The sequence below is a fragment of the Cupressus sempervirens genome, chromosome 6, assembly GCF_028749045.1.
Source record: "Cupressus sempervirens isolate cs-2001-9-10 chromosome 6, ASM2874904v1, whole genome shotgun sequence".
Lineage (NCBI taxonomy): Eukaryota > Viridiplantae > Streptophyta > Pinopsida > Cupressales > Cupressaceae > Cupressus > Cupressus sempervirens.
This window is the reverse complement of record NC_143123.1, coordinates 168,442,376-168,514,464: the sequence shown is the minus strand read 5'-3', so window position 1 is coordinate 168,514,464 and position 72,089 is coordinate 168,442,376.

Here is a 72,089-nt window from a genome sequence, read left to right as displayed (position 1 = left end):
TAGACACGTGGGGTTCTATCGATAGTTGCAGTGAGTGGTCATGGCATCAGTTTTGTCCACAACATATATTGCCTCTGTGAAAGGTTTAGCACAATAGCGTAGATGTCTTCCAACTCCAGCTTTAGATGATGAATTCCTATCATACATTGTAGGTTTGTTCATGGAGTCACATACCATAGACTTGGGAGATAGTCTTGATAATTTTCATCTTCTCTTTGATGAAGATGATCCTTCTACAATTGTTGCAAGGGATTACTCTAACCCTCATGTCCATTCTCTACATGATCAATCTTCACAGGTTGGTGTGATTGTGGATACTTACGTACAAAAATTGGCAGAGGTCTCTCTATCAATAGAGGAGACAGTTCTAGAAGAGGTTCTACAACCACTTGATTAGGTTTCAGCATGACCATACATCTTTGGGGTTGTACCTTTGTCTTTGTTTCTTCTAACGGGGAGGAATGTCATTCTACACCATTGAACCAACTTCTACCTTGGAGCATCTTTCATTGATTGTCATTCTTCCTTTGAGGGGGGGGGGGGGGACTACCTTGTCTTTCTTAGTCTTATCTCTTATGGGGAGACTTTTGCCTCTTATGAGGTTTTGTTCTTCTAAATCACTTGTACATGGGTACCTAACATGGCCTAGTAGCTAGGACCCATTCTACATTTCATCCATGTTTTTGTAAGCTTAAGGGCATTCCCCTAAGTTGCACTTAAGGGGGGGTGTTGGTGTAAATAAGTATTTACTATTTACACTTAACTTAACTTATGTTAATGCATATTTTTATTATTTATTTATTAGTCACCTAGGAGTATGTGTACTCTTGTGAGTTGTCATGTTGACAACACAGGAGTTCGTGCCTCTTTTATGTACATGGTGTCTAAAACATAGGAGTTAGCACACTAATTAAGCACATGGTGTCTACAAACTTGTCATTCTTATCCACTCATCTAGAATGTTGGATAGGGCATGTGCTTAATTGTCATGATGCTTATCTTATCTCCTGGTTCTTTCTAGAGACATTCTAGGTGCTTCTTGAGAGACCTTTATATATAGGCACTCCTAGTGTGTTTGGACATACTAAACAGAGAAATGTATGAGGATATACTCTGATTAATTGATCATATCCATTTTTGGTCCATAGTTGTGCTTGTGTTGAGTTCTATGATCTTGGATGAATCTTGCCCTAAGGAAAATTCTTACAATAAAGACAAATCTTGAGTTGGATTCTCTATGCAATTACATGTAGTCAATCAAAAAATGGAAAGGATTAAGCAAAAAAATGGATGAATCTCAGTCGTATATTCATACCTAACCCTAAGTCACCTAAGTATTTGTAAGGAGGACAAACCCTAAACTCTCTAGTGAGTGAGTGAGTAAGGTATTGAAGGAGCTAAGAGAGAAGTTTGCATGTAGAAATAGTACATTCATAGTGGCTAAGGAGTTATGAAATGAGATTACATTGCAAAATCACTTAGAGTAGAATAGAGGAAAGGAAAAGGATACATCAAAGAGACATCTGATCAAGGAGGATTTAGAAGACATAAGTTTAGAGGTGATCTGTTATCAATAAATTAAGTGTTAACCACAGGATCAAAGCTGAGACATTCTAACAAGTGATTTCAGTCAAAATCTCTTAATAGAGTAGTCTTAATAGGCTATATGAAATCCATTAATAGGGTGCTTACTTAATTGTAAGTTAAATTTCTTTAACTAGGCACACTTTTAACAGGGTGTTGAAATCCTCTAACAAGGGGAGACCTAACAGTCTTTGTAAGCCTTTAACTAGATAGATCTTTCACAGGGTAGATCATGTTTCATGGTCAAAAAATTGTAACCTTCATTGGATACACTTTATTGCTATAGTAGTGAAGATTTGTGGGTTTCATCCCACCCCAGTTTTATCTTCTCATTGGAGGATTTCTAGGTAATCATATCTGGTGTTATGTGTGTGTGAATGCTTATATGTCTACATGATTTAGATGTACATGCTTTACATGTTATTTTAGTTTACTCATTGAATGTATGAGATGGATGTGTGGTGAAGGTTTTATGGACCTAAGTTTAAACTACTGATTTACACCCCCCCCCCCTCTCATTAGTTTACCTCTCCTACTATAATTCCAACAAAAAGCTATAGATGCAGAGGGAAATAGGCCTCAATTCACTTGGTCCTTCAGCCTTACTCTTCTTTTGAATTAGAGTTAGGATTGTATGATTAATTTCCACAAGTAGTTTACCTCCATTTATGGATGCTTCTATTGCTTTCCACATATCTACTCCTATAATTTCCCAACATTTTTGGAAGAAAAATGCCTGAAATCCATCTGGCCTTAGTGATTTATCTAGATTGATATTAAAGAGAGTTATTTTTATATCTTGTCGAGAGAAAGGTTTAATGAGAGATTTATTATCTTCTATTGTGATGATTATTTGTTTTTCTTTCAACATTTCTTCTTGTGCTATTCGGTTAGATGATCCATAATTATTTAGGATATCATTAAAGTAATCTATGAATATTCCTACTATTTTCATTGGATTGTCTATTGATTTTCCTTGTGTATCTTTTATTTTTGATATATTATTAGTAGCTCGGTGTTGTAATGCACTAGTATGAAAGTATTTTGTGTTGTGATCTCCTTTTGCCAACCATTTCTCCCTAGACTTTTGTTTCCAAAACACCTCTTCTTTGGTAAAGTTTTCTTCTTTTTTTAATAGGTATTCTTTTTCTTGTAAATATGTTTTGTTATTCATTCCCTTTCTACTGACTTCTTTATTTAGTTTTTCCAACTTTTCGTCAATATCTAGCTTATCTTTAAATATGTTATTGAATTATGTTTTATTCCATTTTAGAATATTTTCTTTTACCATTTTTAATTTGGATACAAAGTAGAACATTTTTGATTCCTGAACTTGTCCTTCTTTCCACCAATTTTTTATGTTGTCCATAAAGTTTTGATCAAGGAACCACATTTTTTTGCATTAAAAATTTTTTTTGGTCGATTTAGATGGTTCCTTGATATCTATTTTGACAAGAAAGTGATCTGAGTTTTCTAGTGGTAAAAGTTTGCATAAATTTCTCTATTCAAGTTGCTTAAGTCTCCTTTAAAAAAGAATCTGTCCAACCTTTCTGCTATGTAGTTGAAATCTTTTTGTCTATTGTTCCTTGTATGGATTCCATTTTTAGTTGGTATATCTATACATGAATTATTTTCTGCCCGTTCTCTAAAATCCTTTGTTGCTCTTGGGATTACCTATATCTGCCCATATTTTCCCTCCCTTTTTAATATTGCATTAAAGTCTCTTCTAATTATGAAGTTCTTATCATGATGATTAGTTAAAAATGAGCTGATCTCATTCCATACTATTAACTTGTTTGTTGTTTGGGTAGGCCTGTATATATTTATCACTATGATCTGGAGATTATTTTTAGTACTTGCAACCCTGCATCCCATCCAATTAGGATTAGTAGCTATTATTTCTATATCAATTTTCCAAAATTTCCATAATATCCCTAGTCCACCTGAAGCTCCATTCAATTCTTTAAAATCAAAATTCTAGATGCCTAACTTCTGTCCTAAATTAGTTCCTTCTTCATTATTTAATTTTTTTTCTTGAATTAATAAGATTTCTGTTTCAAATAATGCAAGGTTACACTTCAGCAATCTTTTCTTACTAGGGGCATTTAGACTCCTAGAATTCCATGTCATTATTCTCATTATTCCTTGGGAAGGTTCTTCCCCTTCCCGCTTTGTAATATTTCATTGATCTTGATTTGTTCCTTTTCTTGTCCCACTGCCTTCCTAAGAACTTTTAGTGATTTCCATCCTCTTTTAAGGTTTATTTTTTCATAATTCAGTGTTTTCAAACCTTCTTGATAGATGGATATTCCTAGATTTTCCAAATTTTATTGGTTTCTGGCCTGTGCAGATATTTCTGACTCTTTTGCTTCCTATTCACCTTATGATAAAATCTCTTTAATCATTTGGTTTTTTAAAGGATCTTCTTCTTTTACTTCACTATATTTTTTGTTAATAATTATTGTTTCAATGTTTTCAACATTGTTAGTATCACTAAGAGGGTTAACCAGTTCAATCTGCTTATTAACTACAAGATGCTTCTTCTTATGTGGGGGGATATAATGATGGCTTGGGTGTCATAACTACTATCGTAGTTGCTCTATCTATAAGGTTTTTTGGTAGGGGCAAGTCAAGTTTCTATTTTTTCATTAGGGCATTTGACTGGTGCGGATAGTTTTTAAGATTCCTATTGGTATATTATTTTCTTTTGAAACCTATGTGGGTTAAGACACAAACCTAGGCTTGGAATTTTAATGATTGAGGTATAATTTTTTGTTTACCTCCATCATTGATGTATTTGGTTTGTTTGAAGAAGGCTTCTTGTTTCCTTAATTGTTAATCAGATGCATCTTTGATGGAGCTTGGTTTTGAGATTGACTTATCTTCATTATGCCTCCTATTTTTTCAATTTTTGATTTGATGCCATTCATCTTCATCAAAGTTCTTCTAGTTATTGATGATGACTACACTCCAATTTGTATGGATCTAGACTAGGGTTTCAAAATTATTAAGCTTTGTAGTTGTTTTAATAATTCATCATTCTTTCGTGTTTGTGACTAAAACTTCAAAACAATTTTGGACTGGAAGAAAGCTCTTCCCTTCTCTCTGTTGATGATTCAAATCTTTTTTAGGATGATTCCAAAGTCTAGAATTATTCATGGGAGCATGTGACAAACTTTTCCTTTTATTGTCGAGTCTTGTGGGGTGCCTTGCTTTTTTCGTGAATTTTGTCATTTCTCTAGGTAGAGCTTGATTAATATTTAGGAGGATTTTGAGGGAGATTTTGTTTTGGGTTTAACTTTAATATAATATTTTAAATTGAATTCCTTTATTGAATTAATTTATCAATTAATTAAATATTGAATTTTCTTTATAAAATTTTCATTAAATTAAATTATTAAATGATCTTTTAATTTGATTTAATTATAACTAAAAATTATGACACACCCACAAAATTTAATATGAAAATCCAAAATAAAGTACGAAACACTAAATCTAAATCAAGGGTCAAAATCACAAATTTACATCACTTGATGAGTTTGAATGGGTAAAAAACTCAAATATTTGTCCTACATTCTAGGACAATTGGCTTAGGTTTTAGGATTCAGACTCAAGAATTATTTTGCCACTTATATCATTCAAATAATGCGATAGGGTACGCTCACCTTGGCAATTTAGGGAAGTTGATACTTGATACTTGTAATCTACATAAAATCCACACATGCATATAGTCATATATTCTTAACTAAATAGGTAATGGTTGAAAATGGTACATTGTGTAGATCTCGACTAATAGGTGAGTACGACTCCCTCCCTCAACCACATCAGGAATGTCAATCATAAAGTAAAACATACACATGCAAGTATGGGATAAATATCCATAAAACAACATATAAATCATTCATCTAACTAACATTGAATGAAATAACTGAAAGTCACTAAATGAACATACACATATCATCATCAAAGTAATCTTGAACAAATGAAATAACTAAGTAACTCATTACATAAATCAACTGAGTATGAAATAAAATCTTAATCAAATCTAGTAACCAAATATCGATAATCATAAACATAAACATAAAAGAAGCCTAAAAGAATCTGATAAAACAAATATGAAAAGTCAACTAGGGGTAGGCATTACATCCACTTCCCTAGATTTAGGCTTACTCCTGGAAGCCTACAAAAAAGATGAAACTAAACTATAGGTAGGCATTACAAAAGCCATAACAAAGAGCACTCCTCTGATTGGCCAATATAGTAATATAGAATACATCATCAAATGATGCCAAAGAAACATCATGAAGCTTTAGGAAATGCTAAACATAACATTTAAGGTCAGATGCGTGCAAAAAAACCTGAATATATAATATTTCAGAGCAAAATGTTGAGAAAACCTTACATTGCCAATGAAGCCTATAATAAGATGTTTTTCAGCTAGTGGCTCTTGAGGTCGATTTAAATCACTCAAGCATTTGTACATATACAAAAACCAAACTGATATAGTAACAAAAATGAGAATATTAGTCCACTATTCAAATTCCTTTGTCACAAATCCATTCCGTAAATATTCTGCAAACATTGCCATGAGACATCTCTTGGATGCATTTTGTCAAATAGCTTCCAAAAAAGCCCACCAAATTGCCACATCTTGCAGATATCCTCTATTCTTTAAGCTTTGATGGATATCATTCCCTATTTCAAAGCTACATATCAACACAGGTTAAATGGTTCTCAAGCCTTTTCATCAAATCCATTTTACATCATACAATCAATCCATGATATTGTACTTGTTGGGGTATTCTGTCAAACCATTCACGTGCCTTATGTCTACCAAGGCAGTTGCAACAAAAATAGATAACATAAATCATCTATCTTCTATACTCATGATAAATGTCCATGCCCTAGTCCAAACCTCCCAGTTTAGCACAGGCAAGTTGAATGTTGAGAAAGGTTTTGGAGTTTGGTTTTACAACTAACAATTGTATTTGTTTGAGAGTTTGTAAGAACTTTTCAACAAATCCAAACATTGCATTCCATGCCAACTCATTTCTTTGATGCATTCTATCAAACAATTCAAGTGTGTTGTGTATACTTCAAAGTTTTGCATGTATGTTTACCAGGGAAGATGCAACTACAACTTCTGATAAATACTTTGTTGGATGTCCATACCTTGTCCCAAAGCTCCTAATTTGGCACAGGCTGGTAATATACTATGGCTAATCTATGAAACTATTACAAGAAGTAGAAGTCAAGATTTTCATCTTTATGCTCATAGTATACATTGCAAGTTAAAAATGATTCAAAACTTAATCCACACAAAATTCGCAGGAAAACATGATCAAATTTCAAAGATCCTTTTGCAAATCCATCATTTTTTTTCTCATTACACTCCGCAAAAGATAGCGTCAACCATTTAATTTCTTTCGTCAAGCAAAACATTATATTATAATTTAAAAAATAGATTAAAAAATTATATTCAAATATATTTCTTTGTTACAAATATTAATTATACAATACTTTTCTATTACAATTTTGTACTTAGTAATTAAGATTAAACAATATGAGATATTATTATAATATATACTCTTCAATTATATAATTGAATCCCTTTTTAAAACTTTTCTACAATAATATATTTTTATATATTATAATTTAATTAATATTAGTTAGGAAATTCAAATGATTATATTCTATATTATTATTACTTATTTACTAATTAAAATTCTTTTTATTATTATTTATTTAGTGGTACATTGATGATATATTTTTTGTAATTGCAATATAAAGAGGTTTCGGTTCTTCTGAAACTTATTTTCTTATTATTCAATAGTCTATTGTATTGACCCTTTTCTAGGTTGAAAAATATTTTACATGTTTTATCCTTTGCATATATAATTCCCAAAATAATACATACATAAAATAAATTAGAAAATGAACTTTGACTTTCCTTTAATAATGAAGTTAATATAAAGTGTGTTTTTACATAAATAATACATTTTAAGAGATCAAGTTTAAACAATTCTACCAATATTTTGGAAGGAACTTCCCTATTCTACAACCTTGATTTACTGTGTTGTTAAGAATAAAGGAGTTGTGGCTCTCATATGAAAATAATAATTTCTTTAATTTTTTTTGGTAAATGTAGTAATTGTAACCAAGTTTTTAATTGTTGTGTTATAGTTTGGAATTCATTGTTTAGATTCTATGTATCAAAATTCTATTTTTGAGGAGTTAATTATAACTATAGAATATATTATATATCCAATTAACAATCTTCATTTACATTTGAGAGTGTCAATAGTATTGTGAAAGAGATAATTTTACTTGGAGACCAAGATACGGATACAACCTAGACTTCTAACTATTAAGAAAGGAAAATGTAAACAAGTTAAAAAAGTATCAAATTAACAATCTTCATTTATATTTAAGAGTGACAACTCTATGAGATATGCTTTCACTTGAAGAAAAAAATAAGCACTAATATAAAAAAGATAATATTTAAAAATAGATAACCAAGTAATCTTTCATTTTGTCCCATAATACTAGTTCCCACTTTTTGGCCAACTTACACAACAAATAATTTAAAAAACAAACTTCAATTTTAGATGCATATTACTAAAAAAATGTAAAGAATAGGAAGATGATGTAAACTAGTGATTATTAGCATTTCTTTCTTGTTTCTAATTATATTTTTAAAAAATAGTTGAATTGATTGGACTCCATTTTTGTTTTTCCTTTAGAAGTGGTTTATATGAAAAAATGATATTTTCAAAGAGTGATTGCTCTTTCGATCAAAATAATTTTTTTTAATTTTAAATATGATAATGTCATAATTCTTTCAAGTATAGAATGGCAACATGGATGCCTAGTAACTTTAGTTGGTTTCATTCAATTTCGCTAGAAAATATAGATTTTATTCAATGAAAAATTGATGTTAATAGTAATTAAGACATGTTATTTTTCGTAAATATTATTTAATTTGTATAAATCAAAATGTATTTTTCTTCTTTTGCCAGAAAGGTAACACAAATTTTCAAAATAAAATAAACTATCTTATATTCTATTTTCCCCTTAGCTTTAAATAGAGATTTGTGAAATGGTCAGACAACCTATATTATAAAAATTAAATTATCATGATAAACACAATACATACTAAAAGTATAATCATTGGAAAGCTTCTTCAAAGTACGAGGTATTATATATTTAGTTTTAGGATATGGTCCTATTTAGCCCTTGTTTGAGCCCTCTGAAAGGAAAACTTTGAAAGAAATTTTAAGGACTTAATAAAAATGTCAATCTTGATGCCTTTGCACGAAGATTCCATCAGACCTTTGGAAAAGTGGTGTTCCTACAAAGTCCCTTGAGGAAAACCTGATGGCCTAAGCAGGGCTTCAAATGAAGCCCCTTCAAAAAAATTCAACAATTTTTTCTTTGTCGAATATTTGCAGAGGAAGCTTTTCTCAAAGCCCTTGTCGACTAGATTTTTTATTTCTTTGTATTTTTTTTGATGAATAGACCTTTTCCTTTAATTTAAAACTTTAAAGATACATATTCACAAAAAGGGCCTAGGGGATATAAGATCACCCCACGAGTTCAAATGGCCCAAGGCCAGTGATCAACTATTCATCAATATATATATATATATATAAACAAAAATAAAAAAATTCAGGCTGCAAGAGCAGTGCCAGCCGAAGAAGGGTCTTTGTCATTAGAACTCTAAAAATGCTTAGGGTTATTGGTCTACTTAGGGGGAGCCCAACCATCAGCAATAGAAACATCTTTATCCTTGTCTTTATCTTCCTTGACCCTGGGAGGAGAGATGGCTAAATCCAGCTAGGGGACAACCCACTTTGGGTTACTGTGAGAAAATGGCCAACCCACATTAGTGGCAATAAGGGGAGCCACCAGGGACCAACCTAAGCCTAACCTCCAAGGAGGTGAGGTTGAGCTGCAAAGATCAGAGAGCTACCACTAGGAGAGCGACGATGAGGTTGTAACCTAGAGGTCTATAAGCGGTGAGCAGAATTACTCCAACCTCTTTGAAAACTGCAAGGAGGAGTATGATCATTGAAAAAAGCATTTGGAGGCACTTCGGAAACCGTTCAAGTGGCATTTCCCTAGTGAGCAAGTAGCTCTTGCAGGTGAGCCACTTCAAGTGCAAATTTTTTAGTTTGTACTTGAATCTGCATAATGAAATTATTACATATACAAGCTTTAGATTACATTGTGACATAAATATCAAGAAATTTGTGAGAGAATAAAACAACATTGCAATCTTTCCAAATTGTGAACAATATATCCATTCTGAAAGCATGCCAAATTTGGTCATATGTAAAGAGTACTCCGAGAGCATCACCTAGAACCACCATATGCCAAGTGAAGGCCTCTGGATGAAAAGGCCTAAAGAAATAAAAAATCTAGAGCCAGTAATTTTGAGCTCTTCTGCAAAACCAAAAAAATGCAGAAAGCATTTAGGTTGGCCATAAAAGGGCATCTAGGATAATGAACTCCTAGATGCCAGAGCCAAGGACCCAAAGGAAATCCCTGGAAGAGGAGACACTAGGAAAAGTGAGCTATCTTAGGCTCAGTGATAGTATTCCAGATAGTGGCAAATTCAAGACTCCAACTCTTATGCAAAGAATGCAAATGCCAATGCTGATTGAGGGTATCAACCATCGGAAGATGGGGCACCAACCATTGATACCCAAATTTGAGCTTATAACTAGCCATTGGAGTGGTAGGGTACCACTTTCAATCTTTTCACCAAGGATGGGATGAGTGAATTCCAAGTTTGTGTAACGAATTGGGAGGAACTGTAGAAACTAGAAGATCAATTGTCTATCAATTTGGACAGATAAGCCTAAATTGCACCTACAAATCCTCCCATGAGTGAATACTCATTGTAACCCTAGAGAATAAATCTTTGAGTGCTTTGATACCCTTGAAAAATAAATGCAAAGCACTGGCTCCTTGAAGCTTGGCTAAAGGAACCCCTTGAGTGGCAACCAAGGGTGACCACCAAAGGTTTTGATAATTCATAGAGAGCCATCTCTGAATCAATTACCAACCCAACAAAGCCAAGGTTTAATGGCTTCCTAAGATTTCCAAATGATCTTAGCAAAAAAAGTTCCCTAAATCTAAATAGGTTTAGAAGTCATAAGAAGGGTTTGAAAACTGATCCCCTTCTAGGCTAAGTGGTTGACCGAAAAGCTTGAAGAAATGCAATGATGCAATACAATTTTCCAGGCCTCATCTCTAGTGAGACCTCATATGGCCCATTTGGCATAGAAGGTTATCCCTTTCTTATGGGTGGAAAGTAAGCCAAGACCACTAGAATCCTTGGGTAAACAACAAAAGTCCCAGGCCACTTTGTGAAAGTCATGATGCACAACATCAAAGGCCTATGTAACGCCCTACCAAGGGATCCAAAAGAATTAACCTAAAGTTTCACTAAGTTTGCTAAATTTTTTTTTTTTTAGTAACAAAGTATAACATACACATCAAACACATAGTAGCAGAAGCGATAACATGAAATCATTGACAACCATACATTGCAAGTTACATTTCTTAAGGATCCCAAGACGTTGAGTCACTTTTAAATTTAATTAATTCTAAGTCTAACAACTATCACATACATATGAAAGAATAATCAGAAAGTCCCATGTCCATAATATACATTTGTTCTGAATGCCTCTTGGCAAATTAATTCGGAATGCTCAATCATCCACTGTACAAGTCACAGGGTATGAAAGGCTTAAAATAATATACATACGTAAAAATAGAAATGCATCAACCTCCACGAATCCATGTTACAAAGTACAGTAAAACTATATGAAACTATTCACCATACATGATACATCCATACATCCATAATGATAAAACATCTATCATAAAATCTAACCATCCATCAAAAAATCCAAGAACATAGTGAAGGTAAATGCCAACCAAGAAAACTCCAGCCACGGTGACCACGGAACGGATCTCAATGGTAAGAGTAAAAAGCACTACCACCCGATTGCATGGAACCTAAATGGTCCACTCCCATCGCGCTGAGGAGATAGTCTCAAGTCCCAAATAAGATAACAAAACCTATAATCATAAATACTCTCTAAGTCCAGGAAATCCTATAAGTATGCTAACTCAAGGGTTCCTAAAAAGATCGACATCTAAACCCAGAGGTAACACAAGACACGTAGGAAACCTAATATGCAAGCGGAAAAGTGTCATCGCAAAAGTCACGTAGAAGTTACCCAAGCAATCCCTTAGGAATCCCGGGTCCCTACTGATCCCTGCGGCCACTAGTATCCTCTCATACTGACGAGGCATACTACGGAATGCAAGGTCGTAACCAAGCGTTCTCTCTACCCCATCCTAGTCTGTACTAGCACTCAAGGCATGGGAGAGAACATACAATTATCTTGTTAGGTTCATTTTCTCTCATTTAGTGTAAATGTTTTCACTTATTAAAACAACTTACAATGGGTTACTCTAGGCAGCCTCTTAGGGCCCCGATCCCCATTGCAAGCCACTTCCCGACACTACACATAGATAACCTACCCTAGGCTCATGAAATCACAAATCAAAGAATCATAATAAAATCACCTCAGTCCTATACAAGCAACTGAAAAACATCATTAAAGATAAGCCACAAAATTACATTAGTTCTTCATGAGCAACAGATAAGCATCAAATAATAATCATATGATCACAACAGTTCTCTATCAGAAACTGAAGACATCAATGATAAATCATGAAATCCAATGGTTCTCCAATGAGCAAATAGAAAGTATCCCAATAGTAAATTACAATACTGATCGAAGACTCCAAAATGGTCAAGTCAAAACATGACATCATCAAGAACATAACAAACACTTCAGTCCTCTCAAGCGACCGAAAAGCAATCCAAGTATAACTGATCGAGACTCAAAAATGGTTATCAAATATAACTGATCAAGACTCAAAAATGGTTAAGTTAGGTATCTCAAATACATACACCTCAGCTTCACACAAGGAAACTGGAAAGCAATAACAAACAGTAAATACATCCATCATAGAGCATACAATCACGTTATCTTGGTTGGTTTGAAAAGATCGAGAACAAATCATCATAACCTCACATTCACAAACCCGGGCCTCTGGTAACAACCTAAACTGGTCAATACTAGAACAACCCCAAAACACAGAGAACACATAGAAAACATCAAAGTCTCACAGATTGGATTTGAAAGTATATTATTGAGTTAAGGTAAGGTTTATGTTCCAGTTTAACGTTGATTTCAAGTAACTAAGTTTTCACAACTACCCCTTACGATTAACCCATTTCTATAATAACTTCCATTAAATCAATAATCCAAATCTACAATTTAATCAAATAATATTCATTATTAATTAACTTTAATTAAACTAATTTTAATTAAATTAATCAATAATTACTTGTTCTAATTACTTTATTTAATCTATTTATTAATTGTTAATTTATTAATATTTAACCAAAATTATTAATAAATTAATATTTACAAACTATGTTAAATGCATTAATATTTAATTATTAATTGTTAATAAAGATTAAAATATTATTAATAAAAATATATTAAAAATTTATTAATTAAAATTTTAAATAATAATAATTTTTTTTAATAAATAATAAAATTCTATAAAAAAACCGAAATTAAAAAAAAAACATTATGAACATACGTTTAAAGCCCGTCGGCTTGCAAGACCACCTACGGTCTGCCGCAGTCCTACGGTCGCAGGGCCTGCGGCGGCAGGTACCCTGTATCTGTGGTCGCAGTACCTGCAACGCAGGTACTGTCGGCTCTACCGATAGTGGGGGTGGGTACGGGGTAATTCCCTCCCCCCCACTTAATCATATTAAATTATATATTTAAAAAAAAAATGAATTTGTTTTTATAATCAAATTTTTTTATTGAAATTTAAATTTGTTTGAATATAAATATATATATAAATTTATAAATATGCTAAATTAATTCCTATACATATAAATATATTAAAAGAAATTGCCTCCTTCTTTATATTGGTATAGAAATATAGTCAACCATTCGAACTTCTAATTTAGAATTTCAGTATTAGATTCAACCCTTCCCATTTAAATCTCATGTATACAGAAGTTTATTGACAAGCATCTGATAAATTCCAATATTGTAATGTTTAAACATTCATCAAAGAGAATTCAGATTTACAAACCCCAGACACGAAGAAGATAGGAAAGGATAATTGTGTATTTAATCGATAATAAAAAACACAAGACCCTACCTGATGCTGATGCTATTATGCAATCTCCACGAACTGTAAGAGAATTCACTCCTCTCAATAACCTTCCTCTGAAAAACTTTCTTGGCACCAGCCTTCTGAAATTCGCTTCCAAAAGTTGTCTCCCAAAAATTCCCGTCCAAATTCGTGTGTCACAAAAATGAACTCCCAAAGTTGTGATAAGGAGTTTTCTCCTCAAATCAGGGCACTAATTGTGCATTCACCCGAGAAGACTCTTTGCACAATTCAGTTAAGTCCCAAATTAACCTTTATTATCTTTTCTTTTATTTTGCATTCATCTTTCATGCACATTAAGTTGAATTATTAAATAAATTTATTTAATATTCCACTTGACTTCTATTTTAAATTAATTTATTACTTTAATCTCATGTGCACTTTATGAAATTAAAATAATGGTATTGATTTCTATTATTTAATCTTTTAATTTATTTCTCATATTTAAACTCATGCTTAGATCATGCGATCTAGAATTCTTAATAATTTTATATCTTTCAACTTTTAATTTATTTTAGAAACTTAATTGATAACATATTTAATTAATTTAAATAACAATAATATTTAGCATTTATTTAAAAATGAACTCCAAATATATTATTATTAAATTAAATAAATATTATCCTATTCTAAATTTATCTTTGAACTTTAACCTCTAAATTTAATTCTTTTATTTAATTAATTTCTCAATTAATTAAATATTAAAGATGTCATATTAATTCTCCATTAAATTAAATCATTAATTAATCTTTTAGTTAGACTTAATTAATAGAAAACACATCAAGGACTCATATAACAACATACGAAAACCCTTCATAGAAAAACACATACTAAATCAAAACAAAAGGGTTATAATCCCGAAATTACATCATTTGATGCATTCAGAGGGTACTTAACTCAGATACTTATCCTAATTATCAATTAGGACAATTGGCTAAAGGGTTTAGGATTTGGACTTAAGAGTTTATCTCCTCTCTCTTACCATTGAGATAATGTGATAGGGTACGCTCATCCTGGCAATTCAGGGAAGTCGATACTCGGTACTTGCAACCTGCATAAAATCCACGCATGTACAAACACAATATTCTAAGCTAAACAAACAATGGCAGGAAGTGGTGCATCGTGTAAATCCCGACTAGCAGGTGACTACGACTCCCTTCCTTAACGATATCAGAAACACCATACATAAAGAAAACAAACACGCACACCATACACATGCAGTATGGGGTAAGTATCCATAAGAAAGCACATGTGATAATAAACCATCTAACTAATCATCATCGATAACTGAAAAAATTGAATAATCATCATACATGCATGAAATATAGAGTACCAAGTAATCTCATCATATAATAAACTGAGTGTAAAACAACATCTGATAATCTCTAAAATAATAATACTAATCATCAAACATAAATTGGCCTAAAAGAGTTTGGCAAGGATGACAGAAATGCGACTTAGGGGCAGGCACTACAGCCTAGAGAAAGTCCTTGAGAAGACATTCAAGCTCGAGGTACAAGGCTTTAGAAGGAGCCCAAAAAGACTAATAATAAACATGAGTATCAGCAAGCACTTAAGAGCATATTTGAAACTTTCTCGTAAGAAAAAGGGGCTTAGTGATTCAATATTCTAACTTGTTCTCAATTCGACCAAGCACAACATTCCACAACTCCATAGGAGATGCTTGAAAAACAAAGGGAATACCAAAAAATTTAAAATCTCCCCATGTTGGACCCATTTCCATCCATGTTAATGCAACCAGTGAGGGCCTAGTAAAAAAGGTTATTGGTAACAAAGGGTTTTGTGCCATTAGATAGCCGACTTTGAAGCAAGACAAAAATTATCTAAACACCATCCTCAATCAACGTGAGGAAGGAATCATTTACAAAATGGCCATTAAATAGCTAAGTGGTTGATTTTGGTAAAGAAATACCATGTACCAAACCACATGAGATGGCATTGGCCAGCAGATAACCAAAATGCTTGACTGCCAAAACATAGAGCGAAGGTGCTAGAGGACAACCTTGACAAATAGATCTAAAAAGCCCAAAAGCTTTAGACTCATGACCATTAATGGTGATGCAAATAGAAGCTTCCTCAAATAGCATCTGCACTGATTGACAAAAAACTGGGCCAAAGCCCATAGCTTTAAGCATAACAAGAATAAAGGGCCATTCAATATGGTCATATGCTTTGGTGAAATAAATCTTCAGGAAAAGGGCCTGCTATTTGGATTGCCTGGCCTATTCCATTCCTTTCTAGACATCAATGATGTTGTCCAAGATATAGAAGGACTTAATGAATCCAGTTTGTTCAGATCAAACAATCTGAGGGAGCAAATGCCTAATTTTAAGAGAGTACTTTGGTAATGATTTTGTAGGAGAAATTGAACAAAGTGATGGGCCTCCAATTTCATATTTCTTCAAGATCTCTAGCTTTAGTTATGAATTCAATATTTCCTTTTTTGATGATACCCAATGAATTAGAATTGTAAGCTTCAAAAAAAACTTGAAGCAAATTAGAGCCAATGTCATCCCAAAGCGTCTTGTAAAACTCACAAGGGAAGCCATCACATCCAGGGGCTTTATCATTAGCCATAGATAAGATAGCTTCCTTTAGGTCTGCAAGAGTAAGCTTTTGTTCATAAAAGGCATACTTGTCAGGTATAAGCCTATTGAGAGTAACATCAAGGCAATCTTGCTGCACATGATGACATGCAATAGAGGGCCCCTAAGCCATAAAAATCTACTCATAATGATGCACAAAATCCTAGAGAATATTTGACAGGTCAGTGAGAACTTTTTGATCCTCTCATATGCATTTGATACCCACACTAGTATGATGAGCCCTCAAAAAATTGAAAAACTCCTTGGAAGCCTGATCACCGACCTCCAACCAATGGAGATAGGCTTTGATCTGAGCTCCCTTGGTAGCATAACTGTTTGCAACCTATTTCTAGTGCAAAAAGTTGGCAAGCCAAACTTGGAAATCCATATCAAACAAATTCATGACAAGACCCTTAGAGGCCATACATAGATCAAGAGTAGTGGCTTCATAAGATCTCTTGTAGTACATAGCTAACTATTTGTCGTAAATGTGAAGAAATCTTATTGTGCAAAGGATAGCATTATTCTACCATTTAATCCATCCATGGTGATTAAAGGGTTGAGGCTCAAGATTCCAGACATGTAGGATGTGAGAAATAGTTGGCAGATGGGACAACGAATAAGTGTTGAGGTAAAATTGGGTTTTATTTGAGCGAGGCTAAGATGACTGCTAGGTGATGGAAAAGAGGATGGGGAGGTGATTTGACAATGTCACATCAGGTAGAGGAATGATAGGCAAGGTATGCTTTTGAGAAAAGGAAAAAAGGACTACACAAAATCATAGCCCTATCAAGTCTTTTTAAAACTCTATAAAATCTAGCTCAAAAATTGGACCAAGTGTGCCAAATCCCATCAAGGTGGCAACAAGTAACATTAGGATCAAAAAGTCCTAATTTGTTCTGCATGTAAAATTATGCCTCCCATTCACCAGCTACCCATATAAAGGGTAGAAGGCCTTCCTTGTCAGAGGCCAACTCAACCATATTTAAGTCCCCACAAAAAACCCACATCATAGGTGGTAAATGATCTACTAACCAACATAGCATGTCTGAATGTTCAACAACATCATTTGGAGCATTAATGTTAATAATACCAAAAGAAATATTCTAAAAAGACAACAAAATACAAACCACCATGTGCAAAGGGTCAGAACCATGTGAAACAATAGAGGAAACTAAAGGAGGGAGAGAAGAGTAACAACAACACCTCAACTAGCTTCATGCTAAGAATAAAAAATGGCACTATTTGGAAAAATAACACGATAGGCTAAGGTAAGAAGAAACCCAACAACTTTAACTCCCCAAAGGCAAAGCAGATCAAGATCAAACTGATGCTTGGTATCATGCACATAATATTTTCTAGGGAGGTATGTCAACCCCTGCACATTCCATGCCATGCAATTCATAGTAACCCAACTTGCATGTCATCCTCATCCCCAAGAGAGGAGAAGTTGTATTGAAAAAAAGAGGGAGGCTCAAAAGAGGGGTCATTAATAGCAATGACCCTTCGAAACTTCTCCTCATTGTCAAAAAACTCATCACAACCATTTGGGTGGTGAGACCAATGTAGCTTTTACTGGACAAACACCCATTGTCCCTTGGCCTCTAGGGTTTGAAATAGGAGGTGGAGGGAGCAATGAAATGGGGGATTCTATGGGTATCTAGCTTGAGCTAGATTTACCATGATCTGCAAGGGTATGGGCAGGATCATGGTCAACCAAACTATGGCCTTAAGTGGCAGTGAAAAACTAGCAAATCAAGGTTATGTCAACTTGACACATAATTTTAAAGTCGTTCTGGACTTTATATCAAAAATTTGTAAGAAAATAATCTGTAGGAAATTGAATGTAGTTTCTAAACTACTAGGCCTCATTTGGAGAAAAAAAATTTGATTAGTCAAAAGTTTGGATTTTAATGCAGTACTACAAAAATTTTAGGGTGAAAATAAAAAGTAGGTGTATCTCTGACAACTTTAATAAAAATGAAATGATATTTTTTTAAAATATAATTATAGATATAAAAATTAGATTCATGCTCAGATGTGGCACATATTTTTGGGTATTTTTATTCCAAATAAATAATTAAACATGAATTTTCTACTAAAACTTTTTCGAAAAAAAAAATCCCTTGTCTGACCACCTTTACTAATATAAAACTTTACCAAATTTAATTAATTATTTATTTTTCTTATACTAGGTGAAGCATAGAATCTAACACAACTTTTGGATTTAAAAAATGTTATACCATTTGAAAGTTATAGCTATTTTTCAATCAGTATGTCAATCAGCACTATACAATCATCTTCATTAAAAATTAACTAATAAATATTTATCAAACTCAGAATTTGATAGCAATTATATCGATGGAATCTTGAGAGTGTTATAAAAAACCCTTTTCATTTCATTCAATTTTGATGAAAATAATATTGTCAGATGGCTACCCGAAGTCTGAGTGTTAGTGAAACCCTTCTCAGACATGTTTTTTGGGTTGACCAAATAGACTTGGTAAATACCAAGGTTAATCAGATACCTGAATTCAAATTGGGTATCTAATTTCATATCAGATACCTGATTTGAAATTGGGTATCTGATCAGGTCCAAAAATTTTCAATTGAAATTTGGAGGGAAATTTAAGAGGAGAGATTTTCCAATGTTAAATTTGGAAGGAGGGAAATTTGAGAGGAAATAAATTTAAGAGGGAAACTTTAGAGTGTTTTAGAGGAAAATTTATTTGGGGGAAGTGTGGACATTGATATTATTATTAACTATTATTATATATGATTATAATTATTATTATATTATAGTAATATGTATGATTATTATTAAATATAATATAGTTATAAATATAATAATAATAATTATAACTGAATATAATATAGTAATATATATGATAAATATTATTATTATTAAATATATATACTAATATTATATGACTATTATTATATATAATAATATATATGGTTATTATTATTATTAAATCTATAATATAGTAACATATATGATTATTATTGTTATATAATCTAATAATATATTATTATTATATTAAAATATACAATATTATATTATTATTAAATATAATATTGTTATAAAATGCATCAAAAGGGGTCATAGGTTAACCTATCACCCCTTTCGACACATTTCATGACAACATATGTCCCTAGGGCCCCTAGTGACCCCTTTCGACGCATTCCCAATGGGACCCTAGGGGTCCTAGGGGACCTAGGGATATACATTTTTCATGAAATGCATCGAGAGGGGTTTTAGGTTAACCTATGACCCCTCTTGATGCATTGGAACCAACCAAATGCATCTCTAGGGACATAGGTTGTAATGAAATGTGTAGAGAGGGGTCATAGGTCATGCTATGGTCCCTTTCGATCTATATCAATGATTATAATATGTCCTTAGGGGTCCTAAGACCCCTAGAGATATATGTCATCATGGAATGTGTCAAAAGGGGTCATATGTCAGCCTATGACCCCTTTTGACCCATATAAACAATTATAATATGTCCTTAGGGGTCCTCGGGCCCCTAGAGACATATGTTGTAATAAAATGTGTCGAAAGGGGTCATAGGTCATCCTATGACACCTTTCGACCCATATAAATGATTATAATATGTACTTAGAGGTCCTAAGACTCCAATAGACATATGTCATCATGGAATGTGTTAAAATGGGTCATAGGTCATCCTATGGCCCCTTTCGACCCATATAAATGATTCTAATATGTCTGTAGGGGTCCTAAGATCCCTAGAGACATATGTCATCATAAAATGTGTCAAAAGGGGTCATAAGTCATCCTATGGCCCCTTTTGACCCATATAAATTATTATAATATGTCCCTAGGGGTCTTAAGACCCTTAGAGACATCTATCATCATGGAATGTGTCAAAACAGGTCATAGGTCATCCTATGACCCATTTTGACTCATATAGCCAATTGTAATATGTCCTTAGGGGTCCTAGGACACCTAGAGACATATGTTATAATAAAATGTGTCGAAAGGGGTCAAAGGTCATCTTATGGCCCCTTTCAACCCATATAAATAATTATAATATGTCCCTAGGAGTCTTAGGACCCCTAGAGACATATGTTATCATGAAATGTGTCAAAAGGGGTCATAAGTCATCTTATGGCCCCTTTCAACTTGTACAAATGATTGTAATATGTCCCTAGGGGTCCTAGGGCACCTAGAGACATATGTTGTAATAAAATGTGTCGAAAGGGATCATAGGTTATCCTATGACCTCTTTCGACCCATATAAATGATTATAATATGTCTCTAAAAGTCCTAGGACCCCTAAAGACATATGTCGTCATGAAATATGTCGAAAGGGGTCATAGGTCATCTTATGGCCCATTTCGACTCATATAAACAATTTTAATATGTCCCTAGTGATCCTAGGACCCCTAGAGACATATGTCATCATGGAATGTGTCCAAAGGGGTCATGGGGTCATAGGTCATCCTATGGCCCCTTTTGACCCATATAAACAATTCTAGTATGTCTCTAGGGGTCCTAGGACCCTTAGAGACATATGTCATCATGAATGTGTTGAAAGGGGTCATAGGTCATCCTATGGCCTCTTTCGACCCATATAAATGATTATAATATGTCCCTAGGGGTCCTTGGACCCCTAGCAACATATGCCATCATGGAATCTGTTGAAAAGGGTCATAGGTCATCCTATGGCCCCTTTCAAGCCATATAAATGATTCTAACATGTTCCCAGGGGTCCTAGGGCCCCTCAACACATATTTTGTAATAAAATGCGTCGAAAGGGGTCATGGGTCAACCTATAACCCCTTTCGAGCCATATAAATAATTCTAATATGTCCCTAGGGTCCTAGGACTCCTAGAGAGATATGTCATCATAGAATGTGTCAAAAGGGTTCATAGGTCATCCTATGACCCCTTTCGACCCATATAAACAATTATAATATGTCTCTAGGGGTCTTAGGACCCCTAGAGACATATGTTGTAATAAAATGTGGTGAAAGGGGTCATAGGTCATCCTATGGCCCGTTTTGACTCATATAAATAATTATAATATTTCCCTAAGGGTCCTAAAACCCTTAGAGACATATGTCATCATGAAATGTGTTGAAAGGGGTCATAGGTCATCCTATGGCCCCTTTCGACCCATATAAACAATTGTAATATGTCCCTAGGGCCCCTAGGGCCCCTAGAGACATATGTTATAGTAAAATGTGTCGAAAGGGGTCATAGGTCATCCTATGACCCCTTTCGACCCATATAAATGATTATAATATGTCCATAGGGGTCCTAGAACCCCTAGAGACATATTTTGTCATGCAATGTGTCGAAAGGGGTTATAGGTCATCCTATGGCCTCTTTCGACCCATATAAATGTTTCTAATATGTCCCAAGGGATCCTAGGGCCCCTAGAGACATATGTTGTAATAAAATGTGTCAAAAGGGGTCATAAGTCATCTTATGAACTCTTTCAACCCATATAAATGATTCTAATATGTCCCTAGGGGTCCTAAGACTCGTAAAGACATATGTTTTCATGGAATGTGTCGAAAGGGGTCATAGGTCATCCTATGGCCCCTTTTGACCCATATAAATGATTCTAATATGTCCTTAGGGGTCCTAGGACCCCTAGAGAGATATGCCATCATAGAATGTGTCGAAAGGGGTCATATGTTATCTTATTTCTCCTTTCGACTCATATAAACGATTCTAATATGTCCCTAAGGGTCCTAAGACCCGTAGAGACATATGTAGTCATGGAATGTGTTGAAAGGGGTCATAGGTCATCCTATGGCCCCTTTCGACTCATTTAAATGATTCTAATATGATTCTCATAATAGGCTTGGAATTTGACGGTCACCCCCACCTGTCATATGATTTTTCTATGATGGTTTGATAATTTTGATGCCTTTCATTTTATGTTCTATGAAAAAAATTCATTGTCATTATTTTTATTTTTGAATAATCAATATCAAATTTCTTAGTTGAAAAAATTATAAAATTATAAAATTATAAAATTATATATAAATCATATAAAAACTTTCTATTTCTTAAGAAAAAACTAAAACTTAAAAATAACTACACAAAAATAATACATGCAAAAATCTCAAATTAAATAGACATTTTATGTTTGCATATTTTATTTTAGAAAGATTCTAAGTTAATATAAATATAAAATAAACAATATAGAAACATTACATTACATATTCTATTGCAAACATTAAAAAAAAATGTTATATAATAATATAATAATTAGTAATTAGCAAGTTTCTAGATTCATATTAAAATAGAATATTCATATCTATCACTTTAAAATACATAAACAAACAAATATTATATATTTATATTATAAAGTAAATTAGTATATTATTTATAATAAATATTTATAGTTCATTAATAACTTGAAGTGTCTTATTGACGGTTTTAGAAGAAAATGACATGTCAGCCTATACAGCCTAAACAAAATCTAGACTCTTACATACGATTAAAAAGTGTAAAAATGACCATTACGACTATCAAATTCGAGGCCTGCATCCAATATTATCAATAGACACTCATCACACAATGTAAGATGAATTATTTGAGGAAAAAATAAAATAAAATCAATTGAACATATATCATATTTATAGTTATTTTATAACTTTAAATTGAACATTTCTAGGAACAAGTAATAAAAAGCTATTGTTAATATCTTTATATCTAATTTGATATTTGCATAAGTCAAATGAAAGTATAAATCTACTCTTAATATTTTTTTCTCTAATATCAAGTGTAACAAACAAATAGGGTGTTGATGTACTTCGTTTTCTTAAATCTAATGAAATATAATTTATTAAATATAAATAAATTCAGAAATAAATAAATTATGCATGCACATGTAAACTGTTTGATAAGGAAAAAAATCAAGAAGAGATCCTCATTCAATATCAAAATCCAGTGAAATCCAAAACCAAATTTTGTTCTATATTTCTTTTCATTTTATTTTTAGCACACAAATGTATCATTTTCTATATTTTAAGAACTTTCAAATAGCAAGAATGAGAGGAATATTCAGAAAAGATAGTTCACTGAATCAAGTAACAATACAACCTTATCAATGTAGTAGCAATATACCTTTATTCTTTAACTTAATTTGATATACCTCCAGATAAATTTCTCAAATCTCAAGTTTCAAAAAAAATCATCTACTATAAGTATTGCTCCACTAAACCTATACTTGTTCATTATACAAGCTCTTTGATGCACATACAAAAACAAAACTTTCTTGTCAATTAAAGAGCTTAAATTTTTTTCTCTCTACTCTAGAGATAACCAATTTTGCAATTCATATTTAAAAACATAGAAGCAAATTATAAGAAACAAAAAACCCTTACAATGATCTTAATGTATTTCACATTTTCCTTACTGTGATGATCACAAAAAGTAAGTGCATGAATGAGAGTAGAAAACTTTAAAAAAATGTGTTAAAAAAAAGGAATAAACAATAAATTTGATAGAAATAGAAAGGGAAAAAGATAGAATTTATTTATTTGTATAATTTTGATTTACTTCTGTAATTTATGTGAAGCAAGAATAGAAAGAAAAAGAAAAAAAGTAAATGGAAATTTGAGAAACTAATAGTCGAAAAAAAGTAAATGGAAATTTGAGAAACTAATAGTTGAAATTTTTTTTAACAATTGACAATTTCCCGACAAGAAAATATAAAATCCAGGAAGCTCCCACATATAAGCATATCGGCTTAATAATGTTATTCAATATAATTTATGAAACTTAAATAAAATAGAAAGAATCTATTATACAAGATATTTAAAATATGTAAAAATGATCATCAAAATAGAAATAATCTAACTTAAGATCTTTTCAAGAAAAACTAATAGATATAATCTAACTTTGATTTTTTATTATTATTTTATATTGTGGATGTTTGTATCTATTTATTTTTACTAAAGTATAAGTAGAAATATTTTAAAATATAATTTATTTAGATTTTTTTTTGCTCAATTATTAATTTTCATACCATTGTTCGCTAATTTTAATTGAATCATAAGCTTGAATCTAAGGTGAATATTCATTAAACTAAATTCAAACTTTTGAAAAATATAATATATTTATTATGTGATATTAATTAATTATTTTAATTGTAATAGTTATGTAGTAGAAATAAATTAGATTAAATTTACAAAGCAAGATAAGCTTATTTAGTAATTACATTTAAAACTAGCAGTTGCACACTTTTGTGCTTACAACATAAGCCGATAAGTGCTCAATAATATAATTTTTTTTTACTAAAAAGGGTGTAAAAATATTATTGAATACCAAAGAGAGCAGAAAAACACAAGAAACAAAGAGAACTACAGAGCTTTATCCTAGTCCACAAGTTGAAACAACAACTGAGATAAATCAAGGGGAAGCAACCTATGATCAATAAGGTTCCAAGCTAGCCCATGGTCAGAGGCCCATTTAGCAAAACAATTAGCCACCCTATTCCACTCATGAGGGATATGCATAAAAGACATAGAATCCAGAGAATTGCAAAATTGAATGATCTGTTGAATAACTAGAGCCAAATGCCAATCCACATGCACAAAGTTCCTACTATTCAATAAAGTTACAACCACCTACGAATTAGTATCATAGATAATTCTTTTCTAGCCACATTGACAACATTGTTCCACTACAACCAAGATAGCCATGGCTTCCATTAGGTTATTAGTATGGTAACCCTTGTATATAGAAAATAAAAATTGAATGTCACCAGAACTATCACACCCAACTCCCCCAATACCAAATGGACCAGGATTTTCCTGAGAAGAACCATTAGTGTTGATTTTAAGAATCTCCACCTCAAGAGGAGACCAATGCCCCTTATGATTAACACATTGAGAGTGATACCTAGCTCTATTCCCAAAGTGGTGGTGTGGGACCGAGGGAGTGCTATCTTGAAGAGGAAAGGAAAGGCATGAGTAAATACTAGCATCTCTAGGATCCAAACCTCCACCAATGTCACATTTAGCTAGGAGTGTTTCATGAAGATAATTAAGTATTTTCCCCCACAGGTGCCTAATCTCAAACTGCACATCATGAAAGATCCTCCTATTCCTCTCAAGCCAAACATGCAATAAAATAAACGAAGGGCCAATAGTCCAAGCAGCTTGAAGAAAAGAAGTTTTGGAAGGGAGATGGCCCAAATGATCCTAGAATTCAGATAGAGAGGAAACATGTCAGCACGTGCATCCCCACACACTCCACTAGAAGTGCCAAATTTGTTTGGCAAAGGGGCACTGGAAAAAAAGGTGAGAAATAGTCTCTTCACTATTGCGGCATAAAACATAGATGGAAGGCCCCTGGAAGCCTCACTTGTAGATATTCTCCCAAGTAAAACAATAATTGTAAACCAGAATCTAGAGGAAAAATTTACATTTAGGCCATGAAAAACTATTGCAAACTTTCTTCCACCAAGAGACCTCTACCTCGCCAAAAAGTTGCTTTGTTAGCACAATGTACCCTGAAGAAATAGAATACTTTCTAGAAGAAGCACCTCCCCAAGAAAAAACATCAAGTTCCTATAGAGAATTGCACTCCCTTGAAGCCAATATTTGAGATAGTTCCAACCAATCCCCCAGAGAGCCACCTAGCGGCCAATTAGAAGAATTCTTTCATTTGAAACCTATAGCAAGGCCTAGGTGATAAGCCTCCTTGTAATGCACCACCTTATTCTATCTAGTAGAAAGGAAGAAATCACAAAGAGACTACAAGTTTGGATGAGAGGATAAGAGAGGAGGATGCCCATTCCAAGAATCACTCCAAAATAGAGCCTCAGTGCAGCTGTTACAGATCCAAAATAAACTTCACTTCACTAGGTGAGCACCAATCTTGAGGGTATTCCACACCATAGAGCCGCTTCCCTCAAGAGAAAACCAAGAAATATCTGAAGGTTCAACACCATGGAAATACTTATATGACAAGATACAAGCCCAAAGCTGAGACTGACTAGAACACCAATGCCAATAGAGCTTGGCAACAAGAGCTTGACTACACAAGATAGTAGAATGAAGGCCAAGGCCTCCTTCTTTTTTTGGCTTGCAAATGATATCCCAATTAATGAGGCTCCACTTGGTATTTTTCAAATTTCCACTCTAAAGAAATTGGTGAGAGGGAGCATCAAATTCCTTAAGAAAATACATCGAGGCAGCCTGAACCATGCTTCTATATATGAGAAGGGCCTGAATTATAGATTGAAGAAGTGTCACCTGGCTAGCTGTAGAGAGCCACCTATGAGTCCAATGATTAACTTTTTGTCAAATTTTTTCAAGCAAGCTTTGCCAGAAAAGCTTAGGCTATCTACTCACCACAATAGGGACCCCCAAGTAGGTCAGAGGGAGAGACTTAATCTAAAATCGTAGGATATTAGCAATCCTCAACTGGATAGGCTTAGGAGTGTTGAAGAAAAAAATAGAGGACTTGCAATCGTTAATTTTCTACCCAGAGGCAGCCAAATAAGTATCCAAGGTGAGCCGAAAGGCTTTAGCTTCCCAAATCTGAGCTCTCACAACAAGGGTCATATCATCAACAAAATGAAGGTGGGAAAGAGTGGGAAACCCATTTCCCCATTGCCATCCTTGAATTAGATTTTGGGAAACATGAAACTTGATAAGTCTATCAAGTCCCTCAGCCATAATGATAAACAAATAATGAGAGAGGGGATCTCCCTGGTGAAGACCTCTAGATGCCCCAAAAAGTTTTGACGATTTACCATTAAGAAGGAATGAGAAGGAAGGAGTAGTAACATAGCTAAGAACCACTCTAACCCATTCTTGACTGAAGCCAAAAGCCAAAAGAACTTTCCACAAGAAATCCCAATTGACTCTGTCATAAGCCTTGGCCATATCAAGCTTAATGAACATGGCACATTCCTTGGAAGTACACATAGAGTGAATAGTTTCAAAAGCAATAACCACCCCATCCAAAAAAAATTTTCCCACTACAAAACCCCCTTGTTACTTAGAGATAAGCATGGGAAGCCAAACTTTAAGCCTCTCTGCTAGGAGCTTAGTAATGATTTTATAGACCACATTACAAAGAGAAATGGGCCTAAAGAAGTCTAGCTGATTAGCCTCTTCCTTCTTCGGAATAAGGACTAAGAAAGTAGCATTCAAGCCCTGGAGCATTTCTTTGTTGGAATAGGACTCCTGAACCACATCCAAAAGGTCATGATTGATAATATCCCAAAATTCCTAAAAGAATTCAACAAGGAAGCCATCAGGCCCTGGAGCTTTACCTTTCCTCATGCCAAAGACCAACCCCTCCAACTCAGACATACTAATTGGCCTCATAAGAGAGTCATTCATCTCCCCAATCACAACAGAGGGAACATAGGATAGGATTGTATTCTCCTCAATCTTCACTAGAGTTAAATCATCTGAAAAGAAAGAAAAGTAAAATTGAATAGCTTCCCTGGATATAGCCTGAGAGGAGGTTAGATGCATCCCCTCAGAAGTAACAAGAGAAGAAATGTAACTCTCGTTATGTCTAGCCTACACAAATTTATGAAAAAATGCAGTGTTCTTGTGCCCTTCCTGAAGCCAGTCAACTCGGGCCTTCTATTTCCAATAAATTTCTTCTCTAAGGTCCCACTCAGCTAAATTAGTAGAAGCTCAAGATTTTGCTATGCCAAGAGCTTCAGAAAAACCTAGATCCCGAATCTGCCTAGTAATAACATCAAGATGATCTTGAGCCCTCTTCTTCATAATGTGGAGATTACCAAAACAATTTATATTCCAATGCTTCAACTTCCTTTTAAAATATTGAAATTTTTTAGAGAAGGAGAACATAGTAGTGCCATAGGTAGGGCATCCCTGTCTCCACTAGTGAGCCATTAAGTCAGGAAGAGAAGAGTCTCGAAGCCACATCAACTGGAACTTAAAGGGAGGCTTCATGGGGACAACAACATAACTAGCTATGAGCTTAATAGGCTAGTGGTCAGAACCTCTCCAATCAAGAATTTTAGAAGAGAGAGAAAGAGAGCTACAATTCCAAAAGAAAGAAACAAGGAACTTGTTCAAGCGTTCTGAGATGGCATAATTTCCAACCCTTCAATTGTTCCATGTAAAGAGCCCGTTGAGAGGTTTGACATCAAAGAGATGTAAAGGATCAATATTTTGTTGAAAAGGCTTAGGAGAAGGACCCAAGCGAGCCATCCTGCCCTCTTCTTGTCTAGACTGAGAACAAAGTTGAAATCTCCAGCCACAATCTAGGCAAGAAAGGATGACAACTTCTGACATGCCTAATATGTTCCCAAAGCTTGAGCTTGCCAGGGAGATCAATAGGAGCATACACATTACTAACAAGAATCATCTCTCCAGTTTCTAGAGAGGATGTAACTAGTGAGAGAGCTAAGAGGCAAGAGATCTAGTAAAGTGGTGTAACTTTCCTAGGATCCTAGCAAATGGAAAGACCACCAAAGCTCCCCAAAGAACCAATGCACTAAAATTGGCCTAGAAACCAAATTCTAGGAGCATAGCTAAACATGGAGCCCACTGAAAGCTTGGTCTCTTGGATACAAAGGATATCTGGAGAATGATCAACCACCAACATGTGAATAGCATTTTGTCTGGGGATGCTATTCAACCCCCTCACATTCCATGAGAGTATAATCATTGAGTAGAGTGAGGGAAATGCTCATCCAAGGTCCTAAAAACCCCAGACTCTACCAGTAAATCTCCTATAAGTTTAATGTTTTCTTGATCTTGCTTTCACCTAGCTTTGGAGGGAGTAGAAAAGGAGACTTTCTTAAATGGTCTTTGCATCAGGCCCAAAGCAATAGAAGATCCCTTTCCTTTACTAGAGGCAAACACTTCTTTAACCAAATCTACCAGAAGAACATCCTTTTCATGAGGAGTAGGAGAAATCACAAGGGCACCATACTTAGGACCAATAGAAGTCTTCGACATCTATTGAGCAACAACCTCCTGATTGCCACTAAGAATAGAACTCCTCCCCTCTAAGCTAGTAGCTACACACTGAACCTCTATAGGAATACCTTCTTCTATGACCATGTTGTCAAGAACCTCAAAATGATTAAACCTTGAGTCCACTTGAAAATCTAGATGAGCTCGCTTCTAACCTCGCCCCTTAGCATGGCTTCAAGCTAGGATAAAACCATCCTTATCAGGACCGATAGAACTAGATGGCCCTTGCACTTGACTTGAAGTGTTCATTTGAGCTTTCCCTTTACCCATAATATTAGTTTGAACATTTCCTTTTCTAGTAGTAATAGTTTGACCATTCCCATACCATCATTGGCCATCCTTGGGCTAGAGAACCCAATAGTTGTACCATTGCCTTTGGAGGCTTGAGGGCATTGGCACTGTAAATGACCATACACATGACATTGCGACAACGGAAGGGAATAGATTCATAGTCTAGCTATTGGATCCAAGAAGAAGAGCCTAGGAAAATTTCTAAAGAATGTGGCAAAGGATTATTTAAATCAATTTAGATACAAATACGGGCATAAGAAATAACCTTTTTGTCTAGTGATTGATGTGCTATAGCAATCGACTTTCCAAGCATAGCAGCAATCTGTTGCAGGATATCCTTGTGCCAGAACTCTAAGGGAAGCCATGGTAGGCGCACCCAAATGGGAACCCTCGAAGGAAGATCCTTAGCATAATTAAACCCTGTATGCCAAGGTTTGATAAAAAGACCGATCCTGTCATAAAAATATGGGCCTCCCTCAAAGACCCTGTTTCGATCTGATATGCAAGAGAAATTCACCAAAAAGTAGCTATTGCTAGCCAACATAATATCTATATCACCTTCCACCTGCCATGAATGATGAATCCAGGCTTCTAGAGCTGATAGAGAAATCCAGATACCAAGAAAATTGCATATCAATGCATGTTTGGCCAAATAGTCCACATCTTCCATTACTGCTTCTAGAGGAATAACCAGCACAAGCCGATCCTGACTACGTGGAAAGCAACCATTAACTTTATTTAACTTCTAGACCTCGCTAACATAAAATGGCTCGTTCTCTTGTGACCTCACCCAGAGAGAGGATCCATCACAACCAGAGGCTCTAGCAAGAGTGAGACCCTTGGAGACCCCGCTCACAACCATAAGAGCCCAACAAACAAATGCTGAAACAAGATCGAAGCAATCTCAAATTTGTGCAGAAAATATCAAAAACCTAGCTGTTGTGTGCTAATCACTCCTGAGTAAGATTATTTTCATTCATTCACCCAACATTATTCTCCACCCTAGAATCGAAAGATTCTCATAATTTTCAATTTAAATAAAATAATATTTACTAAAATATTTTAAATAGATTAATAAATATTATTTAGTTAAATTCATTTTATCGAATATGAAAAAATCACTTTAAAAAACTCCATCAAAAAATCTATTATGAAAAATTAATAAGAGAAATAAAAAATAATAATATGAAAAAATAACGACATTAACAAATATTATATTTGACTAAATAAATTATAGAAACTAAAAAATAATATTAAAAAAAATATAAACTAATATAAAAAAATAATTAAAAAAAAAAAAACTAAAAGCTAAATCAATTTTAAATAGATTAATAAATATTATTATTTAATTTTTTTTATCAAATATGAAAAAAAAGCCATTTAAAAAAATTGCATCAAAAAATCTATTATGAAAAATTAATAAGAGAAATAAAAAATAATAATATGTAAAAATAATGACATTAACAAATATTATATTTGACTAAATAAATTATAGAAACTGAAAAATAATATTTGAAAAAAATCGAAACTAATATAAAAATTATTTTTATTTTTTTTAAAATTTAAAAGCTAAATAAATTTTAAAAATCAAAAGTTAAATAAATGCATATCACAACATAACCTAATGTGGAGATTAGAAGTCATTATTTTTTAAATAATTAAGAAAAAGAAGAAGTTAAAAGTGAAGATTTAAAATATAATCTTATGTGAATAAATTAGACTATTAATAATTTATATTTACTAAAATATTTTAAATAGATTAACAAATATTATTTATTTAAATTTAATTGACCAAATATGAAAAAAATTATCATTTAAAAAAACCCCATCAAAAAATCTATTATAAAAAATTAATAAGAGAAATATGAAAAAATAGCAATGTCTTAACAAATATTCTATTGAGTAAATAAATTATAGAAACTAAAAAATAATATTTAAAGAACTAAACTAATATAAATAATAAATTAAAATAATTTTGCTAATTATGTGAGATATACGAATATTACAAACTATGCGAAAAAAGCAACATACTTGTGAAAAGAAAAATTTAACCCTAACACTTTTGACACATTTCATGATAACATATGTCCCTTGGGGTCTTAGGATCCTTAGGGAACTATTTGGTTTGTTCAAATGGGTTGAAAGAGGTCGTAGGATAACCTATGACGCCTTTCGTCACATTTCATGACAACATATGTCTCTTGGGGTCCTAGGACCCCTAGGGACCTATTTTTTTTTGTTCGAATGGGTCGAAAGGGGTTATACTATAACCTATAACCACTTTTGAAGCATTGCATGAAAACATATGTCCCTAGGGATCCTAAGACCCCTAGGGACCTATTTGATTTTTTCAAATGGGTCGAAAGGGGTCATAGAATAACCTATGACCCCTTTTGACGCATTTCATGACAACATATGTCCCTTGGGTTCCTAGGACACCTAGGGACCTATTTGGTTTGTTTGAATGGGTCGAAAGTGCTTTCGATGTATTTCATGACAACATATGTCCCTAGAGGTCCTAGGACCCTAGGGACCTATTTGGTTTATTCGAATGGGTCAAGCCTTTCACCGCATTTCATGACAACATATGGGTCTTAGGACCCCTAGGGACTCATTTAGTTTGTTTGAATGGGTCAATACATTTTGTGACAACATATGTCCCTATTTTCTTTGTTCGAAGGGGTTGAGAGGGATCATAGGATAACCTATGATCCCTTTTGATGCATTTCATGACAACATATGTCACTTGGGGTCCTAAGACCCCTAGGGACTTATTTTCTTTGTTTGAATGGGTCGAAAGGAGTCCTTTTGATGCATTTCATGACAATATATGTCCCTTGAGGTCCTAGGACCCCTAGAGAGCTATTTAATTTGTCGAATGGGCCAAAGGGGGTCATAGGATAACCTATGATGCCTTTTGACGCATTTCATGACAAAATATGTCCCTAGGGGTCTTAGGATGCCTAGAAACCTATTTGATTTGTTTGAATGGGTCGAAAGGGGTTATAGATAACCTTTGACCCCTTTCGATGTATTTCATATGTCCCTAGGGGTCCTCGGACCCTAAGGAACCTATTTTCTTTGCTCAAATGGGTTGAAAGGGGTCATAGGATAACCTATGACTGCTTTTGACGCATTTCATGATAACATATATCCCTTGGGGTCCTAGAACCCCTAAGGACCTATTTGATTTGTTCTAATGGGTCGAAAGAGGTCATAGGTTATCGACGCATTTCATGACAACATGTGTCTTTTGGGACCCAAGGACCCCTAGGGACCTATTTGGTTTGTTTGAATGGGTCGAAAGGGGTCATAGGCCCTTTCGACACATTTCATGACATCATATGTCTCTTGGGGTCCTAGGTCCCCTAGGGACTGATTTGGTTTGTTCGAATGGGTTGAAAGAGTTTTATCCTTTTGACACATTTCATGATAACATATTTTCCTATGGATCCTAGGACCTATTTTGTTTGTTCGAATGAGTCAAAAAAGGTCATAGGATAACCTATGAACCCTTTCGATGCATTTCATGACAACATATGTCCCTTGGGGTACTAAGATCCCTAGGGACCTATTTAGTTTGTTTGAATGGGTTGAAAAGGGTTATAGGATAACTAATGACCCCTTTCGACACATTTCATGACAACATATGTCCTTGGGTCCTAGGACCCATAGGGACCTATTTGCTTTGTTCAAATGGGTCGAAAAGGGGTCATAGGATAACCTATGAACCCTTTCAACATATTTCATGAAAACATATGTCCTTATGGGTCCTAGGACCCCTAGGGACCTATTTGATTTGTTTGAATGGGTCAAAAGGGGTTATATGATATCTTATGACCCCTTTTGACACATTTCATGACAACATATGTCTCTAGGTGTCCTAGGAACCCTAGGGACCTACTTCGTTTGTTTGAATGGGTTGAAAGGAGTCATAGCATAACCTGTGACCCCTTTTGACACATTTCATTACAACATATGTCCCTAGGGGTCCTAGGACCCCTAGGGACCTATTTTCTTTGTTTGGGTGGAACGAAAGTGGTCATAAGATAACCTATGATTCCTTTCGACGCATTTTATGACAACATATGTCTCTAGGATCCCTAGGGACCTATTTTGTTTGTTTGAATGGGTCGAGAAGATTTATAGGATAAACTATGATTCCATTCGATGCATTTCATAACAAAAATGTCCCTAGGGTTCCTAAGACTCGTAGGGACCTATTTGATTTGTTCAAATGGGTAGAAAGGGGTCATATGATAACCTATGACCCCTTTTGATGCATTTCATGACAACATATGTTGCTAGGGGTCCTAGGAGCCCTAGGAAACTATTTTTTTTGTTCAAATGGGTCAAAAGGCATCATAGGATAAGCTATGACCATTTTTGACACATTTCATGATAACATATGTCCTTAGGGGTGCTAGCCCTAGGGACCTATTTGATTTTTTTGAATTGGGTTGAAAGGGGTCATATGACAACCTTTGACCCCTTTTGATGCATTTCATGAAAACATATGTCCTTAGGGGTCCTAGGACCCATAGGGATCTATTTGGTTTGTTTGAATAGGTTGAAAGGGGTCATAGGATAACCTATGACCCCTTTCGATGCATTTGACTATATTACAATTAATAATAATAATAAATTATTATAAATTATATAATAATAATAATAATACATGACTATGTATTTTAATATAATAATAATATATTAATAGATTATATACTACTAATAATCATATATATTACTATATTATATTGAATAACAATAATAATACTATATTATATTTAATAATAATAAACATACATATTACTTTATTATATATAATAATAATAAAACTCATATAATATATATATATATATATATATATATATAGTAATAATTATCATATATATATATATATCTTATTATATTATATTTAATAACAATAATAATCATATATATTACAATATAATATTTAATAATAATAATCATAATAATAATCACATATATTACTATATTATATTTAATAATAATGATAATATAATATTACTATATATAATAATAAAAATCATATATAATAATAATAGTCAATAATAATAATGATTATTGATTGCCACACTTCCCAAATTTTGATTTGCCTCCAAAATTTGGGCAATCAATTTTTGAAAAAAAAATTGGCTACCAATTTTTGGGTGCTCGATCAAGTATTGAGTGCCAGATTAGGCTTGGTATTTACCAAACCTCTTTCGTCAACTCAAAAAAGATGTTTGAGATAGGTTTTATTCAAATCAGACTTTAGATTTCGAGTGGCCATCTGACAATATTTGTTTCATCAAAATTCAATGAAACGAAAGGGTTTTTTGATATTACTCTCAAGATTCCATTGATATAATTGTTTTCAAATTCTAAGTTTGATAAGTATTTATTATTTAATTTTTAATAATGATGTCTACAAATTGTTGATTGACATACTAATTGAAAAATAGCTATAACTTTCAAATGGTATAACATTTTTGAAATCCAAAAGTTGTGTCACATTCTATGCTTCGCTTAGTATAAGAAAAAATAAAATTTAATTTCGTAAAGTTTTCAATTAGCTAAGGTGGCTAGACATGAGAGTTTTTTATTTTGGAAAAGTTAAAGTAGAAAATTCATATTTAATTATTTATTTGGAATAAAAATACCTAAAAATATGGATCATATTTGACATGAGTCTACATTTTATATCTATAATTATATTAAAAAATATTATCATTTGATTTTGATTAAGGTGGTTAGACATACACCTACTTTTTATTTTTGTCTTGAAATTTTTGTAGTATTGCATTAAAATCCAAAATTTTGACAAATCAAATAATTTTTTCTCCACATAAAGCCTAGGAGTTTAGAATCTAGATTCAATTTCCTACAGATTCTTTTCTTACAACTTTTTAATATAAAGCCCATAACTAATTATCATAATAATAATTGATTATATTATATATTATGCCGATAGGTGTATCTACAATGGAAGATGTGGAAGATGGATTATACTCTTTCTGTGTCCATCAAAAAAAAATTTATTACGCCAATTCACAGCCATTTATTACGTCGTTTCATAGTCGTTTATTATGCAAATTCACAATTGTCATCACTTACGAGATTCAAGACGATGTATGATTTCGATTGTTTATTGAAAGAAGTATTTTCTTTAGCATAATTCCTTTATCAATGCGTAGTCACTTAAAGTTAAACTACAATGCAAGTTTTGATTATCCATTGAAGACTATTTTGGCATGTTTCCAATATATCTGCTAGCAATTAAGTTCACACACACACACACACACACACACACACACACACACACACACACACACACACACACACACACACACACACACACACACACGTTGCCTAATTCAATAGATGTTTATCTCCTAATCTATTATACGACTCTAATAGTTTACAATATTTTATTTATATTTTATCTACTCTTCATGCAAAATATAGTTGCTAAGTGGCATAGTACTTTTAGTTGTATAACTCTACATTTATGTGACGTAGAGTCCTCTATATATTAGAGACAATGTATTACATTTTGAGTATTCAATAAAACAAGATTCAAGGCATGATATGTCATATAGAATCCATGTCAACCATCATGCTCAACAGTTCTAATCTGCCCATCAAATATCTCTGCAAGAAAATAGCAAAATATGTGGTAAATAGAAAAATAGTAGGTAATTCTAATATTATTTGATTGTTTTGAAAAGGAAGATGAGCTATATATCTTCATGTACAAAACTCATTATTAATTATTGTAGAAGATTTTATTAATTGCAAGTACAATGGATGATATATATATTTATTATGCTCGTAATTAGTGGATCTCAGACTCTGGTCTAGGATGATCACTTCAGGATGACAACTATAGTTCTCCATTTTAACCCTTCATAGACTTGCACTCTGTCATCAATTTTCAACTACAACTACATATCAAAATTAAATATTTGTGGCTAACAAGTCTAGTTCTCCATTTGAACTCTTCAACTACTTGCAGTGTGTCATCATTTTTTCCACAAAATTAGATACATTGTTAAAAAAATCTTATAAATGGTAAATTTACCACTAGCTCTTCTCACACAATAGCCTCACAGAAATCAAGTGCACAAGTTAGTGAATTTGTTCTTTCTTTTTAATATTTTGAATACGTTTTGTTCAAATGTATCAATTTACAGCAGTTCCTTTCAACACTGAAATTATATGTTTATTTTATTTTCTTCTCTATTATACATGTATATAACTTAATATGTTTTAACGTATAAGTTGATTTGCTAATTTATTCTATTCTTCTTCATTTGCAATTCTTCTCCCAAATAAAAGTCAAAGCAAAACTAATGACAATATCAATTGCGTGCTTAAATCAATTCACCCATCATTCTCTTTACAACTATTTTTTTTGCTGACTTTTTTTGCCTTGTTAGATTTACATTTCTTTGGTTTATCTATTGTCTATTTTTTTAAGTGTAAAAAATTATATAATTTTTTAATCATTACGCATTATCTTTGCAAATTATTTTTAATATATTAATTGAAAAGTATTTTTGACTTATATAACATCTACATAAAAAATTAATTTAAAATTAATTTCAATTTTTTCTTTACAATTTTTAAAAAATATATTATAAGACCAACTTAGATATTAGGTAGATTTTATTTTTGCCAATTTAGATTTATGTTTTTATGTTTTTTCTATTTTTCTATTTTTAATTAGTGTAAAAAATGTTATAGTTTTGTAGTCATTACAAGTTATCTTTTCAATTATTTGTTTATTTATTAAATGAAAATTAAGTTTCAGTCATATAAGATATACATACAAAGTAAATTTAAGATTATTTTAAATTTCTAATTTATAAAAAACTTTTAATATAATTTATTTACTTTGTTAATTCTTAGCTTTATTTACTATCTATTTATCTTAAATGGTTTAGGATTTCTTAAATTATACTATAATCTTATTTAATCATTAAAATTTTAATTTCTTTAATACTATTGAATTTCTTAATTTAATATAAATATTTTATTCAAATAAATCACATGCACAAAATCACAATATCTTCACAACTAATACTATATTGTTTTCTTTCAAATTGTAGGTATCTAATATATTGGTCATACAACACATTTGATTGCTTTAAAGTTCATTATCCAGGTACTTTATATCGATTGTCTTTCTTGAATAATATTTTTAGTTATTATTATAATAAATTATTTTCTTACATTGTATTCTATTTTTCTATCATTATATAGAGATTTGAATTGTGAAGTTGACAATTTACATATATAAATTTCAATTATATTCATAGGTTAGATATACAATGGACTTGTGCTGCAATGAAGAAACAATGTCATACAAATATCAGATACAGAAGACATCGTAAATGGGCCACTTCCACCAAGTCCTACGATTTCCATAGGTTCAAATGGGTACATAGAAAAACCCATTGAAAATGTAATGAAAAAAACGTGTGACCATTTCATAGAGATGGTAACTGATATTGAGAACCTAGCAGTGCATATACATGATGTTGACAGGACAGATGTCAACATATCCAGAGAAATGACATCCTTCATCCAAAAGTAGCTTGCAAAATACAGAGCATTGAAGTATTTGTCAAAGAGATCTATTATGATAAGCAGTATGATCTAGGGAACATTCAAATATTATGTGAAGATTTCTTAAATTACTTGAACAAGTAGATATTGTAATAGGGTTCTTTAAATTTAAGATTATTTTAAATTTCTACTTTATAAAAAACTTTTAATATAATTTATTTACTTTGTTAATTCTTAGCTTTATTTACTATCTATTTATCTTAAATGGTTTAGGATTTCTTAAATTATACTATAATCTTATTTAATCATTAAATTTTTAATTTCTTTAATACTATTGAATTTCTTAATTTAATATAAATATTTTATTCAAATAAATCACATGCACAAAATAACAATATCTTCACAACTAATACTATATTGTTTTCTTTCAAATTGTAGGTATCTAATATATTGGTCATACAACGCATTTGATTGCTTTAAAGTTCATTATCTAGGTACTTTATATCGATTGTCTTTCTTGAATAATATTTTTTGTTATTATTATAATAAATTATTTTCTTACATTGTATTCTATTTTTCTATCATTATATAGAGATTTGAATTGTGAAGTTGACAATTTACATATATAAATTTCAATTATATTCATAGGTTAGATATACAATGGACTTGTGCGGCAATGAAAAAACAATGTCATACAAATATCAGATACAAAAGACACCGTAAATGGGCCACCTCCACCAAGTCCTATGATTTCCATAGGTTCAAATGGGTACATAGAAAAACCCATTGAAAATGCAATGAAAAACACGTGTGACCATTTCATAGAGATGGTAACTGATATTGAGAACCTAGCAGTGCATATACATGATGTTGACAGGACAGATGTCAACATATCCAGAGAAATGACATCCTTCATCCAAAAAGTAGCTTGCAAAATACAGAGCATTGAAGTATTTGTCAAAGAGATCTATCATGATAAGCAGTATGATTTAGGGAACATTCAAATATTATGTGAAGATTTCTTAAATTACTTGAACAAGTAGATATTGTAATAGGGTTCTTTCTATTCGTGTAGTTACAAAAATCACAACTAAATAAATTGTTCAACTCTCAAATGTTATGTCATGATCTTTCTTACAATGCTTCAAAAAGTAGATATTAACACCAAGGCTTCTTTGAATTCATGTACATGCAAAAAATACCAATAAATAAATTGTGGATAATGTTTGTCACACTACATCATTGTAAATATATTTTTATATTATTTTTCATAATTTATGTATGAGTATTACTCAATCAATTAAAAAGTAAATGTGTCTCTCATAAGTATGCATCTATTTGACAAATACAAACACATATTGAAACAGATAGATGATTACTTAGTCATGAATTATATAGAAGTATATATTTAATCATATTTTTATCATCTGTATTAAATATACTTGGTTTTTGGTTATTATATTTTTTTAATATCAGCTATGGGACGTCCAAAACAAAATTTTGAATCAGAAGACCAATGTAGACTATATATAAGAGAATACCAAAGAGAGTATCGTAGAAACTATCATAGACAAAGAAGAGAACACAGAAGAGAACAAAAAACAAGCTCTTAGATAGAAAAGCAAAAAGGAAAGTGCAATCAAGCTGATAGAGAATGATATGGGTAAGTGCACAAAGCTGTGGTGCCAAAAGGGGGGTATAAGTGGGCACCTTTTTCCTGAAATCTGCAAATTTTGAACTTCAACAAGAATTTGAAGATAGTTACGCTCAAAATTTTTAGATATGACAAAAAGAAAAGTCGTAGTCCTTTGAATCTAGTTTCTAAACTACTAATTTTTTTCCAAAATGGTTTAGTTTTAGGTCCTCAAAAAAGGGGGCCACAAAAAGTGGTACTGTTTATTCCAAAAAAATATAACACAGTACAAAGTGTGGCCCCCCTAAAATTTTAACTTTTTTTTTGAAATTTTTTAATCGCTCTGGTCAAAAGTTACTTAACACTATGTAGTTTATCCCAGATTTTTCGAGTAATTTTATAATGTCTATTTTTTTTTTAACGAATTTTTTAAGTAGACACATCCCAAAAACGTGAAATATCTATGTTCTCCCCCTAGAAATAATTGAAAACTAATCTAAAATCAAAACTTTTTTTTTTCAAAGTGTGTAGAATGGAGTCTAGTTTCTAAAAAACTAAGTTGTTACAAAATTCGATGAACGAGCTAAAATCTATAGCCCAATTAGTACGTGGAGGTTTTTGACAAAAAATGAACATACATTCAAAAGAAATTATAGATGAAAGGCTTGAAATAGTTCAAATTAAAAATAAATTATATGGTTAGATAGCTAACACAGAGACCTATAATTCCATGTAACCTGATCTTATCAATACCCAACCACGAGAAATCTTGAAGGGGAGCACAGAAGAAAAAAAATCAATTTTTGTATGTTTGCTGGAAAACACGTCTTAGGCCTGTTCATCAAATCTAAACCTTTGGGTTGGATCTCCAAGGCAAAACCAAGCCTTAGGCTTGGGTTTGATTAAGGTTTAAATAGCGTGTGTGCCCTATAGTGTGCATGCGCTATAGCATGCACGCGCTATTTAAACCTTAGCTCTAAATAGTGCGTGCGCGCTATAGGGCCCAAACACTATAGTGTGCACACACTATTAAGATGTAAGTTGCAAAAGAGAACTAGGTGGGGGGGGGATACGGGAATGGCTATGTGTGTGCATGAAAGAGATAGAGAGAAAGTAGGGGATAGGAGAGGGGAGAGAGTACAGGATGGGAGAGAGAAAGTGAGAAAGAGAAGGGGTGGCAAAGAGAGTATAGGATGAGAGAGAGAGAGTAGGGGTGGAAAAGAGAGGAAGTGTGAGAGAGAGTATGGGTGGAAAAGAGAGAGTGTGGGATGGGGGAAAGAGATTTAAAGTAGGGGATGGTAGAGAGAGGAAGTGTGAGAGAGAGTACAGGTTGGGAGAGAGAGATTAAGAGTAGGGGATGGAGGAGAGAGAGAGTAGGTGATGGGAGACAGAGTGGGAGAGGAAGAACTTGAGAGAGAGGAGGATGGGAGTGCATGTGTGTGAAAGAGAGAGAGTATGGAATGGGAGAGGGGGAAGACAAAGTAGCTCAAGAGAGAGTAGGGGTTGGAAGAGAGAGTAGGCGATGGGAGAGGGAGTGGGAGAGGGGGAGACAAGGGGGAATAGAAATGTGTGTAAGAGAGAGAGAGAGAGAGAGAGAGAGAGAGAGAGAGAGAGAGAGAGAGAGAGAGAGAGTAGGGGATAGGAGAGAGTGAAAATTTAAGAGAGACTCGAGGGTAGTAGAGAGAGAGAGTGGAGAGGGAGAGAGTAAGAGTGAGAGTGAGAGAGAGAGTAGGTAGTGGGAGAGGGAGTGGGAGAGGGAGAGCAAGTGAGAGAAAATGTAGGGGATGGAAGAGAAGAGAGGGGGGATGGGTGTGTGTGTGTCAAAGAGAGAGAGTCAAGACTGAGAGAGGGGAGAGAGAGATAGAGAGAGTAGGAAATGGTAGAGGGATGGGAGAGAGAGGGAGAGAGAGAGAGAGAGAGAGAGAGAGAGAGAGAGAGAGAGAGAGAGAGAGAGAGAGAGAGAGAGTAGGCAGTGGGAGAGGGAGTGGGAGGGAGAGAGAGGTGGAATGGAAGCATTTAAGAGAGATAGAGTAGGGGATGGGAGAGACTGGGCAGTGGGACAAGGACTGCAAGAGAGAGAGAGAGGGGGGGAATGGGAATGTGTATTTATTTATAAGAGAGATAGAGTAAAGGATGGGAGAGAGTGTGAGAGTTTGAGAGAAAGTAGTAGGGGATGGGAGAGAGAGTGAGAGTAAGGGATGGGAGAGAGAGAGAGAGAGAGAGAGAGAGAGAGAGAGAGAGAGAGAGAGAGAGAGAGAGAGAGAGAGAGAGGAAGAAAGAGAACTTGAGAGAGATAGACAGTAGGCAGTAGGAGAGGGAGTGGGAGAGGGAGAGGGAGAGGGAGAGAAATAGGGGGGATGGGAGTGTGTGTGACAGATGTAGAGAGTAGGGGATGGGAGAGAAGAAGAAGAGTGGGAGGATAAGAGTGTGTGTATCTATGAAAGTGAACGAGTAGGGGATGGGAGAGAGTGTGAAAGTGTGAAAGTAGGGGGTGGTAGAGAGAGAGTACGATGATGGGGGAGAGAAAGTAGGCGATGGGAGAGGAAAAGAGAGAGGGGGGATGGGAGTGTGTGTGTGTGTGTAAGAGAGATAGAGTAGGGGATGGGAGAGAGTGTGAGAGTGTGAGAGTAGGGGGTGGATGAGAGAGAGAGTATGATGATGGGGGAGAGAAAGTAGGCGGTGGGAGAGGGAAAGAGAGAGGGGGGATGGGGGTGTATGTGTAAGAGAGATAGAGTAGGGGATGGGAGAGAGTGAGAGTGTGAGAGAGCAGGGGATGGGAGAGGAGAGAGAGAGAGTAGGGGATGGGGGAGAGTGTGAGAGTGTGAGAGAGTAGGGGATGGGAGATGAGAGAGAGAGAGCAAGGGACGGGGGAGAGAAAGTAGGCAGTGGAAGAGAGAGTGGGAGAGGCAGAGAGAGCTTGTACAAGATGGGAGAGAGAGAGAGAGAGTAGAGAGGGAGAGAGAGAACTTGAGAGAGAGAGATAGTAGGTAGTAGTAGTGTGAGTTTGAGAGAGAGTAGGGGGTGGTAGAGAGATTACGACGATGGGGGAGAGAAAGTAGGCAGTATGAGAGGGAGAGAGAGGGGGAATGGGAATGTGTGTAAGAGTGACAAATTAGGGGATGTAAGAGAAGAGAGAGAGTAGGGGATGGAGGAGAGAAATTAGGTGGTAGGAGAGGGAGAGAGATAGGGGGGATAAGAGTGTGTGTGAGAGATCTAAAGAGTCAGGGATGGGAGAGGAGAGGGGGTGAGAGTGGTAGAGAGAGTAGGTGGTGGGAGAGGGAGAGTGAGAGAGAGTAAAGGATGGGAGAGAGTAGGAAGAGAGAGGGAGGGGATGGGAGAGAGAGTAGGGAGGATGGGGAGTGATGTGTTTTGAGAAAGTAGGGGGTGGCAAAGAGAGAGTACGACGATGGGGGAGAGAAAGTAGGTGGTGGGAGAGGAAAAGAGAGAGGGGGGATGGGAGTGTGTGTGTAAGAGAGATAGAGCAGGGGATGGGACAAAGTGTGAGAGTGTGAGAGTAGGGGGTGGCAGAGAGAGAGAGTACGACGATGGGGAAGAGAAACTAGGCGATGGGAGAGGGAAACAGAGAGGGGGGGATGGGGGTGTATGTGTAAGAGAGATAGAGTAGGGGATGGGAGAGAGTGAGTGTGAGAGAGTAGGGGATGGGAGAGAAGAGAGAGAGTAGGGGATGGGGGAGATGAGAGTGTGAGAGAGTAGGGGATGGGAGATGAGAGAAAGAGAGAGAGCAGGGGATGGGGGAGAGAAAGTAGGCGATGGGAGAGAGAGTGGGAGAGGTAGAGAGAGCTTGTACAAGATGGGGGAGAGAGAGTAGAGAGGGAGAGAGAGAACTTGAAAGAGAGAGATAGTAGGTAGTAGTAGTGTGAGGGTGAGAGAGAGTAGGGGGTGGTAGAGAGAGTACGACGATGGGGGAGAGAAAGTAGGCAGTAAGAGAGGGAGAGAGAGGGGGAATGGGAATGTGTGTAAGAGAAACAAAGTAGGGGATGGGAGAGAAGAGAGAGAGTAGGGGATGGGGGAGAGAAATTAGGTGGTAGGAGAGGGAGAGGGAGAGAGATAGGGGGGATAAGAGTGTGTGTGAGAGATCTAAAGAGTTGGGGATGGGAGAGGAGAGGGGGTGAGAGAGGTAGAGAGAGTAGGTGGTGGGAGAGGGAGGGTGAGAGACAGTAAAGGATGGGAGAGAGTAGGAAGAGAGAGAGGGAGGGGATGGGAGAGAGAGTAGGGAGGATAGAGAGTAGGGAGGATGGGGAGTGATGTGTTTTGAGATAGTGCGTACGCTCTATAGTGCGTACGCGCTCTATAGTGCGTACACGCTTTATAGTGCATACGCGCTATCTCAAATCATAAAAAAATGGTCAAAAACCAACCTTGGGGCCCATTTCATCCATTTTTAACTTTTGGTCTGTTATGCTCTCTATTATTCCGATAGAAAACATGGGTTTCAACATCTAGCAAACACTATTTCAACACTTTTGGAAGCTAGCAAACACCAAATTCAATCATTGGATATGTGATTTGAAGAATTTTTGAATATTCTTTTAATAGAAAAGGTTTGTGCAATCCATTTTAAATATTGTTTGTCGATATATAGATACAAATTTGATTATAATTTGATATGTTATGTAATATATAGTGAATTCATTAAAAATTGTATGTTTGAATGAAATGTTATTTCGAAATGGTCAGAAATTTGACAAGTCGTTTGATATATATTGTGTATTCATTCAAATAATTATAATTTTTATATGTAATTGAATAATTTTTAATTTACACATTTTAAGTAATTTGGATGTTTGACTAATTTGACATGTAGAAATCATCATCATGCCAAGGAAGAAACCAAAGATTCAAACAAATGTAGATAGGGAGAGAGATTTGACAATTAAAAGAGATAAAATGAAATTACTACGTGAACAAAGAAAATTGCAAAGCAATGATGAAGAATTAACTTTTGAAGAGGATCAAGAACCACCAGTACAAAGAAACAAGGAGGAAGAATTAGAAAGAGAAAGAGAACGAATGAGATTGTTACGCTCAAGAAGACAATTGAATTGTGAAGCTACACCATCCTCTAATGTTGGAGTCATATTGTCCGCTACACCATCTTCAAATGTTGGAGTCATATCATCCACTACACCATCTTCCAATGTTGAAGTCATATCATCCTCTCATGTTGAAGAGACACTGATTTATAGATCCGACGATATACACACTCCATCATGTCATGTTGAAAGCACAACATCAACACATCAAGTAGGTGATATTCCATCATTTACATCTTATTGCCAAGGCACATCATCTTCAGTTCAAGGTACGCAATACACTCAACCTTATATTGATGTTCAAAATGTTGAGAGAATTGAAGAGATTAGAACACCTTCTAGAATTCATTTTAGAAAACCAAAATATTTGATTGATATTGATACTAACATTTTGAAATCAATGCCTGACAAGATTAGCAAGCGTACTTGTCAAAGAAAAGTTAACCATATGTGGAGATTATTTTTTGAAGAATTAAATATTACAAGTCAATGCCAATTATTTATTGAAATGATGAGGAATTTGAAATTTAGGCCTATCATGAAGATTCTTGGGCTAAGAATGATGGATGATTCAAATGAAAGAAATATTGTAAAGAATCTAATGAGTGCTTATGACAAAGTGGGTTCTAAATCATGCACCAAAGATAGTAATATCACAAGACGAGTACTCACATCGACAATAGTAAGTAGCCAAATGAAGAAAGCTTGACTCATGAGAAAGACAAGAAAAACATTAAAAATTGGTAGAGGTACCTTAAGGAGAGCCATGCTAAGGCGTGAGAGATTAGAAGATCCAACAAAAAATGAGTTATGGACATTTAGCGGTAGACTACCGCGAAAGGATAAAGAAATTAGTGAAGCCTTGAAATCATTGATCAAAGATTTTTGGAAAAATAACACACGTGTTTCTCCTAATCAAAGAGATGTTGTAAGAAGGAGGATTGGTAGCCGAAATCACGAGCCACATGTGAAACATTTTTTGGACTCAACTCAGACACAATTTTTTGCAAAATTTATTGGTATGTATCCTCAAATTCGAATAAGTCAAATTTTTTCTGAGATGGGTAAACCTTTTTATGTGAAAATAAATCACACATGCACAACTTGTTGTTGTAGGATACATATTGAATTTTCTAACCATTTTGATGTTTTTAGGTACATATGCGTAGTTTTGTATTCTCAGTTTGTTTTGCAAGATTGTGACATAAAAGAGCCACCAAGATCTTCAAGGGAATTCATATCCAACATTTTATGTGAAATAGGGGATGGCCAACAATTTTACAAGACATTAGTGCTTATTTTGTGGTTCTTTGCAACTTTTATCAACTTGTCAACATATGGATAGTACACATGCAATTGTAAATGAAATAGTAGATTACAGAAAATTCAAGACAGTGACATATGCTCTAAAAGATGGGAAACACGGTAAAAGATGTGATCTAGTTATTGAAAAGATTCCAGTGTATGAGTTCATGAAGATTTTTCATGAAAAGATTATGTACAAGTATGCAAGGCATACCCATAGAGCTCGATGGTTGGATTTGCAATTCAAGTTGTGCAAGCATACGTTTCCTTTGGATACCATTGTTTCGGTTGTAGATTTTGCAGAGAACTACACACTACAACCACAAAATGAGGTGCAATAAAAGTATTATACATCTCAACAAGTTTCTATATTTGTTCACATAACATTCATGCATTCACCTACAAGTATAGAGGATGACAGGAAGATTTTTAGGGAGTACCATTTTTACATCAGCGATGATCGATCACATTCTACGAAGTTTGTACATGGTTGTTTTCAACTATTTTATGGAGATTTGGCTAACAGGGGCATATCATATCGTCAACACATTATTTGGTTAGACAATTGTGCATCTCAATTCAAGAATGCACAGATGTTCTATTGGTTGAGCAGGATGCATAGGTTGTGTAGAATTCAATATATGTGGAATTTCATAGAGGCTGGTCATGGTAAGGGAGAGCACAATGGTGCATGCGCATGCATTAAAAGAGCCTTGGCTCGTGAAGAACTAAAGTACAAAGATGGAGCAATATTGATAGATGCAAAATCCATCGTCTAATGGTGTAACGCTACAATGGGTCCAGGTAAGGAAGGTGAGTCTATAGTTCGTAGATTTTTTTGGTTGATACATAATACTAACATTGCACCATATCAAGATTGTTGCACACTAATAGGATCTAGTGAGTTACACTTTTTTAGAAGCTCTGATGCAGGTTCATGGAGTATCCACACATGAAAAATGGCATGCTATTGTCTATCATGTGCAGAGGAAAATTGGGATGACTGTGAGTCAACTGAATGGGTGGACAAATGGGATATACGGGTTTTGGACCCAATTGACACCTATCATCCCCCAAAAGCACTAGAAATGGTAGAGATGGATTCATCTATTGACTTTGACCGCTTGTCAGATTTAGTGCAACTTGGTAATATATATATATATATATATATATCTTTGTAATTTCAATATGTAACTTTATAACTTTTACCCGAGTATTTTCTGAATTAATGACCGCATTTTGTACATTTGTCACTGCAGGCCATGTTTTTGTTGTTATTGCACTTGAAGATAATGAAGAAGGGGTAGATTATTATTTGTGTCGTTGTGTTGAAGCCAAACAAAAATTTGATCACTTGGTTATAGATGGTGAAGGTTTAGAGTACCATGTTGGTGCGGTGGTTGTAACAGGCACATGGCTTAGATGATATCCTATGAAGAATCCTAACTTGTGGTTATTCGAGGATTGGCAAACAAAGAGGAAGATTCTTCATTATTCAAACCTTGTTGTCGCATAAAATGTCTACTTGATAAAATATGGTGGAAAACCACATAATAATATTCTTTGGAAATTTTGCGAGTCAGACCATGAGGCAATACTTGAGACATTAAAATGTCGAGTAGATCTAGTTGGCTCATTAGATTGAATTGGGATAGAGAGAAAAAGTGATCAATTGGATCTGAATACAGTGTTACAACCTCTTCCCCAAGACTATCACATGACTAAGGTGGACCGTATTGTTATGATGTGTAAGTGATGAGATTAAGTTTTGATTTGTTTAGAATATAGATACATTGTTTGAATTTACATTAGATTCTTTAATATGACTTAATCTTATCTTAGATTTGTTACTGTGCTAATTCTTCATTTGTAGGTCACCAAAGAAGAGGGCTAATAAAGTTGACACACAAGTGATAAAGGGTGAGATGCCAAAATCATCTGCGAAATGGTATTATCAATTCACATCCTCAATATTTATTAGTGTTCTTTGTTCAAGTACCATTGTATGATAATCATCTTATGCCTAGAATTGTAGAGGTTAAATTATGTCAATACTAAGGTTTGTAGCATCAATACTAAGGTTTTTAGCATCAATTGGTCACGCTAAGTATAGTAGTTTTATCATGAATCCTTCTGAACCAATATGACTAAGATTCTCGGAAGAAGACTAAACCATATCATCTGTCTAGTCCCTCTTTATATAAGAGTTTGTCAAACACTGAGAATGAAACATTGATTATTACTCCCCCCTCAATGTAAAATTATCATTGATTGCATTTTGTAAAGTTTTAAGTCACTATCAACCTCTATATCATTGTATTCTTCTTATCATCAAATTACACAACAATGAGAATATGAACGATGACTTCTTCACATGAACCTGACAATTATAAATGCTACACCTTAATAAATTTTTGGGCTTGGTCTTTACCATTCGAGCTTATAATACAATACATTGGCTTCATTTTTATTTGGAAGTATTTATTATGTTTGTTCCAAAAGTCATTCTTCATTTGCCAATATGAAAATGCGACTATCATGAAAGGCATAGTCTTATAATTTGTAAATTGTATAATGGTATAAAAGCTTGGTTGTGGGTTTGAATCCATTGCCCCCATGACCCTCCTTCTCATGCATTTATTCTATTTATTCTTCTACCTCCTCCTCCGCTTGGCCATTTTGCAACACCATCTGGATGGAACTCTAGCCTTCCTCAAAACCATTATACATGACCTCTCCTTCTTCAAGATATTCTATAAAATGTTCCTCAACCCTTGAACCTTTCAAAACCCCAATCTCAATGGAAGGCTTCTAGACCAAAGGAACTGGTAGATCTGGTTCTTTAAGAGAAAGAGACAACAAATCCAATTTTCTAGTGACTAGATGGAAAATTGGGGAAATCATTTCAATTAGTTGTAAAGCGACAGGAATTATAAGTAAACTATATCAATATAATAAGTAACTTAGTAATTATATCAATATAATTTAATTACTAAGGAAATGAATTTATTACTCTAACATATAGTACATTATTTTGCAGGCAAAGGTGTTGAATTTGATGCTTAATAGATTTACATACATGTGTAATAAATAATAAGTGTTGTACCTTTGGGATCAACACTATAAAATGAAGGATGTCATACTACATTCACAGAGGTACCAAAATATTTTATTTGATATGGAGACAAAAGAAAATGTGTATTCTTCATAACTGCATTTGGGTCTCATGTATTATCATTTTTAGCTATTGACATCAGAGATACCTTTACATCTTCATCATTGTATTGATCAACGAGTCCTTATTGCACTCACTAGTTTTAAGCCAATGACTAAGGTATGAAAGAGTTTACATTAAAATTTCATTAGTACTAAAATTCAATATAAAATTCATAGGCACAATTGAGTGGTAACTTTGATAGTTTTTATAGGGTCTTATTATTCCTGACCATCAGTGTATCCCTGAGGTGTATATACAGAGGAATTATCAGCTAGCTATAAGAAAATATTAAGTTTTATGTGCAAATATATTTTATTTTTTTATATAAAATAGTTATTTATTCATATATAATTTTGATTGTAATATGTCGAGTTACAGAAGATTCTAGACTAATGGACTAGTGAGCATGCTAGGAAGACCTCGTTATATACATTGGTCATCTCCCACTTGTTGGCAATTAAAGACAATTAGGGATTTATTTTGTTCCCCTAGTTGGAAAGAGTATATATATAATGATGTACATTTTACACCTATATGGCATTATTGGGCATATGTTTTGTATAATTTTTTCTATGTATGTCATTTTCTACATATATTTCATGTATGACATTATTAGACATATGCTTATGATGTTTCAAATTATTGATAAATGAATTATATGATATTGTTAGACCTTATGGAATCAACTTTGATTTTTTGTTATCACATTGGTTTGATGCTTGTATTCAATCAATCAACATATTTTCCTTTTAATTCTTCCACATTTGGCATATCCATCTAACAATGAACTTATGATACTCCCATCAAGAAGTGCATGATTGCATGGTTTTATGGTGGATGTCCCTCTCTTTTTTAAATTCCAATTTTATTCATCTACATGAGTAAGGGAGATCAATTCCATTTCTTTCAATTGTATTTAAAGGTCATTAAAGTTTTTTCAAACAATGTGATTAAATAAATATTATTCAGCATTTACCTCTATCATCAAGGTTGATTCATTCCTCCTCTTATTTTACCAAATAATTTGGATGAATCACCCATGGCTCCTTACATTTCTTGAATAAAATTTTCAAAGACTTTGCAACATGTCTTCTCTTCTTCCATATAGTTCATGTTCATTGAAGACATTTGGTCAAACAAAATATATGCTTTGTATATTCTCACAACACCAATAGTCATGGTACAATGCTTACAAGATCCATAGTTGAAGAGAAGCTATGTGAAGCTTCTAGAACCATGGACCTATACTTAATTTAGTATTATTGCATCCATGTTACTTATGAAAGTGGAACTTTGACATAGATAAGTAGGGAAACCAAAATTGAAAGCCAAACTTAACATAGAAAAGTAAAGCAAGCCTCAACTATATTCTCATTAAACACTGTGAATTCAAATATCTTTGGCGGAGCATATCTCAGAGCTCGTGCAAGATATGGATGAGGTTCCAATTCCTACAGGACCATGTTGTAGAGACCTACAATAACCTCTCTCACTTTTTGGAGATCGCATTCCATTTTCATTCTACAACGCCATCTTGGGTGATGTTGAAACTTGCAATGTTGGCGAGTACAAAGTTGCCAACTGCCAAATCTCTCTCATCTTTCATCGTGGGATCAAACTATCTACTCCATTAGCTCCGAGTGGCTGGGTAAACCCTTTCTCCAACCTTGTCTTTTCCCCTTCAATGCTCGAACGTTCTCAGGCACACTGAACGGGAATGTCCCTAAGGGTCACTAAATGCCACAGGGCTGCAATATTTGACGGGGCATATCTCAGAGCTCGTGCGAGATATGGATGAGATTCTAGTTCCTACGGGATCATGTTACAGAGACCTACAATAACCTCTCTCATTTTTTGGAGATCACATTCTGTTTTCATTCTACAACGTCATCTCAGGTGATGTTGAAACTTGCAGTGTTGGCCAGTACAAAGTTGCCAACTGCCAAATCTCTCTCATCTTTCGTTGTGGGATCAAACTGTCTGCTCCATTAGCTTTGGGTGGCCAAGTAAACCCTATACCCAACCTCATCTTTTCCCCTTCAGTGCTCGAACGTTCTCAGGCATGCTGAACCAAAATGTCCCTAAGGGTCACTAAATGCCACAGGGCTGTAATCTTTGACAGGGCATATCTCGGAGCTCGTGTAAGATATGGATGAAATTCTAGTTCTTAAAAGATCGTGTTACAGAGACCTACAATAACCTGTCTCACTTTTTGGAGATCGCATTCCGTTTTCATTCTACAACGCCATCTCGGGTGATGCTGAAGCTTGCAATGTTGGCCAGTACAAAGTTGCCAACTGCCAAATCTCTCTCATCTTTCATCGTGGGATCAAACTGTCTGGTCCATTAGCTCTGGGTGGTCGGGTAAACCTTATCCCCAACCTCGTCTTGTCCCCTTCAGTGCTTGAATGTTCTCAGACACGTTGAACCGAAATGTCCCTAAGGGTTACTAAATCCCACAGGGCTGCAATCTTTGACAGGGTATATCTCGGAGCTCGTGTGAGATATGGATGAGATTCCAATTCCTACAAGACTATGTTGTAGAGACCTACAATAACCTCTCTCTCTTTTTGGAGATAACATTCTATTTTCATTCTACAACGCCATCTCAGGTGATGTTGAAACTTGCAGTGTTGGCCAGTACAAAGTTGCCAACTGCCAAATCTCTCTCATCTTTCGTCATGGGATCAACCTGTCTGCTTCATTAGCTCTAGGTAGCCGGTTAAACCCTATCCCCAACCTCATCTTGTCTCCTTCAGTTCTCGAACGTTCTTAGGCATTGTGAACCGGAATGTCCCTAAGGGTCACTAAATGCCACAGGGCTGCAATCTTTGACAGGGCATATCTTGGAGCTTGTGCGAGATATGGATGAGATTCTAGTTCCTATAGGACCGTGTTGCAGAGACCTACAATAAAATCTCTCACTTTTTAGAGATCGCATTCCATTTTCATTCTACAACGCCATCTCGGGTGATGCTGAAACTTGTAGTGTTGGCCAGTACAAAGTTACCAACTGCCAAATCTCTCTCATCTTTCGTCGTGGGATCAAACTGTCTGCTCCATTAGCTTCGAGTGGTCAAGTAAACCTTATCCCCAATCTCGTCTTGTCCCCTTCAGTGCTCGAACATTCTCAGGCACACTGAACCGGACTGTCCCTAAGGGTCACTAAATGCCATAGGGTTGCAATCTTTGACGGGGCATATCTCAGAGCTTGTGCAAGATATGGATGAGATTCCAATTCCTACAGGACTATGTTGCAGAGACCTACAATAACCTCTCTCACTTTTTGGAGATCGCATTCCATTTTTCATTCTACAATGCCATCTCAGGTGATGTTGAAACTTGCAGTGTTGGCTAGTACAAAGTTGCCAACTGCCAAATCTCTCTCATCTTTCATCGTGGGATTAAACTGTCTGCTCCATTAGCTCCGAGTGGCCAAGTAAACCCTATCCCCAACCTTGTCTTGTCCCCTTCAATGCTCAAACATTCTCAGGCACGCTGAACTGGAATGTCCCTAAGGGTCACTAAATCCCACAGGGCTGCAATCTTTGATGGGGCATATCTCAGAGCTCGTGCGAGATATGGATGAGATTCTAGTTCCTACAGGACCATTTTGCAGAGACCTAAAATAAACTCTCTCACTTTTTGGAGATCACATTATGTTTTCATTCTACAATGCCATCTCGGGTGATGTTGAAACTTGCAGTGTTGGCTAGTACAAAGTTGCCAACTGCCAAATCTCTCTCATCTTTTGTCGTGGGATCAAACTGTCTGCTCCATTAGCTTCGGGTGGCCGGGTAAACCCTATCCCCAACCTCATCTTGTCCCCTTCAGTGCTCAAACATTCTCAGGCACACTGAGCCGGAATGTCCCTAAGGGTCACTAAATGCCACAGGGCTGCAATCTTTGACGGGGCATATCTCAGAGCTCGTGTGAGATCTGGATGAGATTCCAATTCTTACAGGACTATGTTGAGAGACCTAAAATAACCTCTCTCACTTTTTGGAGATCGCATTCCGTTTTCATTCTACAATGCCATCTCGGGTGATGTTGAAACTTGTAGTGTTTTCCAGTACAAAGTTGCCAACTGCCAAATCTCTCTCATCTTTCGTCATGGGATCAAACTTTCTGCTCCATTAGCTCTAGGTGGTCGAGTAAACCCTATCCCCAACCTCGTCTTGTCCCCTTCAGTGCTCGAACGTTCTCAGGCACGCTGAACCGAAATGTCCCTAAGGGTCACTAAATGCCATAGGGCTGCAATCTTTGACGGGGCATATCTCAGAGCTCGTGTGAGATATGGATGAGATTCTAGTTCCTACAGGACCGTGTTGCAGAGACCTACAATAACCTCTTTCACTTTTTGGAGATCGCATTCCATTTTCATTCTACAATGCCATCTCGGGTGATGTTGAAACTTGTAGTGTTGGCCAGTACAAAGTTGTCAACAGCCAAATCTCTCTCATCTTTTGTCATGGGATCAAACTATCTACTCCATTAGCTTTGGGTGGCCAAGTAAACCCTATCCCCAACCTTTTCATGTCCCCTTTAGTGCTCGAACGTTCTTAGGCATGCTGAACTGGAATGTCCCTAAGGGTCACTAAATCCCACAGGGCTGCAATCTTTGACCGGGCATATCTCAGAGCTTGTGCCGGATATGGATGAGATTCTAGTTCCTATAGGACCATGTTGCAGAGACCTACAATAACCTCTCTCACTTTTTGGAGATTGCATTCTGTTTTCATTCTACAATGCCATCTCGGGTGATGTTGAAACTTGCAGTGTTGGCCAGTACAAAGTTGCCAACTGCCAAATCTCTCTCATCTTTCATCATGGGATCAAACTGTCTGCTCCATTAGCTTTGGGTGGCTGGGTAAACCCTATCCCCAACCTTGTCTTGTCCCCTTTAGTGCTCGAACATTCTCAGGCACGCTCAATCGGAATGTCCCTAAGGGTCACTAAATGCCACAGGGCTGCAATCTTTGATGGGGCATATCTCAGAGCTCGTGCGAGATATGGATGAGATTCCAGTTCCTACAGGACTGTGTTGCAGAGACCAAAGTTAAGCCAAGGATAAGGATAGCATAGTAAGAAAATGATTATTTATTTGGTGGATATAAGTCTTTTATATAACAAACTATTTATATGCATAGTAAAAGAACTGAAAATAGATTTGAGACATATTGATCACCTGTAGTCTGATCATCTTCACAAGTATGCAACTTTTGTTTCACTATTTCATGCGGGTTTATTGAACTTTCTTTATGAGGTCATTTATAGATGGGATGTTCAAAGGTTGAGTTCCTATGGACTGTCAATACTTTGACTATACTTTAAGTCAACGATTATCAATATGGGAAAAAATGGAACTCGTTCTATTTTGAAGTACTGAGAAGATGGCCTTGCCCTTCCCCAGGAGTTTCAAAAATGGGAGATATTAGGTAAGAGAGTGAAAATGTTTCTATCACTTCAACGCACATGAAACAATTGGAAATGCAAATTTTGATGGTAATCATTTTGTGATAAGGGAGAGACTAGGGATGATCATTGTTACTATCTCTTTAGTAGTGGATTTTTATTTTCTCTTGAATTTGGTGGTGGGGGATCAGTGGTAATTCTCCTTGGATATTCCTTCTTATGATGTTAGTGACAAGTGTTGCTCTTTGAAAACACTTGTACAATCTTTTTTAAATTATTAGATAAAAATAAAGAATTGTAAGTATTAAACATGATTAGCCTTTAGTTCCTAGAAGATCTTTATTTCCCCATCAATGCATTTAGAAAGTTAAGTTTTAAGAAGATCATAAATAGAAAAAATTAGAGAAGCAATTTAAACATTTATATTGATTGGAAACATGCGAGTCTTGAGTTTCCTCTGCCTTTTAAAGAATGTTCCTTAGCTAGCATACCTAATTCCACATTTCATAAGAGTGTCATTGCGCTAAAGATTTAGGAAACCAACTGCTCTAAGATAAAGCTTCTCGGTCAATAATAATCTAGCCTATTGAGGTACATAATACTTCTCAATTAAACTTGTGTTAATTCAGTATTAATTTTGCAATTAACTACAATTTCAATATTTGTGTACAGGGGGTGACTGAGAAAACTATTTGAGGTCCAATTTGAAAATATATTTGTAAGGATCTCGACCAAGGTTCACAACTTCGATGATTAATACATTCATTCAGGCTAGAAACTCACTATAAAAAAATAATATATAAAAAAGGTAGTGAATAATGTCATGTCTAGACCCAAATCAACCAATGAAAGTCAAATTAGCATAATGTGGAACAAAAATATATGCATTGAGTGGGTTGTCATAGAAAAGCTTCAGAATAAAATTCATGTCTAGAATTAAAAGACCTTAAAGAAAATTTATGCTTGTAACACAAATGGCCATTCAAAATTGAATATGATTACAATATGTGAAATAGCATTACGAGAACTTTTAATGCTCTTGTGAACATCGTGTTAATTCTTGTAAGAATCCCTAAGATGCTTGTTATACTCAAAATTTTGTTGAAATTGAATTAATTTTTATCCTGTCGGTTAATTGGCTTAGGGTGATATATGCTTCTTGGATGGAATAATGAGTTTGTGATTAACTCTGTATTAAGATTCATAGCATCTTCTAGTTATTTGCAAAGGAAATTTATAAATTCAGCTAATGTCATATGGCTTGCTTGAGAAAGATGTCCGTGTTCTTATTGATGGGTACTAATGACTTTCCACATTTAGTTCTTCAATATCCTATTTGACAAGCTTTCCATAGACATTTCTTTGCCATACTAAGTATTTTTGAAAACATATTTGAGTAGAAGCACTATAGAAGATACTACATGATGTTTTAACAAATAAAGAAATGGGTTAAAGACTATTATTTCCAAGGTATTATGTCATAGTATTTTAATTGTAATGATCTTAGACTAATGATATTCTTGAAGGTAACTTTGACATGCAGCAAGAAAGACAACCTACAGCCAAGGCTATATTGTGCCTACAACCAAAGCCATAAATGCTCACAGCCAAAGCCACTAGTGCACATAGCCAAAGCCATGGATGCTTATAGCCAAAGTTATGAGTGTTCGCAGCCAAAGCCATGAGTACATGAAGTCAATGATCACAATTGTTTACAACTATTCACCAGAAACAACTTCTTTGCAGTTTTTGAGAAATACTAATAAAGCAAAAAATAACATCTACTAGTTGGTAGACACAATGGCAACTCTCTAGCAATTGAATTTAATTTCATACATGCACATATCTAATTTAATGTCATACACGAACATATCTAATTTAATGTCATACATGAACAAACATATAATATAAAATGATAACCAATAATGTAATATACATTAACAAACACATAATATATTATGATAACCAATAATGTCGTATATGAACAAACATATCATATATTAACCAATAATGTCATACATCAAATATAGAATGTCATATGTACATCAAATGTATGTCAAATATGTCTCTTTGATGCCTATATATATACATGGGGAAGGAAACAAGTCTCTCTATATATATATATATGTATCGAATATCTCAACTACATCTTTTCCTTCCCATGAGGGGAAGGAAACAAGTCTCTCGATGTCCTCTGCCGTCGTGTGGAGGGAGACAATGGAGATGATGGGGCCCTCCTAACATGCTCACTTGACCTCTTGTTGAGGCTTTTCTCCAGGTCCAACTAATATAAAGAAAGTAGATATGAATCAATATTTATTATACGTTGAAATCAAATATATGTACACACAAAATCAATTATTTTCTTACCGCCAACAAATAGTCACTCTGTAAGTCCACCTCAAATGCTCGTGGACGATCAGGGATGACAAGACCCTACAAAAATTCAATAAATATAATCACTTATAAATAACATTAAAAATTTTGAGATTAACTATTATAAACAACAACTAAAATGAAGAAAATTCTTTCATACCTCCGTCAATGGCTGTGAGCTAGCCACAACTGCGGTCACTCCACTATCAACAGACTGTCGCAGATGAGGAGGTGTGTTCGACATCATGAGCTGCATGTCATACAATACACGTTATATCTAACATGAAACATGGAATAAATATAATCAAATGGATTAAATTAACATGAAAAAACTGTACCTGTGTGAAGCTCGTATGATGTCTCTGCTCTGTGTCTGTGGTAAAGGTTGAGGGTCCTGTGGAGAACTAATGCACATGCATAATTTTTTTTTCAATCCTTAATATGATTACGTAATAAATATATGTATTAATTAAAATGATTAAATTGATACATACCTCAGGACTCGTCGAAGGGACAAAAAATGGGCCTAGAGGATCGCTGCTAGGCCTAGCAACACTTTGACCCTAAATTTTGAACAATGTCAATAAATGCTAATTAATTAATCATTCATTATACATATGAAATGTGATAAAATTAGTAATTTACCTGTGTATCAATGCCAAATGTCTCATTCAGGAACTCATCGGTGACAAGCCCATCATCCATAGCATCTCTGGCATGAGTGCCAAATGTGCATAGGGATTCGCATGAAGTGCACATGTGACCACGATGCATAGAAGGCTCCCCCTCAACTAATGGGCTCGTGGAATGGATGAGGGTCTGTGTCAAAGCATTAATGGTCCCTAGAGTGCTGGCCTCTACATGTTCCTTCACAACTGAAGGAATAATCACATGCTCGTACTGTGGATGGACCATAGGTGCCCTAACTACATTAGGGTCATGACGTGCTCTTGGCCTCTCAAATGATGACCCCCCACCTCTACCCTGGGAGTCTAACATATCAAAATAATTGGGGATCTCCACAAGGACAAACTCACAATATAATTTCTTCAAAAAATACATGGGGACCTTGTGATTGTTGCAAGGAGGGGCATCAAAAACCATTCACCATCTATCCCAAAAAATATTTCTAATAGCATCATGTATACACCAATGGATGGGGAATCGTTTAGTACCCTCTCTAACAGTATTTGGCTCACCGAGTTTTCTAAATAATGCACATATACTACCTTTTGATATTTCTTTTTTTTTAACATCTTCATATGACAATTTATTTGCATAAAATATTTTTTTTTCATCCCTCTTAGCTCGCCAAATATCTAACTGGCCACTAACTGAGGCTATCTGAGTGTTAATGGATTTGAGGGATGATGCCAATTGAGCCCTCATTGGATTGGTTTGTTCGGATTCTTTCAACCGAGCAATGAGTCTTTCTAATTCAGTTTTGCCTCTCTATATTTCATTTCTTATATTTTCTTGTGTGCCTGGCGGAGGTCTTGCAATTGGTTTGGGTTGTGGAATTTGTTGTTCTTCTTGAGGAAGGTTTTGATTTTGAGGTTCTTGAGGGTTTTGTGGATTTTCCGGTTGATTATGGACATTTCTTGATAAAAAATCAATTGAAATCCAACTAAATAAACAAATCTAAATGAAATTTGTAAAAACCCTACAAAAGAATATTAAAAACCAATAAAACAATATGGAAAACATATTAAAAAATGCAAAGTTAAGTTTATATCACTTACCTTGTCATCGTGGGTGTGCTCGTTGTCTTGGATTTCGTCAGTGAGGAGGCATTTTGGCAAATGGTGGTGAATTTTGGCTATCAAACTCGCGTACATGCTATTGGAGAGCCAAAAAGCAAAATGAAAATGATGGGTCGCGGGTCAGCAGCCCATCATATAAATTTTTGGATATTAGAATAGCGCGTATGCGCTATTGAAAATTAGAAGAAAAAAAAAAAACCTTGTCATCTTTTTGGCACCACAACACGGTGCATATGCCCATATGGTAAAAAAAGAAAAATCCAAGTGTAAATCATTTTGAAGTTGACAATACTAAGGATACAAGTGTATAGAGAAATGTTCATTAAATGGCACCTACACAAACCTCTAATTCTCAAGGTCAAGAAAGACAAGAGGATCATGCCAAACCAAATGAGACTGCCCATCCACACTTGAATATAACTGTTCAATTCAATGATAAACATGAAAATTCAGTCCCAATAGATAGAGTTCTAGAAACACGTCAACATGGAAATTCATTATAGATGAATTTAGGTGTTCAACATAATGTCCACAATGCACACAATTGTAATGGTTCAGATCAATTTGATTTCAAAAGATTCCAAATGTAGTTTAGATCTCAACTGGATAGTTCTAGAACCCCAAAGATGTGTTATGTTCAATGTCAAGAATCATATATTGGAATCGAAGTTTCCTGAAGTTCTAAAGGTCCTATATGCAAAAGATGTAGACAAGAAAGAGGAATTCATAGATTCTCATGTTCAAACAATTTGGATCCTAGGCCACAAGAAAAGATTTTATCAAAACTAACACAAGTAGAGGAAATGTTGATTGTATGTGTAAGCCCAATACTACAAGTGACCCATGCAATAGGTGGTCAATATAAATAGAAAGGTCACACCATAAGTTTTCCTCGAAATATACAATCGATTTGAAAAATATTACCACACACAATAAAAAATTTGCACATTATTATTGTTAGAAGAAGGAATCAATGTGGCATAGATTATAATTTCACTATCAATAGAGAACATGTTTACAAAGCATTGAAATACAAAATAGAGAATGACAAATTTTATTTAGATGTTATTATTGATGATAGTGCTCTCAATGACCTACCAAGGAGTACAGATGAAAATGTATTTAGTAGATTAACTATAGTACATATGGAATTTGACTCAGATACCAATGAAGTCACATATGTAGGTCCTTTTTTTGGAAATTGATGAAGGTAATACAATAGAGCGCACTACATCGATGGCTTCAAAACCAACAAAATTGATTGATTGGCCTGGTATTGGTGCTTCTCCTATCAATGAGTATGTAATGTTAGGTTTACTAGACATGGCATTTCCTACACTATTCCCTGATGGAAGATGTGATTGGTTAGAACCACGAATGAGGAATGTGCATCTACATGAATTTGTCAACCATTTTTATGGTATAGGGATCACAAGTTTGGCTACATATATGATTTAGATATTTAATGATGAACATGATAATGAGACACTGAGCATAGAATTCATCTGCAATGTTTGTGAAAAGAAATATCCAAGACATGCCCATTACTATCAATGAGCTACGTGACCATATGGAACTAATGCTAAAATCTCATTTCTACCAATAAGTTGATGTGGTTTGGAACAATGTTAAGGGGGACACAGTCATACTGGACTACAATTGACAAACATGCTTCACCAAATTGGCACTCCAACAATATTTTTCACCTTAAGTGCAGTAGATATGCAATGGCTTGATCTACATGCTCTCATGCTTGGAACATGCCCAACCAATATGCGAGAAGCTCAAAATTGGAGAAAACAAAATGTTATCAACTATCCTCATATAGTTGCACATTACATGCATTTAAGACATACAATATTCAGAAAAGAAATTCTAGAAAATGGAATGGATGTCAAGAATTTTTGGTGTAGGTATGAATGGAAACATAGAGGTTCTCCACAGGTGCATGGATTTCTATGGATCAATGGTGCTCCCAACATGGACATTATTGATTGGTCAAATGAAGATGAATGAAGAACAGTTGAGCAATATTTTCATTGCATTATTCATGCATGGAATCCTAGAGAAGATCCACATCAAAGAAATATATAGGTGTTCTCAAATTGTTTTTCTGTAAAATATCTTGTTATTATATTACATATTGTTTCAAAACTATATTTATATAATGAACATATGTCGACTATGCTTATTTTCTTGTAGGCATTCCAAAATCTTGTTCAACATCCATGTCTCAAAAATACAACACAACTTATCAATATGGATATTGATAATGATCATGAACAAATACTAAATTGTGTTAAGGGTCACACAGTTTGTAGAGAGGGTGCATGTATACGTATAAAACAAGGAAAGATGGTTTGCAAGAAACTATTATAGTTATTCATATTTTAATTGTAAAAAATATTATTTATTTAATGAAATAATTATTCATTCACCTTCTTATAATGTTTTCAGATATAATGCTCCTTGGCCATTGAATCTTACTGGATCTAAATTATACGAAGACATAGGAATAGGTGATTTTTTTTTAAGCCATCAAGAAATGATGATAGAGTCAACTCACATAATCATCACATATTACAATTATGTAGATCAAATATAGATTGGCAACCTATTTTATCCAAACATGCAGTCATTAAATACATAGCAACGTACGCATCAAAAGCTGAGAAGAGCTCTGAAACATACCACCAGATGTTGATGCATCTTTGAAACATGGAAAACCATGATGATTTAGTTGCATGTGAATATAGAAGGCTTCTAATAAAAATTGTGATAGAAAGGGACATTGGAGTTGAAGAAACATGTCACATGTTGTTGGAGCCTCCGCTCATGGAGAGTAGTAGAAGATTTGTCAATCTAAATGTCTCACATGAAGTGTTTGAATCTATAACTCTAAATAATGAGGAGAAAAATGATGAAAATACAAAATGTTTCATTGATGGATATAAAGAAAGGCCTCTTTCTATGGAAGGCATTGCACTAATTGATGCAACAAAATCATGGATATACAATTCTAAAAGAAAAAGAGAAAATAAATGGGAGCCAAGGGAAAAAGCAACTATAGTTAGAGTTTTTCCAAGATTTACATCCATTCCTCCATGTGCTTCACAAAAATGGGCATAATTCTATTTTACAAAGTTATTACTATACAACCCATTTCATGACATAAAAAGGGATATTGGTGTGGATACTGACTCAATAATAGAAAAGTGGGACTCATTTAGTTATAATCCTTGGCATGTAAAAAGAGAAAAAATTATAGAGGAAAATGAAAATAATCATGGTTCAGATAGTGGAGAAGATGAAACTATTGCAAATATTACTATAGAGAATGAATGGGAAATCATATCTACACTTCAGAATGGTCAAAATATGCAACTATCCGAAATAAATATGTTGGGAAGAAGAGACATTGATAACAATACAAATTGGTCTACTGAATATCAAGGTGAGGAGTGTACAATGGGAGCAGTCAATTTCATAAAAAATATGAAGGAAAATGGATGTCTCATATATGATGATATTCCTCAATGCTTCAATTATATGACCCTTAGCAATAAACAACAAAAGGAAATGAAGACAATTATGACACACTACCATACCAATGAAGATAGAAGCCCATTGTTCATGATAATTCAAGGAGCAATAGGAACATGAAAGTCATACTTGATTGGTGCCATTCGTGAAGCCCTTCAAAATGCATGTTTGTCGGGTCCTTCTCCCCTTCTTTTACTAGCACCAACAGGAGTTGCAACATTTAATATTAGAGTTTTCACTATTCATTCAAAGCTAAGAATACTAGTAAAAGATTTTTCATAGCTAGAAGGATCGTGTCTTACAAGTTTCCAAGATGAAATGAAACATATCAAATACATATTGATTGATGAAATGAGTTTCATTGGTCAGACTATGTTGGAAAACATAGATTCAAGATTAAGGCAAGCATTTCCACGAAGTTCAGACCAAAGCTTTGTAGGTATATTTTTACTTCTATTAGTACATGTTATCATATTATGTCATATTTAGTATAGTATATAAATATTAAACACATTATAAAATCTAAACAACTTATTAGTTTTTTAATTTTAAAATTGTTTAGGTATATCTATAATTTTTGTTGGAGACTTGGGTCAATTGCCACTAGTGTGTGATAGACCTACATATGATAGAAAAAGACGAGCAAAATTATTGTGGGAGGAATTCAAAACTGTGGTGACTTTAGATAAGAATTTTAAACAAGAGTGGGAAAACATTGAACAAAAAAGATTCTGTCAACTTCTAAAAAATCTTAGAGATGCTGACCCACAAATTGAAGATTGGAAATTACTTATGATGAGAACTCCTATCAATTTAAATGCTATCACAAATGAAGAGTTTCAATATTGTGTCCATTTGTTTCCCCACAAATGAAAAGGTTTATAACCATAACAAGATAATGTTACATTGATTGATGCATCCTATTGCATGAAGTCTTGCAACAAAAGTAGGGAGTTTGAATTCAATAGAAGATTATTCAAATGGAGAGCTTGACCTTTAATTATTAATCAATAAAAATTCAAGAGTGATATTGACTACAAATCTTTGGATAGAGGCAGGTCTTGTCAATGGAGCATTGGAGTATATTAGAAAGATTGTCTGCAAGCTAGAAAGTAAACCGCCAAAGCCAGCAGCACATGTTTTGGTTGAATTTGATAATTACTTATGATTACCTTTTCAAGACGATCAACCAAATATAGTCCCCATAATACCAATACAAAGGGGTAGAACTCTTCAACTACCTTTAAGATTAGCATGGGCATTGACCATTCATAAATCACAAGGACTAACTCTCTCAAAAGCTACAATTGATATAGGTTCAAGAGAGAGAACAAGTTTGACATTTGCGGGAATATCTCATGTGAAGTCTTTACAAAGTCTTAGAATATCACCACCATTCACATATGACCATTATGAGAAAATGAAAAATGGCATACAACTTTCCAAAAGAAAAGCTGAAGAAAACAGACTCAAATGTTTAGAAGAATATTGAAGTAATCATTTTATTTTCAAAATTGCTTCAATTACAATATATTGGTACATTATATAATTTCAAAATATATTGACTTTAAAATGGTTGCATACATATAAACTTGTATGTATATATGAGTACACAAAATTGAAAAACTACAAATTGTTTTATCCTATTGATGTTCAAATTTATTATCTTAAATCATATATACTAACATTGATTTGATTTTGTTTGATTCTTAGGTAACACTTTTTTCTATGGATCTATTAGACAATGAATATGAAATTGTTGATGCAAGTCCAAACATCTCAGCCAACTCTACTCCATCTGATGAAACAGTTATTAATGAGTGCACAACACCAATTTTATAGTGTTTCTCTAAAATTCTTCATGATATTGAAAACACTGCATTGTCCATTGATTACATTGAAGAGCTAGAAATAATGAGGATGAAAGATGTTGCACACAAGGTTAAGGAGACATATACAAAGGTTTTTTCCTTCACAAGTTTTATTGAAGAAGTATATCATGAAACATGGGTCAATGAGTTTGACTCAACAATCACACAGTTAAATCCTGATAGCAATATCACGAAGTATATCATGATCACTTGCATCATAAAGGTTGTAATACTATTCTAATCATTGAAAAATATGTATGTATTTGCACCATTACAATGAGGTTCTCTTTATGTAATTTCCACTTTGTTAGCATAAAACTTTTAAATAAGAGTTATTTGAATAGTTTATAAACTCTTCTATTGTGATATAAACTACAAGGTTTGACCTATGTTTTGTTATTCTCTATAATTTACATGCTAGTAGTTGTAGAACTTTTTCAACTATTTTGAATCAAATAATTAGTTTGCCTTAAACTTCAAGCTTTGTGTAATGGTTTAGATTGATGATTGTGACTTGTAATATCAAAAAATTTTAAATAACAGTTATTTGAAACATTTATAAGCTCCTAAATTGTATCAATACACTACATGGTTTGACGTATTAAATTTGTTATGGTTTATAATTGATATGATATGAATTATACGACTATTCCAAAAATTTTGTATCAAACAATTCATTAAAAAAAAAAATTTATTCATATGTATTTGCTTTTACCAATGTCCAAAAAATAATGATAGATAAATATTGCTTAATATACATTTTTTTTTAATATGTATTTGTATTTAGCAATGACCAAAATATTGTCATCAATCTTATATATATAAATTATAGTTATCGTACATGTATATCATGTGTGTGGTTGCTACTAGCTTATTTATATTTATTCAGATAATATCTATATTAAATACATCAATCAATATCGTATTTTATAATATAGGCCATTCGAAATGATATCGATCGACGTATTTAATGTAGATATTATCTGAATAAATATAAATAAGCTAGTAATAATAATCAACACAATCTACTACATTGATGAATATTATTTTCCATTATTATTCTTAAACAATAATTCAATTTATGTTTATATTTATATTTATATTTCTATATTCTAAAAAAAATTATTACTATTTGACTATCTAATTTACAAATTTATGACAATGATCTTTACCGCTATTAATTTTGTAACAACTAGTGGATGTATTGGCTATCCATATTTAAGAAATTGTTTACATAAGCATTGTTAAAACTTATATTTATTTTCCTACTTTCTAACTATTTATCACCAATTGACAAGTTAATCTAAAACATTTATTTTTTTGTTCCTGTCAAAACACAACCACTATCATTCCTTATTATGAACATTCCATTCTATCACAACAATTTAACAAATGGAGACTGTTTTAGTTTTTTTGTATTGTACAAATCTAGCTATTTCTTTCTATATACTTATGAGATTACAAATAGTCTAACAACAATAAATTTAGTCATTTAGCTTTTTCTTCTTCTTTGACTATTTTGTATTGTATCTTTTCTTATCTAAATTCTTATCAAATTATTTAGAAAGTCAATTAGTCATTTAATTTAATTTATTTAATATTTACACTTATTAAAATTTTTGTAGTGTTATGTTTTCATTAAATGTAAAAATGAAGTTCTCAAAATTTTAAGAAATCAAAAAAAAGTTTACTTACAACAAACTTATTTTTTTTTATATAATCCAAATTGTCATTCAAATTCTATATCTTTAACTTTTTTATTATTATTGTATTTGTCGTAGGCAATATACTCTTGCATTTACTCTTCACCATCACTTCAATAACTATATTGTTTTGCACCAACCAAAAATAAGTTTTTTCCATAAATTTTATATTTCTATAGTTTTGATATATATATTTATTAATTTTTTAATTATAAAATTTATTTATCTTATATATGATTGGGTCAATTTGTTTTCTGTTATACGAGCACTTTTCTTGGAGGTTCTCCATATTGCATTTTGTTCGGTTGAATTTTCGTTAACCATTATATATATGAAATGTTAATGTAATATGCTTTTACTATAAAACTACAAACATGAAATGTTTTAATATTATAAATAAATTAAGGTAATTTCTAACTCTTCTATGAATCTATGGCTATAAATTTTTATTATGCATTAAAGGGAAATTGAAATTTAGTTGGTGTTAGATGATTATTCATTTATCTTAATTGTAATTCCATGTTATTCTTAAACTCTAATAAGTTTCTTATTTAATAACTACATAAATAGCAAGATTTACGCTCTATTTCAATAGAAACTATATGACATTGATTTAACTATTAAGTATCACATGCTTTATGTTTGAAGTATGATGGGTGTTGTTTTTCTTTAAGAATATTTCTAATTAAATCTTTACAAAACCTCCTCAATATATAATGTCATACAACACAATAGGAGTCATGGCCCAAAGTTGTCATTGTAATCTGAGGATTATGTGTAGTTGGGTGGAAAATATTTTACTCATGATTTATTGAGTTTTTCATTGCTTCATGTTCCTATACCTAGATAGTTCATATGATTTATTATATATTGTTATGCAACATCACACGAATAATGATTTTGATGTGTATTGACATTGGTTATGTAATATCCTACATGAGATAAGTGTACAATGTCTATGTTAATAGGGTGACTTGTAATTTGTAAAAATGTCTATTGTTACTAGTGAACACTGATGTAAAAGAAGATGCATATAATAATGTTTTGTCTTAATTTTATCATATGAATTGATGTTATTGTATTTTTTGTTAATTATTATATATATATATGAATTATTAATAAAATATGTTTTCTTTCATGTTGTTCTTTTTCAAGCTCTGATCTTTTATATGTACTTTGTTAATCTCTTGTAATTCTTTAGCTTGCTTTTTTTTAATTTTTTATTTGGAGGGTTGAGGCTCAACCTCCCCCTTATTTTGTTGTATTATATCTTTGAACTCTCGACATATAATATAAAAAGAACAAATAAAAACTAAAAAAAATTATTCATATATTCAATAAATAAATCTACTAACAATTATATTTTTATAGTTATCACAATATCATAATATATTATAATTATATACTATTAAATATTTATTATTTGTATGATAATATAAATGAATTTTATAATTAAATTTTTATTTAGATATAATATAATCTAAAATTATTTCTCAAGGGAAAATACAAGCCATTATGTGACACTTGTTTATATATTAAATTGATTAAATAGAAAGTAATTTATAACACTTATGCATTTAAATTGTGATCCCATTGTTTTTGACATTTTATTACTTATTTTTTTGATCTCTAACTTTCCCATTTCTAATTCTCTTCCATTTCAAACAAATTCTATATTAAAAAGAGGAAGAAAAAAAATGAAGGAAAATGAAGCCAAAAAGTCCATGGTAGGTGGAGAAAGCAGCCCCAGCAAAAAAAAAGTCCACGACCTCACCTGTCCAGCACTCAAATTTCTACACTGCTTTAATGAAATATTTTTAATGATGTCCATAAGGCCATAAGCCTAAGAGACCCACATAAAACTCCTTGTCACTCTGATGTGATTTATCGAAATCTCTTTTGTTGTGCATTTGCATAAGTAAAATGGCCCCATTCTCTTTCAAAAAAATCTTCTATCTTCACTAGGCACCTGTTATAAGAAATTACATGTTTTCTGCAAATAGAGCTCTGCCAAATTTAACAAATGGAGACAAAAGCGAGTAAAATGTCACTATCAAACAAAGTCCTATGCATTATATTTGCAAGTTCAGTCAAGGCATGAGCATCGACTATTTACAAGTACTCTTCTGTCAATGAATGTGCATCGACTATTTTTTTAAGGACAGTTGTTATTTTAATGAATGCAGCTGTGACCCAACTAGTTGTATTTATGCAATTAAGCAGTGAGTGCAATAACCATAACTCACAGTGAGGTTTTCCTATGAAAATATCTATAAAACTTTGATTCTTTGTTATCTGTATCTTCTCTCAATCAATGGCTGTTCATCCAATCAAATTTACCTTGATGATTTTACTTTTTATAATCCTTTTCACAAATCCTTGTGTGGGTCGATTGAGTCTGTAATTAGTTAGTTAATTTTATTAACATTCTATTTTCTTGCCGATTTATGAGGCTAATTTTTCCGATTTATGAGGCTAATTTATTTATTGTATTAAATTATAGTAGTTCTTAAGTTGATGATTGCATTGCAGTCATTGACTTCCCTTAAGATCCTCAGCGATCCTATCTTAAACTAAAGATTGCAATTACAATAATTAGGATAAGTAAAAATAAAAGTCTAGCCATGCAACCAATATTTCAAGTTAAAGTTTAATTATCTTTGAAAAATTTAACTTCTATGTCAATTATTCATTATCCTACTTCTGTAATTAAGAAACCAAGTATAAAAACTTGTTGAGGCTTTAGCAATCACAAAAATGTGATACAACAAGTTACTATACCAACCAAATACCAATGACACATTGAGTATTAGCCATGTGAATCAAGAGCTAAAAAAAAAAACTAATTCAGGGGAAAAACTACCAAGAGGCACCAAGCCCGAGAACACTGATGGAACGAAGAAGACAACAATAGGGTTAAGTTAAATATATTGATTATATTCATAGTATGATATATTTATAGCAGAGATATTTACAATAACCCAAGTGGCACAAAATCAATCCATAGTGACAAATTTATCAAAAAATAGCCATAGACAAAGTACAGAAGAGTCACAAAAAAACTTAAAACATACGGAGTCAGAGCTCCACTATCCAACCAAGAAGCCCTAGCTAGATTCAATACGGTAAGCTACCAAAAAAACCACCCAAAAAAACCCCACCAACAGAGGGAGAGAGAACCACCATGGCCATGAGGAGAACATGAGCACCAAAATGCCAAATTTGTTAGCTAATTTGTCTACTTCTATATTACCTTCTCTATAAATATGTGTAAACCTTATTTCTTCAAAATTTTCCATAAGTCTGATAGTTTCTTCTAGTTTTGAATTTAAAATCCAATTAGGGGTCATCCCTTTTCTAAGCACATTACGGATGATCTGTGAGTCTCCTTCAATTATAATCTTCTTAATTTTTAAGTTTATACTTTATTTTAATCCTTCATGTACTACTTCTAATTTTTCCATATTATTTGAGACTATTCTCAAAGGCTTAGCTTGTTTCATGAGCCAATTTCTGGTTTCCTCCCTAATTATACACCCTATTCCTACTACTCTCGGATTATCTTTAGAGACTCCATCAAAATTAAGTTTCTTCCATCCTTTTGGTAGGGGTTCCCATTTGCATTCTTTCCTAGCTTTAATATTCTCATTTTTATAGATGAGGGGTAGATTAATTAGGTATTTCCTTTTTCTTTTTTTAATCTCTACATCCCATTATGAGAAGGACCCTTCTTCTTTTGAAGTTTTTCTGAGGTTTCAATTTATAACTTCTATTATACTTGCTTCAATCTTGTTAAGGAGAGATGTTAAATTAAGTTTTTCATTATTGAAGATTCATCTATATCTTTCCTTCCATAATTCCCATGCTAGAATTGTTAGAGTGGTGTTCCAGAGTTTTTCGTATGCTTTATTATTAGTTTTTTTTGGCCATCCTATTAGGTGATCTTTCCATGTTCCTGGAAGTGGGGTAGACTAGTTAAATTTGTTTTTAAGCCATTCCCAACACTTCTTAGCATATTTGCATTGGTATAAGAGATGCTCTATCAGTTCCAAGTTTTCTTTGCATAAGGTACATCTTGAAGGGCCTTCAAATCTCATTTTCTCGACTGTAGCTACTGTTAGGATTCGGTTTTGAGATGCTACCCATAGAAAAATTTCAGCTTTGGGTAGTCTGATCAAGTCCTAACATAGATTTATAGGAACTTTTATTGCCTCCCATCTTTGTGAGTTTATTATTTGATTATATCCATCCTTTACTTTTTAATTTCCATCATTAGTTGCTACACAAATAAGCTTATCCCCCCTATTGTGATAGTTGATTGGATGCTCTCTAAGAATAGCTTCTAGTGTCTCTTGGTTAGTAGGCTTGAGTTCTCTATTTTCCAAGGATTTCTATTTCCATGGGGCTTCTTCATTAGAGGGATCATATTGGATATAATCTTATACCTTGGTTCCCCATGTTAATATTAATAGGATTTTTTTATCATTAGAGATATTGGATTGATCAAGCAAGGAGTGCCCATTCCAAGAGTCTTCCAAGAATAGGGCTTTAGCTTTTCTCTCTATATCCCAGGTTGCATATTTTGTGATTAGGGGGGGACATTTTAGCATAAAATTCCATGATGTTGATCCTTTAGGGGGGTTCCTTTCCCTTAATAATGATGTGTTGTCTGATGCATTCAAATATTTGTTATATAGAATTCTAGCACATTTGTTGTCTCTTTCTTATTACATTCTTTAGATTTGTTTAGCTCCTAGTGCTTCATTCGGTCAATCTAGATTTTTAATTCCTAGCCCTCTTGCTTCCTTAGGTCTACATCTTTTTGTCATATCTTATTAAAGCTAACTTCTTCTTTTCCTATATGCCTTTCCAAAAGAAATCTCCCAGTTTGATTTCTATTTTCTAATTAATATTCTTTGGTAATTGTAAGCGAGTTAGTTGATAGATGGGTATTTCCAATAGAACTATTTTAATTTTTGGAGCTTTCCAAGCTTTTGTTAACCATTTTCCTTTCCATGCTTCTGTAAGATTATCTATCATTTCTAATGTTTGCTCCAATCCTTGTTCTTTTTGACCCCATTATCCAAGTATATTCCTAAATATTTACATGGGAAAGTACCTTTCTTGAATCATATTACATTGCAAATATAATCTTCTCTTTCTAATGGTGTATTTAGGAAAAAGATTTTTGATTTTTCTACATTACTTTTTTGTTTTGATGCTTTTGTATAGTTGTTTAAAATTGTCTCAATGTTCTATATTTCTTTTTTAGTACCAACTTTGGCTAATGTTTTATCATCAATGAATTTCTAGTGTGTGGTGTTAGTCACATTCTCCGTGACATTAATACCTTTAATTTTCTTTTTAGTTTGTGCTATCTTGATTGATCTCCCAAAGAATTCAATCATGATAATGAAAAGGAAGGGGGAGATAGGGTCACCTTGTTAGACCCCCCTAGATATACTAAAGAAACCTTCAAGGGTTCCATTTATAAGGAGCAAAATTTTAGGGGTAGATATACATTGAAAATGATGTTAATCCAATGATGAGAAAATCCAAATGCTTCTAAGGTTTTACAGAGGAATCTCTAGTCCACGTTATCATATTCTTTTCGAAAATCTAGTTTTAGTTGCATACCTGATTCTTTATTCTTTGTTGCTGAATGAATTGTTTCCTGTATGATTCAGATGCCATCTAGTATTGATCTTCTGGGAAAAAACCTTGTCTATTCTTCTGATATTGACTTAGGAAGATATTTTTTAAATATATTTTCTAATGCTTTAGAAAAAAAAGTGTTGATCTCATATTGGTTTCGACAAGTGAGTGTCAACACACTTAAGTTACTTAGTTCATGCCAAACAAGTAGTACATGTCGAGCACATGTATATTCTAGAGTG